At 38.1% G+C, this 57,845-nt stretch overlaps 6 protein-coding genes across 10 annotated transcripts; 1 reads left to right on the top strand and 5 right to left on the bottom strand.

The window, feature by feature from the left end:
* Positions 1-13,759: 13,759 nt before the first annotated feature.
* LOC131334508 (uncharacterized) lies at positions 13,760-15,858 on the bottom strand. The gene is made up of 2 exons (XM_058369547.1): positions 14,331-15,858; positions 13,760-14,237 (listed from the first exon to the last, which is right to left on the bottom strand). Exons 1-2 carry the CDS (start codon positions 15,665-15,667, stop codon positions 13,916-13,918), a joined length of 1,659 nt encoding a protein of 552 aa, XP_058225530.1. The 5' UTR covers positions 15,668-15,858; the 3' UTR covers positions 13,760-13,915.
* A 1,352-nt stretch (positions 15,859-17,210) lies between these two features.
* On the bottom strand, positions 17,211-20,512 carry LOC131334510 (U11/U12 small nuclear ribonucleoprotein 25 kDa protein). 5 transcript variants are annotated; one of them, XR_009202194.1, is made up of 5 exons: positions 19,235-20,109; positions 19,044-19,149; positions 18,116-18,215; positions 17,583-17,783; positions 17,211-17,526 (listed from the first exon to the last, which is right to left on the bottom strand). XR_009202194.1 is itself a non-coding variant. In XM_058369548.1 (5 exons), the coding sequence occupies exons 2-5, from the start codon at positions 19,479-19,481 to the stop codon at positions 17,688-17,690; spliced, it is 549 nt and encodes a 182-aa protein (XP_058225531.1). In that variant the 5' UTR covers positions 19,482-19,524; positions 20,179-20,512; the 3' UTR covers positions 17,211-17,687. The 5 variants fall into 5 exon arrangements, 4 of the variants coding, with proteins under 4 accessions (XP_058225531.1, XP_058225533.1, XP_058225534.1 ...); XM_058369548.1 differs by adding an exon at positions 20,179-20,512 and having other exon boundaries at positions 17,211-17,783; positions 19,235-19,524; XM_058369550.1 differs by adding an exon at positions 20,121-20,468 and having other exon boundaries at positions 17,211-17,783; positions 19,235-19,485.
* A 1,303-nt stretch (positions 20,513-21,815) lies between these two features.
* On the bottom strand, positions 21,816-23,979 carry LOC131334507 (glutathione S-transferase F11-like). Its single transcript, XM_058369546.1, has 3 exons — positions 23,583-23,979; positions 23,153-23,201; positions 21,816-22,508 (listed from the first exon to the last, which is right to left on the bottom strand). The coding sequence occupies exons 1-3, from the start codon at positions 23,733-23,735 to the stop codon at positions 22,060-22,062; spliced, it is 651 nt and encodes a 216-aa protein (XP_058225529.1). The 5' UTR covers positions 23,736-23,979; the 3' UTR covers positions 21,816-22,059.
* A 915-nt stretch (positions 23,980-24,894) lies between these two features.
* Positions 24,895-27,335, bottom strand: LOC131334506 (mechanosensitive ion channel protein 6-like). The gene is made up of 5 exons (XM_058369545.1): positions 26,407-27,335; positions 26,185-26,308; positions 25,772-26,062; positions 25,444-25,646; positions 24,895-25,331 (listed from the first exon to the last, which is right to left on the bottom strand). Exons 1-5 carry the CDS (start codon positions 27,318-27,320, stop codon positions 25,049-25,051), a joined length of 1,815 nt encoding a protein of 604 aa, XP_058225528.1. The 5' UTR covers positions 27,321-27,335; the 3' UTR covers positions 24,895-25,048.
* A 15,829-nt stretch (positions 27,336-43,164) lies between these two features.
* On the bottom strand, positions 43,165-54,725 carry LOC131334504 (uncharacterized). Its single transcript, XM_058369542.1, has 14 exons — positions 54,480-54,725; positions 51,394-51,505; positions 50,935-51,047; positions 48,180-48,302; positions 47,772-47,977; positions 46,992-47,067; positions 46,417-46,503; positions 46,235-46,315; positions 46,052-46,084; positions 45,887-45,940; positions 45,761-45,802; positions 45,550-45,628; positions 45,403-45,473; positions 43,165-45,073 (listed from the first exon to the last, which is right to left on the bottom strand). The coding sequence occupies exons 1-14, from the start codon at positions 54,642-54,644 to the stop codon at positions 44,981-44,983; spliced, it is 1,335 nt and encodes a 444-aa protein (XP_058225525.1). The 5' UTR covers positions 54,645-54,725; the 3' UTR covers positions 43,165-44,980.
* Positions 43,236-43,964, top strand: LOC131334505 (plastocyanin). Its single transcript, XM_058369544.1, has one exon. The coding sequence runs from the start codon at positions 43,236-43,238 to the stop codon at positions 43,734-43,736; it is 501 nt and encodes a 166-aa protein (XP_058225527.1). The 3' UTR covers positions 43,737-43,964.
* Positions 54,726-57,845: the final 3,120 nt, after the last annotated feature.

Here is a 57,845-nt window from a genome sequence, read left to right as displayed (position 1 = left end):
ACAAAAGTGGAGCGCGAAAATCAATTTTATTGTAAAGTCTTTGGTGGCCTGGTTGGACCAACGTTTGTTTTTCTTCTGTAGTTGGAGGCCTAAATAGTTGGACCAGTAAAGTTAGTGGCAGGGCCTCATATTCTCTAAATTGGCGGAAATAGATGAATGCCCAAGGTCATGTTTAGTAACCATTCTATTTTCTGTTTTCTGTTTTCATTTTCAGAATTTTCAAAAGTTAATTTTGAAGGTTTGTTTGGTGCACTACTTTTACTTTCAAATTCTGAAATTCATTTTCACTATTTTCATAATTTGAGGAAGTAACAAAGGTCAACTTTCACTATTTTCAGAAACAAAAAACAGGCTGCGCGCTCCGCTACAATTTCTTGGAGGTCTTTTTTCATTTCCTCTTCCTCTCTCTCTCTCAAACCCAGGCCATTGAAGATTCTCTCTCTCTCTCCTTCCTCTCTTAATGCATGTATTTGTTTTTTATCTTATGCAGGGCCAGTACCGGCCATATACCCGTACTTATATAGAAGGAGAAAAACCTTACAGTAAATAAAGGATACTTATCGAAGGAGAAAAACATTATAGTCAATAAAGAACCGACTTTGGAATTAGAAAATTTCATATATATTTCATCTATATATATACTCTCTTAACTTAGAGATGAAAGTTGATACAATAACTTCGGCCTAGGAAAGAAGAACCCAATCACCTGGACTCAGTGCCGACTCAAAGATATTTGGGTCCGAAGCGAAAGTCGTAATAGGGGGGACATTTATCTCCTCATCTTTGAACAAAATTTTGCAAAATGTTGAGGACAACTAAGAGGTGGGGATTCGAACCCAGTTTTTAAAGTATCCAAAGAGGGCTGCCACATGACCAAAAAGATGTTACTCAAAGCAAGGCAATTGAAACTTCTTATTATTTAAAACTAAAAAACTGTATTTTTTGGAGCCCTCTTCGGGCTAAAAAATTGGAGGCCGGAAGCAACGGCTTCTTCAGCTTTCCCTCTAAGCCGGCGATGCCTGGTCTATCTACCTAGCCCTTTCTTTCAGAATATCAAGTATGGAATTTGTTTCTAACATGATTGCAAAGGCTAGGATGACTCTCTCTCTCTCGTTTGGGAACTAGTGGAGAAATTGCAAGAAAGACCATTTTAGAAAAAGTAAAAACTGGTTTCAGAAATTGATTTAAAAAAAAAAAAAGGTTGACACAAACATGTTTTCTGCTTTCACTTTTTTTTAGGAAAAGTAAAAACTAATTTCAGCAAATAGAAAAGTAGAAAACATGAAATAGAAAAGTGGTAGGGTTACCAAACATAGCCCAAATGTTCCTTTTCTTAATTTTGTCCTTTCGTTTTTTTGGGATTACTATTAATTTTCTCATTTTTAACTCATTTTTTTGGCTTATTTTCTACTTTGATTCAGGGTTTTCAAAAAGAATCTTCTGCTTATTTTTGGATTTTTTTTTTTAAAAGTTTTCCTGTTATGTGCATTAGTCATAATGTGAAATGTAGCAATAAATACTTTGTCAATTAACGGGCATGACATGCGTGTTGTACACGAAGCGTTTCATCTATTAGGAAAAAATGGAGAGTAGTAATTGCTTATCGTGCCTTTTCTAACCAATACTTCCATTAAATTACGAGAAGTGCTACGTAACATGAAAGATTACCCTAGAAAAATCTCGAATTTGAAAATCGATGGTCCAGATTGAGATAATTTCTAGGTAATCTTTCATGTTACATAGAATTTTCCATTGAAAAAGGTCCAATATTATTAATTAACTGCATAGATTATGTCTAGAACACATGAACCTAATTACTAAAACGACTATTTTATGAGTCATAAGATTTATATGGATTCACATTTATTGAACATTTATCAACAAAGTTGTGCTCGGAATACCCCCTAACAGTTGGCTTGGTGCTCAAGTTCTGGAGCTTAGGAATTCGTACCTCCTAAATTTTCAGGTTCGAAATTTTCAAAGTGCTATCAATTTTTTTGGGACCAATTCATACAAAATTTTACTCCGACTTTAATTGGGACGTCTACAAGTGGACAGAGTGATTGGTCTCAGAAAATTAATTGATATGCACGTAAGCCGGCCAAGACAATTGAGTTATCAAAAAAGTTTGCGTCCGAAATTATGCTCTATCCCAAGGGACTTGTCCAAGTAGACTTGAGAATACAATAAAAGGGCATACCCGGCCCCCAAGAGGTCGTAAGAAGAAACTGAGATATTCATGGACAATCAACTGGCAATAGCACTAGCAAATAATCCAGTCTTACATAACCATAGCAAGCACATAGATTGAAGGTATCGTTTTCATAAGAGAGTGCATGGCTAATATGGAGGTCCGAATGACATGCGCAAGGTTGGAAGATCAAATTGTCGATATCCTCACCAAGCCGCTCAAGTATGAAGTCTTCTCCAAACTAAGAAACCTTCTCGGAGTTACTAAATCAAGTTTAAGGGAAGGATGTTGGAGCATAAACTTGACTTAGTATTTTTGCCCAATAAAATCAAGCTCAAGTTAAGAAACCCAAAATAGAAGATATTTTGGAATGAGATATAAGTATATAGTTTCTAGAAGAGTTCTAGAATATCTAGACTCTAAAGATGTCTAAAAGCCTTAAGAAATATCCTAGATATTTGTTGTAAGTATTTCTTGCATGTGTAAAATCTTGTACCAACCTCGATATTATTTTGTACAGAAATCTAGAACCTTCCATGGAGTAGTATAAATATGTATGTATGAATTCTAGTCATTTTATACTAAGCCAAAAAATTTATGTTCATTTTCTAATACAAATTGCCACTCTAGTCTCAAGTACTAATGATCCTCTAACCAACAATCACATCCCCCACAATGTGAATGAAACTACCCTAATTAATTATAGACCTACGTTTGAGTGGATTTTCCCCTACAAACACTCTCTCCCGCTCTCTTGTTTTATTTTTATTGTAGAGGCCGAGCTCATACACATTTGCTGATGAAGTTATTGGGAAATTGGAAAGCCAACTGGAGGTATTTTCCAAGTTTTATATATACTATTTCATGTTGGTTTTTGTGTGGAAATTAACCAATTCTATCTCAATGCTACGTCGTTTGTAGCTTCTATGTAACGCAGGACCAAGGTTCTTCATAATCAACAATATTGGCCCACTCGGATGTATTCTAGATTGAAGGCATATATTTTCACAAGATGACTCAAGCATGGAGAAATGTGATGAAAGTTTCAACGACAATGTTAAATGGTACTCTCTCTCCATCCCAAGGCCAGGAGATACTTTAAATAGTGATTTCGCTTATTAGTAGTGATTTCGCTTGCTAGATACTTTAAATATGCTCAATTGTGTCAATATGGCAAGAGTCATGTATCCCGTCGAATTTGATTTTGTGTTTGAATCTATGTCACATGCATATGCATATACATGAACATTGATAACAAGTTGTGCCTAAAAGTCAAGTCAAGCGTTGTGCATCGTTAGAGTGGAGATTCGTTTCTTAAGCATCCCATGCTTTTTGCTTTCATTTCCCGCATTTGCGTAAATAATATCTTTTGTTCATGCTTGAGTAGTATATATATCTTTCATGCATCTTATTGGAGTTGTTGGCGTACTTAAGAAATGATTCAAGGCATTTTTGCTTGATTAAACCACATAAGAGTCGCATCGTCCTTATTTTGAACCATAGTCCGAGTCTCTTTCATTGTTCAATCCTAGGTAACCGGATGTTCGGAGGGTTGTGTGTCTATAGTTTTCAATGTTTCAAGGAGGTTTGGGGGTGGTGTGAATGTGATAAAAGTGGTTGGGATGAAAAAGGCGATGAAATGGTATGTGATTCCCTATCTCTCCTCTCCCACTACAAATGCTAAATACCCAAATTTTCATCTCCTTCTCCAAAGCCCTCAAAATTGGCCCCTCAATCTCTCTCACTACAAATCTCAATTCAAATGACCCTATTCCTCAAAGAAAAGAAAAAAAATCAAAGAAATGCTATGAAATAGCAAAATCATATTCGAAAGAGGGTTGAATACTATGATAAGATGATTGATGTGACCTCCGGGCTAGCTTACATTCCGGATGGAAAAAAGTCCGATGGAAAGGGGGAGCTCGATGCTCAAATACCGTGAGGAGCCAGATGAGGATGACAACTATGCGTGGTTGAGTCGGTGGTAATAGTTTTAGTAGGGCTTATCTAGTAGTTGTTCTTTATTTCTTCTTCGTAATTTTGTTTGGTGTTTGGTCGACATGTGGCCATACCTTGGGTAGTTTAGGGTCAGTAGTGGTCAAGGGTAGATGAACCATGCAAGTATATGGCCACTACATTTTTTGTAGTCCTTTTTCCTTTGTATCCAAGGTCGTTATAAGCTAATAAAGTCCTCCGTTGATCTTTTGTACGCTAATTAACTCCGTTTGATGCATGATTGATATCTATTACTTTTTGAGTATGATTTGTCCCTTGTCGTGCATAGTTGTGAATAATTAGCTTTTCTTTATTTCCTAGCGCTCTTTTGATAGCATGCATAGCTTTTGTCTCTGGCTATTGCATTTACTCGCTAGCGCTTGTCATGGGATGTGTTTTGTATCTCACTGTGTGAAAAGTCGAATAAGAGCGTATCTTTGTGAGTTTTGGAGTCGAAACTCGTTGTGGTGCATGCATGTTTGACTACTCTAATATGACATAGTTTGTTCGTCTTAGTTCATGGCATGTTTGTGCGTGGATCGCATATGATTGGATTTGAAGGGGTGTTTTGGACTCTTGCCTAGTTGTAGTAGTTGAGCATAGCTTTTGTATCTTCATTTTGGGAGATTGCATAATTTAGTTAAATATATTTTGCTTTAGTTTGCTAGGGACTAGCAAAGTTCAAGTTGAGGGGTGTGATGAGCACCCAATATTGTAGATATCTGGTGCGACTAGTCCCATTTTATGTGGTTTTAACTTGCGTTATTTAGCTGTTATAGCGATATTGCACGTAAGGTAAGTTTTTGTATGTTTCAGGTAATTCGTATAAATAAAGCGTGTTTGAATGGCAATGAATGCTCCGGGTGCAACCAAGTACTCAAGGCCACGTGCCACCACGTTGTGGTGCCCGAAGAGTCATGAAGAGATGGTTTGGAGGTTACTCGGGTCACCCAAGGGTCAAGGGAATTGAAGGAGAAGTGAAGATTTTACCAAAGCTACTCATCTTCCGACCAGCTGAGGGTAGAATTGTCATAACTTTTTATGTATAAATTACTTTTGAACCAAACCACTTGGGTTAGAAAGTAGACTCGACAAACTTTCTAACGGTCCAAAGAGCATCTAAATCCGAGTTCGGGAGTGTCCGGAGCGTGCCATGGGCCGTCGGGTGTCAAATCGGGGCACATGGGACTTGATCTGCCAGGAAGCAGAACCATATCGATCCGGATTTTGGAGTATCGATACGGTTTCAAAACAGAAGGTAGCCATAAATCCAACCTTCAGCGTATCGATACGGATTCTGGAGTATCGATACTTCATTGAAACAGAGAGCAGGTCAAGCTTCAACGTGTCGATACGGATTTTGGAGTATCGATACGGTTATCAGAGTATCGATACGGTTCCTCTACGGGGAATCCTGGGTTTCAGAGCAAAATAGCTCAGTATCGATACGGCTTTGGAGTATCGATACGGGAGGCTTACCGACTTACTTTTTGACAGCTTTTAACTTTCCATAAGTGGCAACTTTCTACTTTTGGTGTGTATCTGGATATTTTGGAGGAGAGAGAGAGTCTTTTTGTATAAATACTCCTCTCTCTCTCACTTGTTAAAGGAGGTAGGTAGTTAGCTTAGGTTTTAAGTTCCATTGTTGTCTTGCTCCAAGCTTTCTTAGTTAATTTCCTTAAGAACTCAAGTAAGTATTTCTCGTTTATTGTTTTGTCATGTATTAATGTTGTAGCTACGGACCAGATCTTTCTTAATCTCAAGTTTATTTTCGTTTTCGTCGGTTAAATCTTTTGCCCAATTTTCTTACCATGTCTAGTCTTTTAGCTATGTGTGAGTAGTCTATTAGGCTTGGCATCGGGGTGATGAACACCTTGTGACTTATGTTTATCTTGCCTTTCTCAACTCAGAACTTGAGGTTTGGTTTGTAAATGTGTGTGGTTCGCCTTTTATGTAACAAAATTTGTCGATGTTAACCTCCGGTGATCATATGCTCGCTCATATGGTTCCGTGAGCTATGTCTCGATTCGTGTTTGCCAGAAGAACCAAAGAACTTGCTCGCTTTCCAAACCTTGCTTCTAGTTCTTGACCTTGATATTTAGTTTGAATGCAAGTCTTGGCATTGTTAATCTCCGGTGATCATGTTCTCGCTCACATGGTTCCGAGAGCAATGTCACGCCTTGTGTTTAGCTTGTTATTCAAACTCTATATCAAGTCTAACTATTTTCATAGCTAAATCTTCCGATTGATAGCCTATGCCGTGCGTTTCAATCGTGTTTTCGTTGAGAATTGTTAGATGACTTAAGTTACGGACGTTAGTAACTCCATTGCCTTGCCGTTTTTAATTCTTAGTTCAAACTTTTTTTCTAGTAATTTTCATAAGGGCAATTCTCACCTTTCAAAGGAAAACTAAAAGTTGGCCGCCTTAACGCCGGAAACCCTTACATCTAATCCGAACAAGCTATATTCGAGCTCCCTGTGGATCGAGTCGGACTTCATCGCTATACGTTGCAAATCTTTAGTTGTAGTCCGGTTAATAAATAATTGAATTTGACGGTCATTTGGTAAATTTCAACGACTACCGAAAGGGACGCATCAATAGGTTGGCCCTTTTGAATGATATTCTTGCTGGAAAGTACTGATCTCGTTGGGACCCTATCCTGAATCGCTATCCACGAAAATATTTCCACCTTAGGGGGGTAAAGATTCTTCCATAGTGATCCCAAGAGTTGGTTCCGAGAATGACCACTTTGTTCCCATTGGTAGTATACTGACTTGGAAGAAAAGCGTTTATCATTAGTCCATTTCCATTGAAGCACATCCTTCTTGGTTTGATCAAGTGTTACCAAAGCCAGTCTTTGATGTAATTCCTCAGATAGGTTAGTCTCCCACACATTCAACCTCTTCTTTCTAAATTGCAGCTTCCAATACACATTCCCTGACCCTTCCTTCACGGATCTCACCGTGTCCTCTCTTTGGTTCGAGATTAGGAATAGTCTAGGGAAAGCTTGTTTGAGAGTCCTGTCCCCCAGCCAAATGGGGTTCCAAAAGGAAGTGTCCTGCCCAGAATGGATTTGAATCCGAAATCCCTCAGTGAGAATCGAGCCAATACTAGAAGATGGGTCTCCCAAAGAACAAATATCTCTCCAAATGTTGGATATGCGACCTGATCTTGGTAAAGAAGGTAGCCAAGCTTTGTTATCCAGATTATATTTCTGTAGACATTCCATTCTGGACCACCCAGATAACGCTATTTTACGGTCTTTTATTTCCCCAATGATGATTATGATCAAGAACAGTCTGGGGACGATGGTGTGTTTGAGCTTTGAGCGTTCTGAACCTCATTCAAACCCATTTCAAACCCTTCAAACCAGAACCACACGGCCCCAGCAAAACCCAAACTGGCTTACGTCAGTACTGTGCTGACGTACGCCAGTTAACTGCCACGTGTCGGTCATCGACCGTTGACTCAGTTATTACTAGCGCACGCAGGTCAATACATGGCGCACGCCAGTCAAGCCCAGTCAAATCAACTTTATTCAGCCACATGGATGAGACTTTTGTGCCACCCTGACGTGGGCTACAGTCCCTGATGATTACATTCGACTGGCCCGTTCCCCCTCTCTCCTATACCCTCCATCAAGCCAAGTCCCATGCATTTAATGCATGGGAGGCTCTCTCCTAACCTAACCAAGCCTTAACCCAACTGATCACAGCCTTTCCTCAGTCCCTCTCTCCCCTATAAATACCCTTCTTGCATTCATTTGCAAGGGGTTAACCACATTAAAGAGCTAAGACCTCTTTTTCCTCCCTTTCTCTCTCTTCTCCTCCATTGAAAGAGGAAGGAAAGGAGTCATTCAGTCATACACTCCACTGATTCATCCCTCATATTGTTATCATCCACTCTCTACCTCCCCAAATCAAAGCTCAAGTCATCCATCCATCCCAACCAAATGTATACCACCTTTGTGGTTCTTTCTGTTTTCGACCCCTGAGGGGAACTAGTAAGGTCCAGGCTAGTAATCAATACTAGTCCTGGCCTTAAACTGGTAAAATATAACAATCGTGTGAGATGAACAAATGGCGCACGCTGGTAACATAATGACGTACGCCCGTCATGGCAGTATGTGCACTACTGGTGTGGGGATCATTGATCATCGTTTTCGCTTGCTTACATTTTTGTCAATCACCTTAGCATGCTAATAACCAGTCTACTGCTTTCTGTATATTTAGAGTTGCTTAGCTGTAATAGTTAATGCTTACTCCTTATTTGTTTAAAAGGCCTCTGGGATCCTTCTGGTCATGTTCCAGAGCCCAGATGGTGCAAAGCCAAGCACTGGATAAGGAAAATAACTGGCGTACGGTGTCCTTTGACTGGCATACGGTGTCCTTTGACTGGTGTACGGCAGTCTTTCCCAAGATCCAGTGGCTGGCTCTTGCATTTTAGCTTAGTCTTGGCCTCTTTTACGTCCCCACACTGTTTTTGGGGTATTCCGTTGTCTTTTGTGGCTTGAAGCCATTTTATCTGGCTGTAACTGTATATATTCTGCTCTATTAATTGTGTGGTTTGTCCTGGGTGTGCGCTGGTCCTTTTCTAGAGCCCAGAGGGTTGCAAACAAAGACTGTGAGACCAGATAAGTGGAGTACGCCAGTTTGGTGGTGGCATGCGCAGATTGTACCAGCATGCAGTGGTTCGGCCAAAGCATGCTGGTGCAGGGCCTGCTCACTTCCCTCCAGAGCAGCGTACTCCCACTTATTCAGGCTGCTCTCAGTGCTTGTTCTCAATCTATGTTTACTATTGCAAGCAATTTATCCATAAATATTTTATCACATAATTGCAACTTGTTACAGTTTTAACATTCATTAACTGTTCCCCCCTCCCTAACTGGCTAAAAATGATTAAATGAGAGAAAAATGCAAATGATTTATGAAATGCCCGAGTAGAGACCGATCTCCGGATTGGGCGAGAATGGGTGCCATAAAATCCTTCCCCTTTCGTAACCTGGCTCCCGAACCCCAGATATCGAAATTGACGACGGACCGGTCTACGCCTTTTTCAAAATCAAACAAACGTGGCAAACGTTTTTCGAGTTCGGTTCCTTGGGTGCTTTCACCGCTAAAACCCGAGTGACGACTCTGAATCGAAGCGTTTCGCCGCGCTTTTCCCAAAAAGGGCCGCACCCAAATTTTGCATAATAACAAAATTTTCTGGGGCGCGTGCCCATAACTTCCCCCTAATAACTTTGACCCAAAGAGAGTCTTTGTCCTTGTTAAATCACCACCACTATCTGGACAGCAAAGCAAGGTTTTGTTGAATCAACCTTCTAACTCCCAAACCACCAAACTACTTTTTCCTTGCTACTGTTTCCCATTCCAGTAAATGAACCTTCCTCTTTTCCGGTGTATCCCCCCAAAAAAATTGTTTTTGGAGCTTCTCTATAGCTTTTGCCACAGCCATAGGTAGCTTGAACATTGACAGGATATATATTGGCAAGTTGGTAAAAGAAGAGTTAATAAGAGTGAGTCTCCCACCCGTAGAATTAGTTTTCCTTCTCCAAACAGTGAGCCTTTTCTCCATGTTGTCTAAAACTGGTTCCCATGTTTTGATCCGTCTTGGATTAGCTGCCAAGGGAAGACCAAGCTACTCGATGTTATATGAGAAGTTGTATTTGATGTTATATTTGGATTGTTGTGTGAATATTATTTTTGTTTACACAAAAGTGGCTCCCATCGGAATCCATGACAATAAATGATCGTGGGTCTGGACAACATGCATACACCATGCATATGCTATATTGGCCAAATCTTCTTACCCATTTTTTAAAATCAGTACTGCATGCATGGTATACACATGCATGTTTCCCTAGGAATAGGCCCCCCCTGTAATAGTTGTTCCCCCAAGTGCCTCCTTGGTTTTGTGTGCTTGTGTAAGGACTCGTTCCTTCTTGTTTGAGGATTTTGTTCCGTTTGTTACTCGCTCCGTCCTAATTTACTCCTCCCAGGTCTATTCTAATTAGATAAAAAAATTGATTATATTTTTAAATTAGTAATGAATTTTATATCTAATATGAATCATATTTAATAGATCTCAATTTGTTCTATAATACAATATTTTTGAAATTACCTAAAATATTATAAATTACAAGATATAATCAATTGAAAAGTGGCACGAACTCCCAAAAAGAACAATTAAATTAAGATGGAGTGAGTGAGTGTTTACGGAAATCAAGCCTTACTTATGTACATGAGAGTATAAAGGAAACGCAAATTGCACTACATTCTCCCTACAAGCCTTACTTATGTACATGAGAGTATAAAAGAAACACAAATTGCACTACATTCTCCCTACCTTGTTTGAGGATTGCTAGGGTAAATATGTACTGTATATACACAGTGTGAGATTCCAATTTACCCAAGAAATTAATTTCCAAACTTGCACGGAAAATCTCACCAGCTCCATAATCGGGAATAACTCTTTTTTATTGTATTGTTGACCTGCACAAAGATGTGTGGTGTTTAAGAGCATCCTCATTGTGATAAGCAAATGGGTGTAGATAAACAAACTTAATAATAATGCTCAAAAAACACTCAACATTGTAATAAGCAAAGTTATAAGTCTTTTAACAAATAATCAAATTTCATTCATTCCATAACCAAACTTAACAACTTTTACTAATAACCAAAACTCAATAACTTAAAAACACCCCACATTGGAATCGTCTCATCGAGACAAATAATTTGGTGTGGTCGGGTGCGTGATTGGAATTCGTTTGCGATTGGATATGTGCATTGTGTATTGTGGGATTTTTTTATTAGGGATGCAAAAATAACCAATGTGAATGTAGAGGTTGTTAAGTTTAATTATGAACTAAATAGATAATTAAATGCTGACGTGGCACATATTGGTTATTGGTTTTGATTATCCCCATTGCAGATGCTCTAAGAGTGTTAGAGCAAATAAGGACTTACCCTGTTAACTTGTCCTAATTGATTAATTAAGCAAACTAACAATTAAAGAAACTACTCTCCACTATTCTCGACTATCCACGTGCAAGGATAAAAGATGATCGGAAAATGCATATTGCTTTGTCTGCCGCGAGCTCTTGCCTTTTTTCTGTTCTAATTTTGTTAAGGTTCTCTGTACATAGGAGGTTATGGTATTAGCTTAAAGGAGAGAGATCCGATTTGGGTTAGCTGACTACATTTACTTTTATATATCTTCGGTTGTGCTCCATATATGCCTTAATTGTTGGCTGTCTACATTTTTCTGTTAACTTGGCAATACGTGTGGATTTATTTGACCTACGTACCTATTGGAAATAGTTCGAATAAATAAATTGTTTTTTTCTGACCAAATAAGTTGTTTTTCTAATGCTTCAAAGTGCATTTAGTGACGTAGGATTTAGTTTCTCGTTTCGTGAATTATTGATAGTCTAGATAGATGAACTTATTAAACACCCAACCAACTACATAGATGAGGGCCAGCCCAAACACTTAATCATTACAGAAATGCTAAAGGTACAGCAGCGGCTGCTGCACAAACTAGTTCCGCGCCTGTCTCAGGTCCCGCAAAAATGATCGTAGCCGCTCATTTTGTGGCTAAATTTTAAAGCACAGTTGGATTATTCGTAAACACCCTTCCCGATATCGAATTGAGATGATTTTTTATAGGGGACCCTAAACGAAGCATTTTGAACAAAATGAGCGGCTCCGATCATCTTTGCGGGACCCGAGAGGCGCGAAACTGGTCTATGCGCGGCTGCACAGTAGCCGCTACTGTACCTGTAGCAGCGTCCTAATTATTATCCCACATCTTTATGTATTATGTAGTGTCGCAGGAACACTCATGGTTTTTTTCCTTCATTTAGGGAAACAAGATGGCTCCGTATCATCTCCGGTCCATGTTTTGGATCGGAAGAGACAGTCTATTATAACATACACCAGTACCATATCCTGAACCCAACTTTTCTCCAAAACCCGAATTCAAACCCAGCTGATATTGGGCTGTACTGTCTTCGAAAACTTACTATCGCTCAAAAGAAAATAACCAAAGGATGAAATTTTGTCCCAACAAGCCAAACGCCCGACTCCTCTTCTGCAATGGGAGAAAATAGGAACACCACACCTATTTCTGAGACACGGTCATTTCGAAAACAAAGACTGAATTAGCATAGGGGAACAAAATACCAAATCAGGAGGGCAGACGAGGAGAAGCGCTAGGAGGAAAGAACCCAATTTGGGCATTTTTCTCTACGATGTTGAAATAATCAGAGCAGTACTGGAAGGGATCTCAGGAAGGCTAAGTTATTCAACCTATGTAATGAGAATATGTTGGAAGACGAGGAAGTTACGAAGGAGGACAAAACAAATGCGGTGGTAGCTGGCCTCGAACGGCCACAATTTCAATGGTAATTTTGAGCTGGAATGTCCAAGGGATCGGACGACCCCCGACTTTCCAAATCTTACAAGGGTTTTGTAAAACCCACCACCCTCTAGCTGTGTTCCTTTTGGGAACTAAGAATAAAAGGAACAAACTAGAATGAATAAGCAGCAGTCTCCATTTTCAGTCCAGCTACTATGCTGATCCTGTTAGCTTGTTAGGAGGATTGGCGTTATGGTGGATAGATGCAGTAGATGTCGATGATCGTTTCATAAACAAAATAAATATGATGAGGTGTATTATCAAGTAGCCTTCAAACCCTGAACCATGGTTGGGTACGTTTATATATGCTACTGCTAATTACAGAGCAATTGCTCGTGAAAATCAATATCCGTGGTTACGTGTCGGGAATATTAATGAAATCAGCTCAATTTGGGAAAAGCAAGGCGGGAAACAAAGCCATCTTGCCGACAGTTACGGTTGCCTGCTAAGGTATGGTAAAACCAGAAAGGTACATCTTCAACGACCAAGGCATCAGAGGTACGGAAAGGTATGGATCATCTATAATCAAGATCGTAGCACGCAATACTTCATTGGGAGCCTCACCAGTATATATGTAAGAGGGAAACCTTTCGAAAACTGAAGGCATGTCAAAGAGTATTATCCACACGCACGCACGCACATATGGACACATAACCGTATCGTAAACGACAAATCAAAGGCCAAAAGCATAGCCATCGACAAAACTTAAACCGTTTGCTACGACACCTGGGTTTCAAATGATTGGACAAAAGCATAGCCATCGACAAAACTTAACCCGTTTGCTAGATTAACCCTTTGCTTGAGTTTAGAAGAAATCCATGTTTCGAATCCGTATTACCGCCCAAAATATTTCTTCTTGAGGAACATACTCATATCTACCGTAACAAACTAGAGAATTGAAAAAACAAAAAGGAGCAGGTTTCAAGCAATTAAGACTCCCTACAACTTAAACTACAATTATGTGCACTAATTTTACCGAAAAATCCATCTTGAGCGAAGCTCCTAGCGGCATGGCACGACACCTACTTTAAGTCTACCAGTAAATACAGCCACAAGTCCTAAGCATTCATTTCAATACGGCATATTTACCAATAAGCATTGAGAAGCTGCCCATCATCTAAATAAAGAGTTGCATCAAGAAGATCAAAAAAGACAAGAAAGGAAATTTTCCAGACGGATACAGAGTTAAGAGTTCTACAAGCATCAAATGTCTGAAGTGAAGCAGACGACATTTTTTCTGCTATGGATCAAACTACAAAAATTCATGTAAGAGAACTCCGAGTACTAAAAGTAGAAGGCACACAAACCTATGAGACGGTTCCCTCGGGCACGACATCTATCTCAACAATTTTTGATTCTGAGGTCCCTTCATTGCTCGCAATGCCTAAATCAGGATAGTTCCGATGGTTCAGTGAATGCAACCACAAACCCACAGCTCCTTCCTTGTGTTCTGTTGATGCTATATGAGAGTATATATAATTCATTTTAAACTCCTCTGCCTCTGCTGCATAAGCTTTCATAGACACTTCTTCATGACTGTCTTTCCATTTCTGGTTATACGATGCAAAGAAGCACTCATCCAAATATAGCCCAACCTCAGGAGCCGTAGGTACGTTAATGTTAACATCCCTAAAATTTTCAACCCAAAGTTAGAGACAAACAGTTTTCCAATTTCAACTAATGATACAATAATTAAATAAAAAAACACAAGGAAGCTCTTACTGTTGCAGAGCTGTTTCAATTAATGATTCGGGAGCACAATTCCTCATGATTGCAACTGCAAGTCCGACCATCTTCCGGATCTGATGAAGCATGAAGCTCTGCCCTACAACTTCACACTTAACAAACTCCATTCCTTGAACAGTAACTGTGGTTTTCGCATCAAAAGAGATAATGTAGCGCTTTGCTGAGGGATCTTCGGCTTTAGTTCTGGTTGTGAAGTTATGGAAGTTATGAGTCCCCTCATATCGCTTCAAAATTCCATTAAACCTTTCTCTCACCTCCTCCCCATACAAAAATTCACTCCCCTTGACCACATTCTTGGCCCCATTTCCAGACACATCCAAATCACTTCTAATTTTCTTCTCCTCAACACCCAATTCAGGACTCAAAACATCGCCCTCCTCATTACCTGCACAAGGGTTCACACAACCCTTGGCATTCAAATTACCACAATCATGTTCTTCCAAAGAAACCCCATTTTCCCCTTCAACTTCAGACAGCGATACCGAAGGCCCAGGCCCACCGTTCAACGAAATGCCCGTTTCAGCCTTGACTTGGAACGGCATACGCATAGCATCGTCAACCGTGTACCCACTCTCCTCCCCCCGATGCTCCTCCCCACCGACAACACACATACCAATCTCACCTTCAATTTTCTTCCCCAATTCAGGATTCAAATCATCACCCTTATCTGCATTTGGGTTGAAAGTTCGTTTACCCATCACTCCAAAGACTTTACGTCCTCTTTCGGAGCACTCGACGCACTTGACAAGCTCACTTCCGGACCCTAAACTAGCCAAAACACTCTCCCTATCCCTATGACAACAAGGATCCAAAGCAAAAACGGGAACAAGATAAACATACCTCCGCCTATCACAAAACTTCTTAGCATTAAACGACCCCGTTACGCGCTTGTACCCGAAGATGCGAATCTGCTGGGGGAGGTGAGAGTTGAGCCGGTCGATTAGACCGGGCGGGTCGACGTAGAACCGGCCGGAGACGACCTGGCCGACGGCACTGACGCCCTTGTCGGTCCGGGCGGACCGGGCCCAGTCGAAGCGCTTGGGGAGGCCGCGGTCGTGGTCGGGGACGGCGCCGGAGAGGTAGAGGGCTTCTTCGAGGTCGCCCTCGATGGTTTTGGCGCCGGGGTTTTTCTGCATGCCTTGGTAGCCCACGCCGCAGTAGGCGAAGAATATGGCGATTTTGCGCCGCTTGTACCTTGGCTTTGTAGTGGTGGCGTCGGTGGTGGTGGTGGCGTCGTCGTCGTCGGTGGTGGTGGCGGACATTTTGAGTTTTTTGGGGTCGGGTTGTTTGGGGGAAGAGGGAGGGGATTCCATGGTAAGGGCCTAGGGGTGATGTGATGATGAGTAGTAGTAGTGTTTAGTGGTTGTAGTGATTGAGTTTTCCATTTGCAGCAGTTGGATTTTTGGCTGCGAATTGGCTACTTTCCCCGATAAAACCCTAGAAGATAGTAAAACCGTAAAACCCTAGAAATGGAGGGAAGAAGGTACCTGCTTGGCTGCTTTACTTTACCCGGGGACAAATCGCACGTAATTGACAGAATTTTTTTTTTTTTTTCTAGGTGCGGGGATCAGGATGCTTCCAAGCACTACTTGAAAAGCGGGTGCAGGCGATCCGGCCGTTCATCTTGACAATCAATGGTTCGGATTTTTGTCGAGAAATTGACGGTTGAGATTTGTATGTACTCATAATCAATCCGAGTAATCTGTGCCGAGAAGAACGGTCAGATCACCCGCTTATCACCGTGTTGCAGAAATGTATATTTTTTCTGAAAGAGCAAGAACTTCATTAATAAAAGATATTGCAACTTATCGTGTATATCTAATATAATTGGTAAAAACAGAAAGTATTTTTCTATATGAAGATAACAAAAAATCTATGTATCCCCGTTCTTCTAAAATTTTTGTTGCCATATTTTTCATCCCAATATTAATCACTTTTTGTAATTTATTTTTTGTTTTGGATTTTTATCATAATTTTTCAGATTAATTTGTTGTGTCGTCAGAATAAATCAAACACGATCAAACACGATGGAAGAAGAGAAATGGACGTATATGGAAGAAGAGAAATGGAATGAAAAAATAATATAGCACGAATAATAGTTGCCAATAGAAGATGTCTATGTCCGACCCTATCAACGCAATCACCTTCTTGTTGAATTCTTACATTCAAGCAACATAGTGGAAAACATACCCAACAACAGAGTAAACCAGCAGTTGACTTTTAGAGAAACTTCATTAGTTACGTTTTAGAGGAACTTCATTAGTTACGGTAGAACGAATAACCGAACAAGTGACGTTTTTTTTTTTATGTGGTCAGGCTTTTTGATTAGGTTAGAATCGTGGCTGATCAAATGCTTTGTGTGAGTTTTTCGAACCAAGTCATAAGTTTGATGCATTTTAAATCGTCAAAATGGACAAATAAAACGCGATGGATTTAATTGAAATATCTAATTTTGTACAACAAAATCAAAGCATAGGCACAGAAATATGTTGCTCCTATCTCTTTATTCAAAATTTGGGTGGACAAGACTTTTCGGACAAAGAAAGTATTCGAGTTAGATTACCCTATTTGGTTGGGACAAAGAAAAAAGAAAAAAAGTGCCAGTAACGCTAAAGCTAATTTTTAGGTCACGACTGCTTCATTTTTTTCAAAAGTAAATTACATAAAAATAAGGGATTTTGGTAATCTTACCTAGTCATTGGGAGGTTAACCTATTCAGTTACCATTGAGTCGATCTTACTTTCACAACATATTTATCAAGTTGCAACTCCTTCATTTGTGACCATTGCAAGTCATTCAATATATAGTCCAAACATGCCCTTTCTTAACAAGGGAAAGAGAGAGAAAAGAAACTTCCAAGCGCAAGATAATGTAAGCAATGTCATATACGATTTTCATTCTGCTTCACACAGAGCTTCCAAATTTGCAAGTTACTAATAGATATCCAAGCTCAAGATAATGTAAACCATGTCATCTACTATACTTACATTCTGCTTCACACATAGCATTTTGCTTCCAAATTCGATATAAGAGAACTAACTATTTTCATAGGACTCGCTGGATGTTAGAAAAAGTGCTCTATCAAGCAATTATGTGAAGATTTAACGATTCTTGTATATAAGGAACCTGAAAAGCTTATCTAACTCCACATCTGGCATCTGGGAGATCTTTGGCCTTTAAGTAGGCAAAAAAGCTATTGTGAAGCAGCATTATGGAGGGTACGGTTTGAGACCATGAAAGACATGGTGTTCTCTTCTCCTTGAATGTCTCCAAGAAGCCCTACATAGTTATTGTAAAGCATGCAGCATCATGAAGCAAACCAAAAGCCGGTTCTTATCCTCGTTTGTTGAGACCATGAAAGAAACGGTGTTTTCTTCTCCTTGAATGTCTCCGAGAAGCCCTTGACATGACGTAAGGGAAAAATTGCACCTGCATAGTATATCCTTGCATAAATACAAAAACTGCCCATCCAATAAACGATGTGGGAAGAGAGTAATATTTTAAATTTGTTGTGTGATTTTCAAGCATGAAGACAAAATGCCCGTGTTGACCAAGAAAGATTAATGAGTGAACTTCATTTCATTTGATAAATCAAATGGCCATACATAGGACATACTCGTACATGAACTAGCATTTTGCTACAACTGACGGTATATAGATTGTATTGGCTACCATTTGCACTGCTACTTGCAGTGAAGACACATTCTCAGCTTGCTCAGCATAACCGATTATGACGGTCAGGAAAAGAACAAGTAACATACCTGAGAATTGTTACGTATACCATACTCCTGCAAGGCAGAGTTGTCATCTAGTAACTTCTCATTATGGTGGGAAAGGCAAAAGTTCGACCAGACATGCTTCCTGTAAATTCAAAAGGAGGAGATCGCATAATCAGGAAAATGGTTCGAACCTTGAAAATTCAATAGCTAGATTTGTTTTCATGAAGAAAGTTAAAGAGTAGATAAAACCAAAGGGCAAGGAAAATACGAATAACAGCTGCTCAGAGGAGAAGCTATGAGGGTGCCTGAAGTTTAAGAAACAAGTGTACTGAAGGTCACATTACCACAGGAGCACAAATGCTTCAGTTTCTAGAGTGGGGTGCGAGAATGTTAGGATAGCCAATCTGAGACGGATAGCTTCTAGAAATGGGGAGAAAATAGAAACATTTGACTAACTGCCACAATTAAAAAGTGAAGTCTAAATTTGATCCAACAAAAACAGGTTTAGATTTAAAAAGTTGGGAAAAATTTAACTCACCTAAAATATAATGCTAGAAGAATAAATTATGCGAAATATTCCAAGCATCAATGTTGAAAAGCATTTTGTATCAAGAGGCAAGAGCGGCTCTCAACTACTATAATTTTTCCCTTTCTTTAAGATCAGTTAGTACAAATAGTAACCAATTTAATTCCCCTAGCACAAATTATCATCTTTGATTTATAAGAGACAGTTCCGACTTCCAACATCAGCGAGGACATCTCCAGAAACTTTTTTTTTTTTTCATATTGCAAAAACAGAATCATTCGCAAGGACTATATGTGGGGTTGAATGAACTAAAAAGTAGCAAGAGATAAGCCATAGAAACTACTCATATGTCAATTCACAAAACTGCAAAGCTTATATCATGTTGTTTTGACCTTTTAAACACGTTGACAACCCGAATCTATATCTATATATAAATAAACCTACCAAGAAATTTGACGGTGACCCATCTTGGACTGCTCCATGTCATTAATCTTCTTCTTTATTGCAAGTTTCAAATCCTTTACAGTGGAAGAGTTCATCACCACCACATCTACATCAAATGAAAAACTAACCAATCAACAATCATCTGTACATCTTGGTTAAACAGAAAAATAGAGTTTGTGTATTTTAGGTACCTAAGGAAGTGCCGTCTAATTTTAGGATGGTGAGGCGCATGGCGCTGCCGAGTTCCAAGCTGATGAGAGTGTCTACATCCGATAGTGCTGGCTTCTTGGGCACGTCTGCGAGGATAGGATCATCGAGAAGGGTGGCCAGCGCCGAATGCAACCTTGCCTTCTTGATGTTATTGCTATTGTACCCTGTTTCCGCATTAATGTTGTTGTCCTCCTCCTTTGTGCCCACAGTCAGAGACGACTCCTCCATCTCTCTAACAAGATTCCACGTCAATGTATATTTACAGTGCCAACTGCAATTTCAGTTTAACAAATGGTAGCACCTTAGAGATTTTGAACAGCTAGTAATAGTCTAGCTTATTGACAAAGCTTTACATGAAGTTCAAGAATGACCTATACAGTGGCTAGTTATAACAGCTTCCAAATTCGGAGATGGCCAAAATTTGGCAAGCCTCTTTGTCTCTATGGTTTCATGATAGGACCTACATATTGTACTTTCATTTGAGGTATTGCATGAAAAAAAGAGAGAAAAAAATGGGATTTGCACCATTGGAGCAACACTCCTGAAATACGGTAATTTTACAACGCTTTTATAAGTCATACCTACCTTCTACTGGTTGCAACAAAAGTAAATAACAAACGAATCAGTTTGGTTCTACGTATTATTCCTTGGGAAAAGGTTCACATGCAAATACTTTCCCACTTCCTAATTTGGGTGTTCTACGGATACATTTGGGTTTCACTCAAGCATAGTACCAAACAGTGGATGTGCAAACAACGTATCCTGGACTATTCGTCTATCCGTCAACACCACAAATTTGAATCAAACACAGATACTATAAGTAACTGAATTACATACATCCTAAAATCAGTTTACATCTATACATACCTATATATGCTATACACATGTATCTAATACATGGGAGTAAGGAGGAGTGGGAACTTGCCGGAATTTTATCCTATCCGACGAGATAAGCCCGTGGCCAACGTGATGAGTGCCCTCGCTAGTCGCCTAATCTTACACCTCGTTCAGCGACGCCTACTCTGGGTAAAGCTCAAGTCGATTTCCTGCTGTTTGAGGGAAAATCAGGATTTTTTTTTATGGCTTCTTCGATTTCAACAATGCGTTTCGGTACGACTCCCTGCTCCAAAAGAAGAATGCAAACAGATTTTTTATGGGGATTGAAGAAATCTATTGAGAGAGAGAGAGGAATTTGATGGAGAGAGGAGAACGAAGATCTAGTTTTTTTTCGGGTGGGGGTTTCTTAATGGGAAAATAGTTTCTTTGAAGTTCCGTGCATTTTGGCGTGGGAAGAAGGAATATGGAAAGCGTTAACCGTAAACGCGGTTCTATTTGAGTTCTGACCGCAAACTTTTGCTCTCTGATTACCATACACGTTTTTGTTTAAACGCAGTACATATCACGCTTTCCCTATTAATTAAAAAAAGCGCGAACCACAGACACGCTTCTGCTTCAGTTATGGCCACAAAATTTTTCGGCTGGAAACTTTTGCATTTTCCTTGATAAAGGAGTACCACAAGTAGCGGTGACAAATGAAACCCACACCTATGATAAACCCAAATCCACCTACTAGTAAATGGACTGAGTTACCTACTAGAAAATAGACCTAACTCAGTTTATTTATTATTTTGGCATTTACTAGTTGGCTTAGAATGAGTCTCAATTGGGTCAACAAGTCTCTCCGGTTGCTATCCATACTCCACAACTCCAATGGTATCCAATATATTTTCGAGATTTTCATGAATCTTGGAAAATCGAAACTTAACTTAAATTTGAAAGTTTTGTTCTTATTTGAATTTTTTCCGTATTTGTTAATTTTGCGCCAAACTTTTGTGGGTTATTGATTCATATCGACGAGAGGAACCGAAAAAAGTAAATTTTGGCACTTTTACCCAAGTATTTTTGAGAAATAACTACATTTTAGTGAAAAAATGTCATATTTTTGTGCTAAAAAATGGTTATTTCTCAAAATACTTGGGTAAAAGTAAAAAAAAATTTACTTTTCCAATTCTTCTCTCGAGACAAATCAATAACCCATAAAAATTTTGCGCAAAACTAACAAATGCGAAAAAAATTCAAATAAGGATAAAATTTTCAGATTTAAGTTAAATCCAGGAGAACGATTATAGGATTAAACTACTAATCCCAAGGTTCTGAATCCTTGTTCAGTAACACAAAATTTTCCGGGATTATATGAGTTGATTGGGATGAGCATATGGTATTTAAAAAGGGTCCTTCAATGGTTATATCATTCGGGATACACCATTTGCACACTGCGTTGTGCAAGACTCACTACTTATTACCATTGGTACCCAGACCGAAACCTAATCCATCTTTTCTAAGCATTTTTTGACAAAACGAAATATACCAGAAATTGGCCGTCGAAAATTCGAAAGAATCTGATTTTATTCTGAATTAATTTACACAATCAAATCTTGCGCGAGGCTATCATTTGTCGACGCACCAATTAGTAACAGTTTAAACATGTTCACTGAGAGCTCCAGACCCCAGATCCTTAATTAGCAGCATGAGACCGTTAATTATAGGAAAACCAAGAAAAGCTTTTACAAGAAAATTCTACATTTTATGAGGAATCCCTTCAGAATCCAAACATATTATTCATAATAAACAGAAGACATAGAAAACTCAACCATGGTTGATTATCATGTGTAAATTAAACTAACGGACTGGTGAATGGCCCCAACACCCGTCCCGTCTCCTGCCATAAACTAGTAACAAATCAGATGGTATGCAAAACATGATATTCAAATATGTTATCATAGTCTCAACCACGGAGTGAGGGTGGCTATTTCTGCATGTCAACCACCTTCTTCCACGACTCCCGACTTGAAATTTCACCCCACCACCTTGCCACATTCTCCCTGGAAGTAAACAACTCTCCCCTAGCCGTTGCGTTGACCAAATACTGCGTGTTCGGAAGGTGAGAGAGATCGGCCAAAGTGAACTCATCTCCAGCCAAGTACCTATTCTCCGCAAGCCTCTTCTCATACACGTCGAGCACCTTCTTCAGCTTCTCTTCACTCTGCCTTATAAGCCCTTCGTCTTGCTTGATCTTCATTCTTGGAGCAAAGGCTAGCTGAAACACAAGGGCTGAGCTCGGCGGGCTGAAGCTCTGTCCTTCAGCTTCCAGCCACTGGTCAATTGAAGCTTTCTCTAATGGGTTTGTTCCGTAAAGGCCCTTGTTTCCTTGGTTGGCGTATTTTTCTGAGACGTACCGGCAAATGGCTCTTGACTCTAGCATAACATCAACCACATAGAGCACAATTACAACGAAAAACTAAAATCTTTTTTCTTTTGACTGGATTGGTGCCATTAAATCTTGATTCTTGAGTGTGGTAATCATAGCATAGAGCACAAGTTTGACACAGAAAACAAGTCATGATTGGATATAAATCTGGAACAGTTTATGCTGCTTTTTGTGTGAAGACTAATTGGTAGTGAATTAGGGGTATGATTTATTGATGTAAACCATGTTTCAGATTCAACCCAACACACTCGATGGCACATGAAGAATAAATCAAGCACGGACACAAACAAAGAAAGATTTGTACATGGTCAAACTCTGATATAGTATGCAAGGTGGGGCAACAAGACTGAATTACGCTTCACAAACCCAACAAACGCGCATATAAAATTTGGCTAACTAGTAGTCTAGTACGCAATCTTGCACACTCCATTGGATTATATGGTGAAATTTGGTACGAGTTGTGGTTGCAAACATTCTTTGCGAACCACATACATTTTTGTGTCATGCTTTTTCTTGCAAGATTAATAGTGCTAATTTGCGTACGTGTTTGTTTGGTTAGCCCAAGAACTTCACTAGGATCAATCAATTCCGTAAGAGGTAAAAAACCAAGGGAGATTTGAAGGGCAATTACCGAAGAGGGATATGCTTTCATCTTGAAATGCTGGTACTTGGCCGAATGGCTGTTCATGGTAAAGGTAAAAGTGAGACAAACAGACAAGTACACATATAGTAACAGAAACCAGATATAGGTATGAAGCAAGGATTTTGAACCCTGTGCTGTACCATTATCTCAGTAAATCTAGTATACATTAACTGCAATTTTGTTTCGGCTCAAATACCTGTTGTTACTGAGCCATGACAGTACCAAACTATTCTTAAAATTGTCTGAGATAATTTCATATATTAAGTTGAACTTTTCGATGGAAAACTACACTGATATACATTAATTCAAAACAGTACCCGATACATGGCGTCTTAATGAGAAAACTGTGAGTACTTTAGCCAGTATGGTATTCACAATCTTAGCACGAAGTATATGTATCTCCGTAAAGGTAATGTACCTGGATCTTGAGGTAATCTGGCTTCTTGTGTTCCCCTTTGACCATGTTAACTGCAACTAGCTGAAACTCCACTTCTTTTTCGATAAGACAGGCCAGGACCCTCGAGACTGCGGTGGAGAAGGCTGGGCCGTACACTTTGACCGGTGCCGCCATTAGAGGCTAGCTCGACCTCTGATTCTGTTTCTGGATTTTGGGCTTTGGGTTTTCCGCTTAGCTGTGTGCTTTTGTTCTGTTTTCATCCACACAAAAAAGTGCAAAAACTTCCCTCCGCTTTATCGTTTGCTTGCGAGAGTTAAAAGTGGGCAGCTGATTGGGACCACTGAGTTAACCAATTGCAATTTACAGCTAATAAAAGAATTTGGATGCTAAAACAAAGCACAATGCTGTTCTTACAGATTCCACATTTTTTCCCCCTGTTTAGAGGCTTATAAATCTTGAACGTGGCTCCAAGTTGAGCCACAGCACCAGAAAAAGTATCTCTCTGGTCCTCATGCAGGGACAGAGGGAAAGGGGGACATGTGCACCCGCTCGAAACTAAAATAATTTTGTTATATTTTTATATATTTTGCATAATTATGAAATTAAGTGTGCTACTACACATAAACAAGTGCATATATATTGAAAATATACATATAAAATTAGTTTTATGTTTCAATTTCGTCATACGGTGCATTTATACTTGTTGATTTTCGAACTATTTGTCTACTTGGATTGATTTTTTCTTAATTGTACTTATTTTTAACCGTCTAAGAGTAATATTTTAAAATAATATCATTAATAAAACTATATCGATCATTCTAAAACTTGTCGATGTACATGGAAAACATACTCTCAAATTTTGTCTGAAATTTTGTGCTTATTTTTACATAATTTAAGTAAAAGTATGTGTTATATATTTTTGTAGTTTGCATTCCATGCCTTAATTATGTAACGATTTTATTGTGGTTAACTAGAAAAATAAATTTTTGTTCATATGATTAACAAGGTGCCTCTACTAAATAATATTTCTGAATCCGTCCCTGTCCTCATGAATGGTGGTCTAGTTTGTCCTTTTTCGGATCTTTTTCGAACCCATTTGATGATCTAGTCGTTCATCATCTTTTTTCTTCAGAATGCGTTCGGAAGTTATATCAATTGTATCCGACAATGTGATTTCTAACGTGATCAATGATCTCGACAAGGATTAAAAGTAAACTATTTAGATCATCAAAATGGCCCTAGTTAGACGCAAAAAGAGGCAATTTACCAAGCAGGACTTATTAAATATAGGAAAACTCAATAATGGTCCACACACATAACATATTAGATAAATTCGAACTTTAAACTGCAAAGCATGTTCACATAGACATGCAACATTAATGAGACACCATGTCTCTGCAAAATAATACTAGAACTATGCAATACGGATATTGCTTTATTCTGCGATTACACTACTAATAGGTACTAGGAATACTTTTGCCGACTCATCAGACATGAACTTCACTCATGGCAAAAGTAGTATTCCAATTGGAATACCAATTGGAAATTGAAGTTACGGCTGGCAACATCTGGTATTCAATATCAAGCTCCCGGAATATTTTGATCATCTCCTCAACCAAAAGAGTTCTCCTCATCCACCTTTTATCCATGTCTTGATGATTCATCTGGTGTGAAAGCCACACTGAATATTTCAGCCTATTCATGTCCTCCATTCCCCTCAGTACAATCACTGGAGCTGGGTGCCAATGGTTGCTGTTGGTCTCAACATACCTGTAATTGCAGATATAACATGAGATATATTAGAATATCTTTTTGTGAACCTCTTTGGACAATATCGTTGAGAAAAAGATGATGCGTCATTGCATCTTAATGGAGTATATACCTTGTTATTCTGTCTTTCATCATGGCAATCTTTTCCATGGCAGTCGCAATGTGGATGCAGAAATCAACTGCATCTCTCATATCTGGACTACGGTAGTAATTGCTTATGGGCTTAGTAGCGAGAAGACAGTTTGGATACACGACCTTCTGGTTATCGTACCTCAGAAAAACGGTGGTCAGTATAGTCATCTCTTCAACCACCATCTGATACGAAAAGAGCCGTAATTAAGAACCTCAAACATCTAAAAAACGTGTTTATGGCTTTGTAATTTGCATATTAGCATGGCAACAGAATAACCACAGCTGTAAACTGATACAAGTATTGTTACCTGAACTCCGTCCACCTCACAACGGTCCCCCACGTCAAATGGGTGCGTTACAAACACGAAGATAATTGCCTCAAATGCTGTCTTCCAAGAGTTCCCAAATAGATACCCTGCCAGAAGCTGGGAGCCGAGAAAGACAAGAAGAGGGGTACTTGTAATTCTAAGTATAAGAAGCGAGATGACAAACACAAGGATCGCGACAGCAATGTTCAACAACTGGTGGAGTTTGTTCACGGCTGATTTTGTATCATCGAGGGACAATGAGAGCGCCCTTTGTTCTTTGAAAGCGTAAACCTAATGGGGAAAAAAACCATGTCATTACTGTCACGTTAAGCAAGCACAAGACGTTGTGTTCTGTTTCCAAAGTAGATTATACACTAACTTATTTAAGGACAGGACTAAGAGAAAATACTTACCACCCAGTTCTTCAGAGTTTGCTTGCTGATTTCCTTGCATTCACTTGCTCCTTGTAATAAGGTCATTGTCTTGGAAGCCACATCCTCTCTCAAAAAGTGTAGCAAATCCTCCATGTAAATGCATCTGATATAACAATTGAAGTTGCTTATCACCATTCTTTTCTAAATATACTCCGGGTCAACAATCGAATAGAAAATAAAGCAAAATGAAAGCTTACTTACTTAGATCCTGGCTTGGCCACATTGAAGAATATCTTCTTGGCTGCAGCTCTTGCCTGGGCTTCACTTGTGATCTGTGGTGAAACATTGATTTTCGCTTTCAAAGTTGACAGCAACCCTTTCCGAACAATTTTCACCAACCTCTTCATATTCCAAGCCGATACGTTCTTCTGACTCATCCTCTGCAAATGGTCGATACTGATACCTTCACCCTCCCTGTGTGACATACCACCAGGAAATTTGGGACTCCCTCGTCTCGCTTTGCCATTGATAGGAAATGCATTTGCTTCCTCCTGTCCATGTTGAATACGAAACAGGGGAGGTCCAGAGAGCGTCTCAATCACGTACTGATTGAACAACGACTCCTGAATCCGATCAAAAAACTTGCTCACATGGAAAGAAGAAGCAAGAGCCTTAACGACAAGTTTTTTCATTAGCCAAATAAATGTCCCCAGCAGAAGACAAATCCAGAGTCTGGCTAAAAATGGAAATACTACTTGATCCCCGTCATTCATTCTCTCGGCCGTTTTACCAAACATGAAGTGCCAGGAAATCATTACCAGTCCCATCCAAATGCAGTTCTGAACAGCATTTCTCACCCCATAGACAAAATACAGAACCCTTTTCCGTAGCAGGAAATTGCGCTCGATAAAGAAGAGAACAACCCGAATAGCCCAACCGGACACCAAATGGCCGGAGATTAGGACCAGAACCAGGGACTCCCATTTCCACATTTCAAGTTCAAACAGTTTGTTTTTCATGAACTTGGGGAATCCAAGGTTACAAGCTAAAGCAGCCAAACCGAAAACCAAACTCACAAATTGAACCGCGGAGGATGGGGTGAACTTCATTTTCTGGTACTCTTCAGGTAAATCACCCTCCAAGAACGGGTCATCTTCGTTGATTCCACACTTCATCTGCTGATGAGCCAAAAAGACAACATTTTTAAGTTACTTTTCCAAGAAGTCACAAAAAACAAAAACAGTAAATTGGAAAGCAATAATCGGGATTTTAATCCTCCAAGCAATCAACAAATGGATTTTGGCATCTGATCCTTAGTAAAAAAAAATGTACTAATAAACGCCATGCATCATGCATGGGAAACTTTTTCATGAATACATTCCCCGATATAACTTGACATGATATCGTTGCACAAGAAAAAAAGGCTTACATGCATAGGAAATACTAACAGTTAATTAAAAAGACGATTTTTTTTTTCGTTTTCGGAATTCTTGGAAAGAAAGTAACCGTGTGTGTGTGTTTTAAGCAAAAGAAAATCCTATCTAAATGATCAATTTGCATTTCAATTCAAATCCTCCTTAAGCTACACATGCGGAGTCATGATTTGGATTTGAAAAGCCAGAACATATCATGAAAACAAAATATATCCATCCCTTACTCAAAACTAAAAAGAGAAATTTTAGCCACAATATTTTTATATTCCTCACTCTAAAAAAAGCATGCACACATTTTTAAGATCGACAAATATCTTAAATAAAAAATTTATTTATTGATTTATCAAATTGAAACCTGACGTGAAAAACTATGTTAAGACATAGAAGGAGGTGGTTAGGTGGGTTTGAAATTTTTTAACCGACAAGTATCACATGGACAAAATATGGGAGAGTTCAAGAAATTTAAATTTGATATGAAACAGATATTTGATGGAAATGGGAGGATTTTTAAAGCAAATTAAATTATATGGCAAAAGAGAAAATTAAAAAATAACAATTTTTTATTTTTCAAGAAAAAGTGGTTTCTAATTTTACCTGCTTCTGAGATAGCTCGGGTGGGTCCATGAGCCTCGACTTGGTTTTAGACCTCAGCAAGAAACTCGAATTCCCTCGAAACGACGTCGAGTCAGCAGAATAAACCAAAGCCACGTCATCGACATTTGACCTTCGCTGACCCAGGGGACTATCTTGGCCGTTAATCTTGACCAGCACTTCTCTCCTTGCACTCTGAGCCATCCGATCGTCCCTAGGCAACAGAACTCGACGCTCTTCCGACAGTGACTCGAATGATTTTCCTAGTTTTTCCATCTAGTTAATGAAATTAAATTAAAAAAACACCTTGAATATTTAAAACCAAGGATTAAACGAAAAAAGAAATAAAGAGAAGGGTATTTGATTTAGCTGACAAAATAGTTGATTTTTGAAAGGTGGTGAGAGTACTAGGGAAAGTTGAAGAAAATGAACTGTTTTTTAAACATTGCCATTAGCGAGAAAGAGAAATAGGGATTGGGAAAGTGAGAAAAATGAAACGAGAGAGAGAGAGAGAGAGAGAGAGAGAGAGAGAGAGAGAGAGGGAGAGAGAGAGAGATGGTGGGGGTTGGGATGTAAGAAATGAAGCTGCATGGTGGGGGTTTATAAACACCTGGAAAAACTTGCTTCCCAAGAACTAAATCCACTCTAAAGTTCAATGTAATTAATGTTTTTTTTTTAACAGACCAATGTAATTAGTGTTATGAGTGGAGTGGATAAAAAGAAATTACAGGCATTGGAAAAAAAAATGGATTTGCTAGGTACAAACTTGCAATAAAGGTAACCAAAAATGATTGGATAAGAAATCACTAAAGTTGAATAAACATAAAATTAAGGGAAAAATTGTGTCACAAGTTTACAAGCAGTGCGCGTGCGCGTGCAGTTTCTGAAAAAAAAAATACACAAGTAAAACATAAGATGTGGATATTCTTACGTCCCCGATCCTTAATAGTATTTTCGACATACAAATGCCTGTATATACTCCTGTTTTATTAGAGTGTCAAAACTAAGAAATCAGGAGGGCAACATGCTTTTACAAAATGAAGAAGATTATATTAATAATAGTTCAGCCGCAACACTTACATAACGGATTTCATTATAAAAATTTTGAACAAATTCAAACTAATTATCTAATTATTGTAAAGTGAGAAAAACACATGGCACTCTATGTCTTCACCCTGTCCTGGACGTGGGCAACATTCTTTTACTTTTAATTTACCATTTTATTATGGTAACTTTAACAAGCCCGTCTTCTATCTCTAGGTTTTCTAATACAGAAAATTAACTAGTCATCCTTCAAGCCGATCAAAAAACAATCTTCAAGGTGAATTCCGAGCTATGCTGCAGGAGCATCTGAAATGATTAGTTAGATAATTCGTGTTTTAATTAAAATTCTTCTGGTATAAAAGCTTACTAGAGCAACTAATTTAGGACATTCCATATAATATAAGCTTTGAGCGTGGAATTGGTCTCCAAGAAGAGTCGAGGCATGCAAAAGTTGACCCGAATGCCCAAGTAATTGTCAAAAAAAGGTAAAGAAGATTGCTTGGAGGGTTAATAGATCATAGATTATACAACAATTTACTTTGAGGGTAGTTTTCCTTATTAACCCGATGTAATAATTAAATCTCGGATGTATCAAATAGAAGGTCGCGACTTGATCGATTGTCACCCTAAGTTAAAAACACTCCATCGTCGTTAGGAATATAATGGCGTGACTTTGAATCTAAAAAAAATAAAAATAGGCGTCTATGTTTTTTAAATGATATCTGTAAATTTGTCCGTAAAAACTAATTACAATCTTTTGATTAATTAGTAAAAACATCTTGTAAATTTCTTCACAAAAAAAAAAAAAAAAAAAAAACTAGCTAGAATCCATTAAGAGCAAAACTGCTGAGAATAGAGACAACTAAATAGGGACGGATTAGTCGAGGTGTATGTATAGTGGCTCAAACCATGGTTATCAAAATAAATAATAATAAATTAGGACGAAGGAGGTAAAGTAGGGATTTGTTGTAGAAACTTGCTTCCCAATGAACCAGAGTCACAGTGTGTTTAATACAATGCTAGAAGAAGTAAGCAAAATGTTAGATATTTGAGATTCTCGAGTTGTAAAAACCTGCTTAATTCCATAAAACACAAGAATATTAACATAGAAAAGACAAAATATTGTAAGGAACATTTAATAGACTTAAATTTGTTGAGATGAGTTATCCCATAAAAAAATAATAAGTACTTCCCCATTCGCAAAACTAGAGTCATAATGTAAAAGAACAATGCTATGTATGCCGACCAATTATCCCGAAAATGCATCGAAAAGATAAGATTTATCTTTTCGGTGCATTTTCAGGGTACTTAGAGTTATTAAATGTGAAAACACAAGTTCGACTCTTCATAAAGCGAATAAGATTTAATGGTAAGGTCAGCGCGATGAATTTGTAGGGTTATAATTTTTACACTCCCTTTTTCCATATATTAGTTACCTAAACGCAATTATATAAATAAATGAAGTGAGATTTTACCACATTATTAATTTCAGATTTATCTGGTTGCAGAAACTTGTATCCCAATCCAGGACTAGAGTTTAAATGTAATGAAGAGAATGCTACCAAAAGCATAGCAAAATTTAAGACATCTAGTTGTAAAAACTTGCATATCAATCCACAGCATAGTTTTTTTTTTTTTTTTTTTTCAAGCTGTAAGAAAATACAAACGTAAGGATTACACGAAACTAGAAACAACTCCTCAATCACTAAAGTCCAACCCAACCACCCAACTACAAGTCCTATTAGGTGGAGAAATAAGCCTAACAAATACATAGGGAAAATACTTACACGTAGATGTCTCCCAACCCCATATTATGCCAGCATCTCTTTCGGTTCTTCGGCCACCCTTTGGATTCTCAACTAGAAAACCGGGCAACAATATTAATAGTCAGAATGGTACTCTATAATAACAATTACTCCTACATTATACTCCAACAAAAAAAGTTAAACTCAAGACGGACCTGACCTAGGTTTGCTTAGATGTGGAAACTTGCATCCGAATCCAAATTAGAGTTATGATAGAGAAAATACAATTAATGTTACGGTCAACTAAAGTAAATTTTTAAAAATTGGAATTTTTTTTCTTGTAAAAACTGTATCCAATTATCTACACCAAAACGAGGTTTCTGATAAGATAATTTATTACTACAAATCAGCAAAGCAAGAACAAAGACCAATTTATTTATTTTTTTGTCACATTTTATACATCAGCAAAATTAGAGGAGTTAGTGGATTAGTCCACAGGGAACACAGAGATTGTCCGTAGTCCCGAACCCCACCCATGCCCCTCGTGGGGCTCGAACCCCTACCTGGAGGGAGGCGGTGAACTTTGCCGCCTGAACAAGCGAGCAAGTTCAACAAAGACCAATTAAGGTGATGGCACTAAGAGTCCGACAATGAAAACAGAGAGGAAAAAGAATTGTAACATCCATCGGAAAGAACAATGCCACAAATAAGGATAAATAATGTGCACTCTAAATGTTTGAGTTTTGTTTACGTACGTGCAATTTAAAACGAAAGGTTTTCGAGTTTTGTATAGATGCTACCAAATTCAGCAGTAGTAGTAGATTTTTTTTGTAAATATTACTACGAAATATATTCTTTTTTTTTTAAACAGAAATATTAAGAAAATAATAACACTGTGTAGGGCCCAATAAAGGGCTGCATCAAAGTAAAGGCCCAAATCCCACGTCGTCGCCATAATGGTTAAAACGGGCCCCGAAGTACTGGGCTAAGGCTTGCCAACCTCCCATTGGGTCGAACGGTAGAATGGGGCCAATTCATTTGGGCCATCCAGTGACCTCACTACTTGGATGCCAGCTGCGGCGGCTAGGCTAGCATCGGAGTTAAATTTATTTATTTTTTGGTCCAATTTTATTACCAGTAAGTTTTATTTGAACACTCAGATTATGTGTTATGAACACCCATGAGTCTATTTACCATAGTTGGACACCTAAAAAAATTAATAAGTCCAAACAAATTCCATACTCCTCACAACAAAAAATAAAAAAAGAGATGAAAAACCGAAGATCAATCGCCAGCAAGCAGTATCTTGTCTTCCTTTTCTCTAATGACTATCGAGACCATGTCCCTTGATTAAGTTTTAAATTAATGTATTTATTTAGTATTCATAACATTAACTTCTCATAATTTTTTAGTAGTGGAAAAATTCTTTAAGAAATTTAATTGTGTTGCAAGATTCATCTTATTTGTATAATACTCAAAAAAATTCTAAGTGAAGCACTGTTGGCATGAACAATCTTAAATCAGATACTGGACTCCAACAAAAAAAAATCTGGTCATATCATTCAATTGGTATGGACAAAATAAGAAATTATATCTCCAAAAAGGTTTGTGCCAATCTATTTAGCACCATTTCTCTCAAATTGGTATTAATGGATTCATTTTTTGGTTTAATCTTGCTTGGCACGATATATGAATAATAGAACTTCCTAGCTACAACTCCACAACAAAGGTTCTAGAAGTTCATTGATAAACCCGTAAGCCATCATATTATGAAAGATTCTAATAGACCCAAAAAGCTTATACCATGTTCTAGTATATTTCACATATTTCCAGAAGAGACCAAAAGACTAGCATATTCTAGAAGTTTTTTGAGCATTCTAGTGAAGTCTTGTGTTTTTTAAAATATTTGAAAATTTCCGTAGAGATCCGGATCCAAAGAGGTTGGACCTCCGGTCAAAGCAACTGTCCACAGTTATGCAATATATATAGATAGGTTGGGAGGAGGAGGACGAGCAACACAAAAACGTGAGCATCCTGGCAGCAGCGGAAATGGTGCATGACCAGTGGGGGCATGGGTCTCACTGTACTTTCCAGTAAATTCAATTTCACCCCTACATATAGAAGCCTTGACAAATGATAACCCAAAAATTATACATTTTTTTTCATTTTATATCACTTATATCCCTTAGTATCTTTGCCAAATCTCTAAAAAGGTTCTCTTAACCTAATGGTTTTACATAAAGAACCATTATCTATACATATACTCTACCAAATTTTATATTTTAAGTTCATTATTTTTTTTTTATTATTGGTTAGTATAAGTAAAAGATAGAACATCTACTCGACGAGTTCTACTAACTGAACGTTTCCGATCATTGAAACAAAATCGGAGCAAACCCTGGACTATAACTTGTAGGTTTGTTTCTTTCTTGACTTGTGATTTCATAATGAATGGAACTTTTTCATTACATATACGGCAAGGTTGATTGTATTTGTATTTAGTTTTCATTTTAACTTGTGACCTGGTTCTCTCTAACTCTCTTTCTTTATGCAGATTGGGATGTTGATAAATTTTGGTATGGCAAAGAGGTAGGTCAAATCAACAGAGGGGTTAGCTCCAATATCATGAGCTAGCAAAAGAAGATGACAAGACTAGTCACGTGAATGAGAGAGAGAGGAGGGGCAAGGCGGTTTTAGGGTTTCTTGGGGCGTGTTATAAAAGCATTACACACCTCAATTTCTGTGTAGTCTCCTTGCATTGCATTTCTGGTGGTCTTTATTCATTACTATCTCACAAGTCAGCATAGGAGGGAGTAACGGAGCTGTTGAATGCCGCGTTTGGGGTGGATTCTCGAGAAAGCTTGGTCAACTTAAAAGACTTGCAAAGTTCTGTTGCTAATATCTCAAAACGACAGAAAGAGATGTTCAGAATCCAAAAGGAGATGCAAGCCTCTCTTGACCGTTTGGTGTCGCGGGGGCCGAGATCTGCTCCGACCCTGCTTTCTTCAACTCCGGCTGATACAGTGGACACTTCTACAACTCCAGCAGATACAGCGGATACAACAACTCCGGTTGCAAATACCCCCAGCTCAACCACCAGTACCCCTTCCTCCGCTGCACCAGATGTCGACGACACACTGGAGCCGACCGATATCTTTTGATTAGCTCTTTTCGCCGTACGTATAAGCTGGTTTCTTTTGAGGTTTGGAATTTTGGAAATTGGATCATATTCCCATGAGTGTTAAGAATTGTAGAGAAGTATGTTTGGTTTAGTTATTAATTATTATCATCATTTTGTATGGTTTACTATTAGACAGTGACTTCTGTTGGGAGTTTTAATTAATCCTGTTAATTGTTCCTCGTTAAAACAGTCTCTATGGATTAATTTATTGCATGTCATGTTTTTTTTATTTGGAAAAGCTTAATTTGTGTTCAATCAAATTCCAGTTGATCCTGTGTCTACCGTTGTTGTTGCTACATCTAAAGGTTGATTGTATTTGTATTTAGTTTTCATTTTAACTTGTGACCCGGTTCTCTCTAACTCTATTTCTTTATGCAGGTTGGGATGTTGATAAATTTTGGTATGGCAAAGAGGTAGGTCAAATCAACAGAGGGGTTAGCTCCAATATCATGAGCTGGCAAAAAAAAGTGACAAGACTAGTCACGTGACTGAGAGGGGGGGGACTGAGACCGGGGGGGGGGGGTGGTGAGGCAAGGCGGTTTTAGGATTTCTTGGGGCGTGTTATAAAAGCATTACACACCTCAATCTCTATGTAGCCTCCTTACACTGCATTTCTCTCTAGGAATTTTCATGAGCTTCAGAGCCAAAATTTATGTTGTAAATGCAGCAAAAATCCTGAGGTCAAAAGCTAACTTTGGGAAGAAGGGCTCTTTTTTTTGAGCCTTGAAAAATGGGAAAGACAAATGGAAGCAGCTGATTGAGACACATATTGACGCTGTAATAGGAAGAGAGCATCAGAGTTTTGGATAATTCTGTTGCTAATATCTTGGAACGGCAGATAGAAATTCTCAAAATCTAGAAGGAAATGCAAGCAGATATTGGTTGCCTAGGCCAGCATCTCCTCCAACTATGTTTCTTCATCTCCATCCCCGGCAGGTACAACTCTGGCGGCGAGTACAACTTCGACAGATACAATTCCGGCACAAGATGTTGATGTGCCGGGCCGACTGATTACAGTCTTGGTTATTGTTCCACATTGTGAAAACAGTCTTCACAGATTATTTTCATTATGCTGTGTTTGCTAGTACTTTATTTGGAAATGTTCAATCAAATGAGTTGATCCTGTCTTTACCTTTGTTGCTGCATCTAAGGCTTGTTTTCAATTCTGCACTATTTCTGCTACTTATAAGGTGGTTTTGGAACGTGATGCTCCCCTCTAGCCAATATGGCATGGAGAAAACCAACCCCTAACTGCTTTAAACTCAACTGTGATGTATCTCTTCCTTGTGGATTTCCTTTGGAACATTTTTCTTCTTTTGCGTTTTCTTAAATGTTACAATCGGTAATTTTGAACTTTTAAATTTATTTATTTTTCGTCATTTCTGTTGGATTAATTATTTTTTTGTAGAAAGAAACCAAAAAATGAAATTATAACACAAATTTCAATAAAGATGAAAAAGTGGTAAAACTACAAGTTTAGTGTCCTTTTGTTCGACTTATCCATTTTTCATCTTTCTTGTGAACTTTGTCAATACCTCATGTGGAGATGAATATTTAATCCCAAAATCCTTGACAAAAAATAAAAAAATAAAAAATTCTCACTAATTTAGACAAAAACCCTGTATATTTTGAATTTGAGGGGGAAAAAATGTCATTTAATTGTTATGCTATTTTTTTTATTTTCCTGATATCATATTTCCTTCTCCAATTGGTTTGATACGGATGTTACATATTATGATGCATTTGAACTTTGGATAGTTTTAGGTCCACCCACTCAAACATACCACTCAGGTACTTAGTGTGGGCTTCTAGAATCTATTTCTATTATCCGAATGGTTTCTTTATTTGTCCAAGCAAAAAATTAGGTTAATTAGATGTTTGTAGCAATTAAAATTTTTAAAGTTGAATTGAGATAAGGACAATATTTTTTCATTGTTTATGAATTGATCTGAATCAAGAGTAATTATTTAGTAGTCCGGGAGTATTGCTACGTGATACTCCCTATTTTATAGCCACACATTCATGTGGGGTCCATACACTTAGTGGTATATCCCACAAGAATGTGTGAAATTATAAAGTGGCAGGGAGCACCACGTGGCGGTACTCCCGAAATATTGTATAATTTTACTTGAATCAGGTTCTACTTGATATTTGAACAACCTTTTTTGAATGAATGAAATAAAGTGTCGAAAATTTTAAAATGAACGGCTCATATTGTTGTAAGACCTCACGGTATTTTGTGTGTTTGAGACTGTACATAAAAATTTCTTGAACTTTTGAAGCAATTGGTAATGTGCAATACTACAGCTAGACGGGCATTTTTAGGTTCTGGAAACAACAAAAACTCTAAAAATTTAACACATTTTACCATCTAGTTTCCACTGGCCTTGAAACATTCCTCTACATCATTCACAATGTGCCATGTGTCATTTTGCTTGTTTAATTACCAAGACAAAGTACATGGACCCACAAGATATCATTTCTTAGGGTTTGTTCCACTAACTAAAATAATATTTATAAGTACGTTTTTTGAATTAAATGTTATGCATTATAAAAGAACGACCTATCTCATAAAGCAAAAAATAAATATTTAAAAAATAAGAACTATAATGGAACGAAGCCTAAATGTCAATGGACATGTGCAAAATGAAGTTATATTAGACTTTGGAGGAGTTGTGGAGGACCCCGAGAAGAGAGGCAGCTGCTAGTACTCCATTCAGCTTTCCCGAGTACAATGTAGCGTTGTCTCCGTGATACTTCTAAATATTTATGCAGCAACAAATTATCTGGTAGAAACATTATCTTCTATTTCTGTTGAGTGATTAAGAAACAAATAGTGATGCACATTATGTGATGACAACTTTTATTTGCGGAAAATGTCACATTACAATGCCACAATATTAATACGATACTTTGGAGTACCCAATAATTGGCCTAGCATGGAGTAGAATGTGTCAATAAATTAGTAAGAGAACAGCATGCGAGAAGAATTGAATGGGAGGGGGAATCTTTGTCTGACTGCAGAAGTAAATGAAAAGCAAACAGCAACCCGTTTTTGATTGATGAAAATGGCTCTGCAGATTCCTCCTCCTCCTTCTTCTTCTGCACCACCCACCTATTTAACCTATTAAAGATTGGCCCAAGCCCAACGCTCCCCCTGTCTTCACATTTAACTCCTCCTCGACCAACCAACTTTTCTCAGATTCTTCGAAACGAAAATGCCAAAAAAACAGTCCTTAATTAATTTGAGTTGTTTTGACTTGTGTGTTGAAGTAGTGTAATCAAATGAGCAACGAGACTCACATATTCGGTGTTATTTGATGAAGGTTTTGTTTTTGAGGTAATAGCAGAGCCGGTCCTGACTTTTCAGGAACTTAAAACGAAAATTAAAAATAAGATCTCTTTTATAGGATTATAATAAGGGATAACAAAGTAAATTGAGCCCTTACAATTCATAATTTTTTGGAAGTCTAAAACGGTCACAACACTTATTAGCTTACGGCCGGCTCTGGATAATAGTGGACAGAGATAAATAGATCAATATATAAGAGTAATAAGTGGAGCGAGAATTTATTAAAATTCGTGACAAAAACGGTGTGGTCTTGGAATGGAAATCCTGAGTGAACAAAGCCACACTTTTGACTCCTTTACGTTATTGACAATTGAGTAGACTGGTTTTAGAAACACATTCGATTGAAACAAAACAATGAACAAACTTTATACGTACGTCCGTAGTACACGTGGTGATGGTTTAACCATTGCTCTAATTGGAGGCAGAGGAGATCATAACAGTCAAACCACCAACTAATCGTTCTTCTGGGTATTTACTAGGATTTTTTTTCCTTCAATGCTTGAAATCAAGTCTTACATAGTTGCTTGACAAGGCTAATCATACTCTAGACGTTTAGTAAGCAATGGGACCGTTTCTTGGGTCTAGGCAGCAGAGTCCTTTTCAAATGACTATATATGCAATGTTGAGGTTAAAATCCGAACAATAATTGTTAGCGGATATATTAAGTTATCCTTTTACACATATAGTCAATGATAGTGCGGGTACGTAATCATGAGCTAAGGGTGTGTTCCACTAAAATAAGTACTCCCTCCGTTCCTTTTTAAATGTCCTACTTCGTAACTCCAACTTATTAAAAAAATATCATCATTATACCTTTCACATCAACTTTTTTTTTCACTTTTCCTACTTACCCATCATCATTACACTTTTTACTCACTAACTTTTCAAAATAGAATCTACTTTTAGGGACAAAATAGACAATGTATCAACTTTTACTCACTAACTTTACCAAATGGACACTTATTAAGGAACAGCCCAAAATGGAGTACTGGACTATAATAAGGGGACGGAGGGAGTAGTATTTTTAAAATTAAAGGTAATGTATTTTGAGGGAATGGCATGTCTAGTAAAACGGAAAATAAGTACTTAAAAAATAAGAATCTTAACAGAATGGAGCCTAAGTGTATTCCGATCATTCACAAATTAGGAGGACTAGAACAGCCAAGTCGATTGATTCAACTAGGTGTTCGTATATATATAGTAGCATTGAATTGGACCCTTTAAATTTGGCCAAAAACCTTTTTGAATCAGTGTCGTATCACTTTGAAAGAGCCAATGTTATGTTAGAGCTAGTCTACCCGTTGAAGCCAAAATAACATTGTCAAAGACATTTTTTAATAAGCTACGTACAATGTCAAAAAGTAAAAAAATAGTAATGCTTCTTTAGCTATTTGGTGTCATTTCCATTTTGGCACAATCTCAAAATCAAACCATTGATTTAAACCCCTTTCATTTTTTCATGCAAATCAAACAGCTTGGTTGATATGACAAGTTCAGCAATTGCCAAAGTTGATACCAAATCTGGCGCCAATAATGGCATTGCCTGGGCATTGAACTTGGTTCTTGATGCTCAATTTTGCCTTTTGGCACGGTATTTGGCACATGGGTAACCTGTTCTCAGGGGTGCAACTATTAAATGTAACTTCAGAGGGAAAGTGGTAAAGTTAGGGCAACATTTTAAGACTTGTTGGAAAGAAAACAAGCATGAAACTAAAATAAGACTCTTTCGATAAATGGGTTTGCCTTTTTTCTGAAGATCATGTATGCGAATATCTTTGTCCCGTACAAAAGTGCATCCATCAAAATAAAAGTTTTCAATGGTCTCATTTATATATATAAGTAGGATCATAGAAATTCCGTTTGACGAAACTTTGAGCTAAAAATGACTTTGAGGGTCGTCTATACGTACGCAATATTTTTCACGGGAGCAAAAGTATAATTTGTTGGAATTTACAGTTCCAACAAAGTATAATATCAAAATTCTAACCTTGGGAGGAGTAAGTAATTAGAGGGAAACAATACACAAGGCCATAATCTCGATCTCAAACATCATTTCTATTATCATCCTATTTCTGCTATAGGAAAGTCAAAGTTACTTATGTGAGGGTAAAGAATATAGCGAGGGACTAAGATCCACCAGAATGTCGTAAGAGATGAAAGAGGCACTAAGATATTGGCGCGGCTCAATCAAAGTAGAAAGCATCCATATGGCACATATATAACAGAGTCAGGGTGCTTGATGTGGGCTAGGCACAACAGGATTGACTGATTGGCTGTGACTCGAACCGGCGTCTCAACAACCCGTTGGCCTTCAAAATGACACCGTTTTGAGTTACAGCCAATATTCCTGCTGTGCATAGAGCACAACGTGCCCTCGAACTCCCTACATATCACCTCAACCGTGTTTTCCTGGAAACAAAATTGATGTGCTTTGTTTGTCTGAGTGAACCAAGCCAATATCGCAGTGACTGTTTCAGTGTTTGATCAACCTGAACCATGCACAGCCAAGGAACAAAAAGTTCGAAACAGAACAAAACATTTGCCAAAAAAAAATGGAACTGTAATGAAGGTGGAGGTGGTGATGGTGGTGGTGGTGGTGAAGGGAAGAGAGAGAGAAAAGAGAGGTGATGGAGAAAATGGGAATGTCTTGGTTTGTATTTAAGAAGAAGATAGATACTATTGGAGTTTGCAGAAATGCATTTAAGACCTCCACTACCAAACTCTGGAAAAGGAAGACCAGGAGCCATTAATTGTACTACTAGCAAGTACCAACCCCCACACGCCAAACAAGTTTATTCATCAATCAGGTTTTCCTGTTATTGTTCTCGGCTGTGTTTTAATTTATCATTTTCATCCGACATATGCCAGATAATTACGGAATTGATTTTGACACTCTGACTAGATATTCACACTCCGCTTTTGGAGTGCAGATAGTAAAATTTTAGAGTGCAAAAATCACTGTGTCACGGTATTTTAAGAAGTCATTGATATTCTACCTACTTGAGCTAGGGCCAAGTGATATAGTGAATCTTTCACATATGTTCCTAACAACGTCCATCTATCTAATAATCATATTTTGTATCATAAAACAGGGCCATTTGGTCTGACTTTAAATGGGGCATCGGCTAGTGAACAATGACATTGATCTCTCAGGATTAATTGAGATGCACGAAGCTGATCCGGGCACTTGGTTATACCAAAAAAAAAAAAGGGCCTTTTGCTAGAGTACTAACTTTGTACTACGAATATTTCTTACGAACAGCAGTTTCTGTATAGATGAAGGACTGGCCTGGTAGTTGAAATGCTCCACCATTAAGCGTGATGCCACAGTTGGGAACATCAAACAGCTTCCTCTTACTGAAATACAGTTAGAAAATAAAATCCAGTACTAGCAGCGTTAGGTTGAATTTTGATGACACAACATCGATTCAAGATCGATACGCTGTTGACACGCGCTCTATGACCAACTGTCCCCATTTCCCTCGCAAAAACCCTTTGCCCGGAAATCGATTGTGATTCTATCTGAACATAGAAATTTCATAAACTAACAGTCCCTGGGACCGACCATCCGGCCATGAACAAATGAGGAGGATGAAACAAAAGCTTAGGTCTTACGGGATTGAATATCGAAGGAAGGATCATCGAGACCCGTATTGCTCTTCTCCATTGGTTAGGCAAAGTTGTTGCTGTTGTCGAAGTTTGGCAAGAGTGGTCCGAAAGCATGCTTAGTTAGATGGACAAAGTGTTGGGCTGGGGAATCTCACACAACACGACATCATCACCGTGGCCAACATCATCACCGTGGCGTACATGGTTTGGCCGGAATGTTCATAATTAGTTTCGCTTATCAGTTATACTTCCCGCTGAAGTTGACCTGAAAGCTATAGTTCTATAAAAGAAATATCAAAGCTTTGCAAAGCACCAAAGCTTGATTTCCCTAATGGTGGCACTCTTGTGGTGCCATTTGACATGTTAAGGGTTCAAGTCATGGTACATGCACTCACATCAAAAAAACATAAGGTATTTTAAAATACCTACTTTTTGTGAATCAAGAAAGCTCTCTTATTTTTTTTTTAATAAAATAAAACAATGCGTAACAATTACTTTAGCATATAGCAAGATTTTTTTTGGGATTTCCACAAAAAATAATGGAGTATTACAAATTGAAAATTCTCTCACTCTCTCTATTCTGCCTCTCTACCTCTCTCCCCACACTTCCACAGTCTCTATATACCACCCACATTTAGCTAAATGGAGGAAAGAGGGAAAAGCTCCAAGAAGCTGTTAATGCTTCTCCGGCTAACGGCGGGAGTGGGTGGCGCCGATGGCTGATGTATTTGTCTCTCACTCTTTCCCTCAATTTGGGGGATTCTCTCCACTTGGAGAAACTCGTCGTCAACACAAAGCTTTTGTAAAAGTTTGGCAAAGTCATTTTCTTGTGCTAAATTTGGCATGAAATTAAAGTTGGCTTATCATCACACACTATTTAGGATCTTCGAAGTTTTTGATCCATTCGGTGAAAATTTGATAATTGCGCTAAAATGGATTTCCACCTTAGATCAGTATAGTCAATTTCTGGCCCTTCGATATTGTAACAAGCTAAAGAATTACTTTAATTTTGCAAAACTGGCATATGATACAATGAAGATGCTCCATTTTTAAAAAAATAAATGACGATGCTCATATCTGATTTAATTCACTCCGGCTGACCCATAAAAGTTTCTTCTTTTTTCCGTTGATGAAAGTATAGTTATTGGGCTCATGAGCCCCTCTTCGTTGGGCTCAATGCGATAAGCTTAGCCTGAAACGATGTGGGAGATGATTCAGCCCACTACACATGGCGCGACTAAATCAGAAATAGGGAAATTCTAGGGAATAAGGGAAAATGTTACTACTATGATGGGTCCATAAAAGTGTTCCCCGTAAGAATTGTCACAATTCAATAAACCCCGGCTTAAAAGCTACATATTCTTACTATATTTATTACTTAAGCTGAAAACGCCCTTCCCTCCTACTAGCGCTACTGGGCTCGAAAGCCAACTCACTTTGAAAGCTAGTAGCCTTAATCTTGACTTGGCTTTAGAGGAGCTCACCAATTAGAAAGAGGTCGGAGGTTGAAAAAATTGAGATCATGGCAAGTTCATGCAAGGAAAATCAATGGCCATAAACACTTTTATGTACCATTTTCTTGCATCCTATCAACTCTCAGAAATAATAGACTACAAAGTTGTATGGGATGGATCAAGTTCTCCCTTTCTTCTTCTTTTTTTATGATTTAATTGGTACCGTAAACTAAAACTAAATAGGTAAAGACAGAGTTCGGGGATATTTCACCCCTTGTGCATCGAACTCGGGGACCCCTTTGTCTCTTAAGGCTAAAGAACCCTGTTATCCCCGTCCGAACCGTCTACATAACTGTACTTCACACTAAAATTTTCAGCAAAAAATTCATGATCCTCTCCCACTAAAATTATTCATACTTTTCACTCCCCATATTTTCGACCTCACATCACAAACATCCATGCCACGTCAGCGGATATAAGAACATCTACCCCAACCAATCAGCTCTTTCCATTCAGATAACCTCCATTTCTCCACCCACCACACAAAACCCATCTCAAAAAAATCAACGTCCCATATTAAAAACACCCTTTTCCACCCTCATCTTCCTTTGATTTCAACACAAAACATAACACACCCAGCTCCAGAACTCTTCCTTTCCAAAGTACAAAAAACCCTCTCCGATGGCAACTGTTACCTCCTCTGCTATCACCATCCCATCCCTCACCACCCTAAAATCTTCTTCGAAACTCACCGCCACCGCCGCCAAGGTTCCGGCCGCGGCTTCGTTCCCGAAGTTCAGCATCAAGGCTTCCCTCAAGCAAGTCGGCGCGGCGGTCGTCGCCACCGTGGCCGGCGCAGCGCTTGCCGGGAACGCGATGGCCATCGACGTCTTGCTCGGGAGCTCCGACGGCGGCTTGGTTTTCGAGCCCAGCAGCTTCTCGGTGGCCTCCGGCGAGAAGATCGTGTTCAAGAACAATGCGGGGTTCCCGCACAACGTGGTGTTCGACGAGGACGGGGTCCCGTCGGGCGTGGACGTGGGAAAGATATCGATGAGTGAGGAGGATTATCTCAACGGGCCTGGGGAGGCTTACTCGGTGACCTTGACTGAGAAAGGTACTTACAGTTTCTACTGTGCGCCTCACCAGGGAGCTGGCATGATTGGGAAAGTGACCGTTAACTAGAGTAGTAGTAGTAGTAGTACAGTATTCCCTTTGTATTACTACGATAAGTTTGAACCGATTATCCTATTTCTCTGTTAATTTCTTTCCTTTTTGGCTTTCCGGCCATTTTCTTTCTTGAGCACTTCAATGTATCTGGTTTTCTTTGCCATGTTCGGGAGTTCTTTATGGAGACGTGAATGTCACATTGTATTTGTTGGATATAACACTTGGTTGACAAATTTGAAGCAATCTCATCACTATATCCATTTTTTTTGTATAAGTATCTCGTCACTATATCCATCGGGAGGTGTTTATCCTTCAGGGGCTCGGGTATGTGTCTAAGCGTCCGCTTCATTCACTATGTGTCAAAGTTTACTCTTCATTCAGTTTACATATCTCAAGGACTGGGGATTGGCCAAAATTCGAATTCTAGAATATGCTTGCGAAGTGTATGTCCGACTAAATATATCCCTTGGACATGGATCCCACATCCCACACTCTTATCCGAGAGTTGAGTGTTCGACAAGGATATATTATGCATTTAGGAGGATCCATGTAAGATAGGGGGGTAGCCTATGACTCAAATCAGAAATCACAGGATGGACAGATCGATTGTTAACACTGAAATCTATTACTCTTATGGGGGGTATATGTTGCCTTATCAGGACACTGGCATAGTGAAATTATTCGTTCATATCTCTACGAAACTTGTTGCACTGCTGACGAAAGATTAACACTAACCGCTACCTCTTAAGTCTTTGCGTTAGTTGAACAGCAGAGTCGTTGAATACTTGGCACTACAACGGACGCATTAGCGCTAAGGTTTCCAGCATAACTGTAAGGGGTTCACCTTTATGTTTTATCTGAATTTTACAAACGCATATGTTCAGTTCTTTAGTTTCCCGTTCCCTGTCATTTCCCTCTCTCTGCAGGTTTTCGACACCTGAGTTGTTCCATTTTTCCTCCAACTCATGTTAGCAACTTTCATGCAAGAATTCACATCTAAATGAAGAGTAATGATAGCACAATTTTTATTCAAAATCATCAAACTTTTATGGCGATACATATTGGACTTTCGGAACCATTGCATCAGGACAAGAAGAGATTGCCTCAATAACATATGACTAATAGATTTCTATGTGCTAAACTCTGTTCAAGGCCCCCTTTAGCTTGAAGAGTTCTTACATTTGGCTCTCTATCGTTGTTATGTACTCCAGTTCAACCTGATTAAAGATACTAATTTGAGAATCCATACCCGATTAAAGCTAAGGCTCTGCAACGCAGCTGTAATTGCGGACTTTGAAACTCGAAATAGGATGAACGGCTCTTATCATGATGCTCTGAACAAATGCTATCATCTGCACAAGAAGTCAACTTCAATGAAATCCCGTCCACAGGAAAATACCACTTTTTTGTTGAACATATTCACGTTTCTTCGTGTGATTCTTTTGTTTTCTAAGGAAACATGCATGGTGCTTTTTCAGGTTCCATGCAGCATCTCAGGCATAACATGATAGTAATTTAATGAAGGTGAACTCGAATTATTATGTATGTATGCTTGCAAAGTCACCATGCATCAAACGATAGCGCTTAAATGAACATTAGATTAAACTTTTACTTTTACCTAATGAACAAACTTCGACGTACTAAATAGCAAGCCTCTTCGTTACCATGAAAAAGCACTTACCACAGCAAATCCGGCACAAGCAATGCTGAAACCTGGGAAATGAAATGGTGCATTTGCAGACAGGAATAAAGCTGTAATTGCACAGGGACTTTGTTAGCTTAAATTGACTTTCAGGCCCAAAAAAATGTTAATTGCAAAGATGTGTACCTGTTAAAGGACTGAAAGCGAATGGAGAAACAGCATTAGCAAAGGAACATAAGCCTGAAATGCAGCCTTGAGCCTTCCCCTTGAGGAAAAACAAAACAGTCAGAAAAACAAGAGTGTCACACAACTGCAGTAAAAATTTCATATAACTTAGGCGAAAAACAAAAACATTAACATAATCAAAGAAAAACACCCACTCTTGAACAAATAATACCTGCTCGCTAGGCCCAACTTGCTTGGACACGATGCTTCGTATCTGCACATTTCAGATTTTCTACTCATCAAATACGATGCTTAAAACAAGTCAGAATGGAATCCTAATAAGATAAAAAGCACTCACACAAGGATGTGCAAATACAGCTAGAAGAGAGATCATTGCAGAAGCGTAAGGAACCTGTCAAAGTTCCAAATCGTTAGCAGGACCAAGACTCTACGCAGTAGCTACACTAATCTGAGAAAATTCAACTATGTTAAGCAAGGAGCGTTTCAAGCTGCAAGAAAGTACCCAGGGTGCCCACGCAATGCTGTAAAGAAGAATCTGCATTGAAGCACGTGAGACACTAAATCAAGCCATGCTTAATAGTTCGGAAGATCGAAGTGGTTAGAAAAATTGGCGGTAAAGGACTTTGAGCTCAAATAAACGTAAAATGAACCGCTAAAATTGAGCTACATCTAGCAACATGCTTACATGTGTACAGTTGAAAAAGAGCCCCATTGAAAGCAGCTTCTCCTCTCCTATGGTGGGGGCCAAAATGGGCATGAGAACCATCTGTGAAATATAACTTCAACATTCCAATGCATACCCATATAGGGCGTTCTAACCAAATTGATGAGCAGATGACAATAAAAGCAAGCAGCTAGAAATCGTACCTGAGAAACGGTCCCTGAAATCCCGTTAATCACCATTAAATCAGCAAACTGGTCTTTGCTGAAGTGAAACTTCGCCTTTAAATAGTACTGCACAAGATGGTTGTGGAATCTAAAAGGCCGGCCAGAGGAAAGAGTTCAGAGTGCCTTTAAATACTTAGTCCAAGTATGCAGCTATACTTCCTAATTTTATCCGTATAAATCTGTGTAGTACGTCTAACCAAATTCACATGAAAAGATAAAAACTGTAGCTCAGGTACTTAGAAGGTGCAACCATGTAGGTTGGTAAATAATGTAGGTCTGAAATTATATTGAGACGTGCAACAAGGAACGGAACTATAAATTCTTGAAATTGTAAGCCAGATAGTTAGAAGAAGCTGTGCAAACTGCTGCAAATAGCACTCCTCCTACATAAAGTAATCCTAAGATCAAAAATAAGGAATTATAATATCATTTGCAGAAGTACCTGTACAAAGAGAATGCATGCATAATCACTTCTGCATTTCAATATCCCTCATATAAAGACCAATAACCAAATAATCTTTTGCGCATTTAGAAAACAACGGAAAACAAAGTACCAATAATGCAGCATGAAGGCCGACGTCACCAAGACTTGTAAAGAACGCAACAATAGCTGCCTGTGAAAATGTCAAGCTGCAAAATGATTTAAACAAAGACCCACCTAGATCACAAGAATCACTAGAAGATGCATATCGCATAACGGAGATATCCATAATGGAAATAATTTTTTTATTCAGGATTTAAAATGGCAGAACGACATGCTATCGAGACACACTTTGAGAAGATCCCAAAGTACCTGGAAAACACTGTAACACACAAGTATGAAATAAACCCACAGGCCGATTTGATTGGTCAGTTTTGTTTAGGATGGATGGAGGATCCTGCATGATGGGTAATCCCATGAAACTACTAGTGAAGGAATTACTAGAAATATCCCTACAATGCTTAAGAGTAATCTTGTTCAACTGATAATAAATGATTGAATGTGAAATGAACAGTGGGTGACCAAGTAATTCGGTCAAGAGGGCCAAATGCAAAATTATTTTTGAGTTTACTGATTATGGTAAAAAAATAATTTCGAAAGTGTTAAAGTCAAATTATCAAGATTTTGGACGGCCAAAATTTATACAGGTAGAACACGAGTCTCAAAAAGTTTTTTAGTGTCATGGGTAGTGACCCCGCCCGCACCCCCCTTTCTCCACCACTACCAATATAGGTAATCAAATGTTATGTCTAATCTAGCCAGTCAAGCATAATGTGAAGCCATCTTCGAAATACCGAGACCTGAGCTCAATTTCCCTTTCCTATTGACTATATAATAAGAGAGAGTGACTAACCTGCTCCTAAGCAAGGAGACAGTATCATCAAAGGAAGGCATTGTTTTGAACACTCTGACTTGATTCTTTCTGGAGTTTCTATCTTCATCCAAAAGGCTAATGCTAACTTCTTCTTCCTTAGTATTTCTCCGAATTTCGTCTGCCATCGACTCCGGTAGCAAAACTCTCATGTATACTGTCGCTATTGCCGCTACTGATGCAGAAACCTGACCAAATCATAAGACCGGATAAAGGCTTCTATTGCCTTAGCCAGAGTTTCCCTACAGGGCTAAACTGGCTAAAGAAGCTTATTCTCCTTTACATCTTTGTAAAGGATAATAAACCCGTTTAGCCCCGTAGCAAAACTCAGTTGATGCATATATTATATATGTAGAGAGAGAGAGAGAGAGAGAGAGAGAGAGAGAGAACTTGGAAGGTGGAAGGAGTGGAGAGGAAGCGAGTGGAGAGGTTTCCGCAGACGAATGCAGAGGAGCTGATCCCCGAAAGGATTCCAAACACGGACGCCCGTTGGTTCTCCGGTACATTATCCGCCTGAAAAATCATCAAAAGTGTTTCTACATTACTGTCTACTGAAACGGCCATCACTCTGTGGCAAAGGGAATTACCCAAAGATAATTTTTGGCAATATCGAATGGACAGAGGACCGACTAATTCAAGAAACCAATCGTGCCATTCAATGTCAGAGGGTCTAATTAAGCTTTGACTATAGTTCCATATGGACTGACCTAATGCAAGAATTGATAACATGCGGATGAGAGTCGAACTTCAGACCAAAAGCTTCTTGAGGCCGCCTAAATATGGGGTGATTATTATTACTATGTCAACCCTAAGTTTATTACCCATAGTTAAATTACACAAACTTTAAAAAACGTGACATCAAAAGATTGTTTCAATTATTTTTGTCTATATTCAAATTTTTTAACTTTCAATTTTATATTTATAGATTATTTTCTTAGAGAGGAGTTAACAATTTACAATTTTTTTTTTTTTTTTTTGCAAAACTGAAAAAATGTGATTTTTTTTAATTAAATAAAGATAGAAATTCAATAAAAAAAGATAATTAAGCCAAAACACCCTAAAATCCCCTTCGATCTTCTGGCAACCAAAGTGGCCATTGGTTACGCTACAAGTCATTATGGGCCTTTTAGCCCATGTTCAAGATTAGGTATTTCAGCCATATCCACGATCATTACAATCCGACTGTTAAATAAGTATGTAAAAAATCAACTCGATTAGATATCATTAAATGCCTAATCGAAACCTTTTTGTCTTGAAAAGAATGGATCCAAAACACTGAATCAAATCTACTAGAACCCATTATTGGCAAGATATATGTGTTTCGATCAGGCACTTAATAATATCCGATCAAACTGATTTTTTACATATTTGTTCAATTCGACGAGCTCTACGAAGTAAACGTTTTCGATCATCGAAGCAAGATCGGAGTGGAGCCCCCTCGGCCGGGACAGCACGCTGCTGTCCCTTCAATTCCAGATTTTTTTACACACATCATGCACAGCAGTGGCCAAAGAATTGGTTGTACAACAACTATTGTGTTGCTATTTACATTGTCCAACAATTATTGTCCGCTAGAGGAGTGGCCAAAGATTTTTTGTGGCCCATCTCGGGTCTCAAAAGGATGATCTGAATAATTCATCTTTCTTAAAATATTGTGAGGGTTTTTATAAAAAATCACCTCGAACAAATATCGGTAAGAGTTTTTTCAAAAACCATAGGGTGAAACAAAATGATTTGCCCTTCTAATTTTGAAAGGTCCTTGCTGATATCTATTGGAACTAATTTTTTACAAGAACTTTAAAAAATATTTAAAAAATAAATAAACGGTACAAATTATTTTTGTAAGATCTGAAATGAGCTCCACAAAAATGTGTAAAACAATGTGTGGCAAAAGGTGCTTCGCTCTAAGGCGGTGTTGTCCGCTGGAGGAGAAATTCTTCAGTGCCGAGTGGGCACGGATAGCTGGTGCCGAACACGCATCTCGACCGTCTAAACGTGTTTTGGACGGCCCAAATTTATTTGGGCTTGAGGGGGTGTTTTGATAATTTTATACTTAAAAATTACCCAAACAGATCTGGGCCGTCCAAAACATGTTTGGACGGCCAAGATGCGTGTTCGGCACCAGTTGTCTCGTGCCCACTCGGCACTGAAGAATTTCTCCCGCTGGAGGAGTGGCCAAAGAATTGGTCGTACAACAATTATTGTGTTGCTATTTATTTGGCTTTCGGTGTATCTTTAAAAAAAAAACAACTGATTCTCAGATACTTTTAAGAAAATACCCTATGAGAAAATCTTTATTACGGAGGTTCCGTAAATAAAAGTTTACGGAGCTCAATCTCAGCCGTCTAAAAGTGTTTTGGATGATCCGGATTAAAAACAATTTATTCGCGTCTATTCACACGAATAGATTATTTTTAATCAGTGTCGTCCAATACCGAAACAAACGGCTAAGATCTTTCAACTCCGTAAAGAGCCGTTTTACCTCGGCTACGTGAATAAGTATATCTCAATACCCTACTCTTGAACGAATTTTTTGGGGGTGGTTTTCTCTAGACATTGATATCATGTTCCCCGGTTGTCATGATAACCCCCAAAACGGAAAACAATTAAACTCGAGGGTAATTATTGAGAGACGATTTTGGCGGCCGTTTGTCCTTATTAAAAAAATCGCGTTTCGTAGTTTTGCACCGAAATTTTATGAATTATTGATTCGTCTTGACGAGAGGAATCGGATAATCCAAATATTTTTACTTTTACCCAATTTTTTTTTGAAAATATCCAAGATAAAGCCTCCAAAGCCGTCTTTTGGGGATTTATCTTGAATATCTCAAAAAAAAATTGAGTAAAAGTATAAAAAAAATTAAAAAAATTAATTTTTCAATTCCATTCGTCAACATGAATTAATAATTCAAAAAAATTTAACGCAAAATTAACAAATACGAAAAATATTGAATAAAGACAATTAGAGGAACAAGGCCTTATTTGCAAGCAATTGGCAAATTCCCCCTCATTTGAAAGCTTATAACGTTACCATTTTCGAAGCTATAAGCCGGTAGAAAAACACTTATAGCTTTAAAAATCCAAAATCTAGTTGAAGGAAGAGCCATTTTCGAATGGCATGGAAATGGAGGAAGAAAAAACTTACAACGTAAGCAAGGGCAAGGCAGTGGACGCTTCCTTCACAAACCATGGAAATCAGAGTCTTGAGCACGAAATAAGCATAGAAGTAGCTCTTTTCCCTACTACACGCCAATATGGCTGCAAGTAACCAAAATTGTAGTACTCTTTGATTCAATTAACGTACTCGGTCCAAAATAGAAAATTGCACTCTGCGACGCTTCAACAACATGCGAAAGCTTCATATGCAATTCAAAAGAGATTACTTTCTAGCGGCTTGGCCCAAGAGTCGAACCCGGGTATCAAACTCTACAACAATTAACTTATCTAAAATAGTAAAATTAACTTCTTCTTTTTTTCTTTTTCTTTTTTCTTTTTTTTTTGGGGGAAGAGTAAAAACTTCGTTGATAAGAAAAATTACAACCTATCGTGTGTATCTAATGCAACTAAAAGAAGAAAAAATGCACGCAAGAAAATTACAACCTACCTAGAGGGATGATGGTGAGACACATGGGGACTGTGAGCATAGATTTCCTCCCATAAGTATCAGACAGATTCCCTATCAGAGGCATCATCACCAGCGTTCCCAATCCCATTATCTGCAAAACCCAATTTTACATGTATATGATTAAATGCTTGTGCCATTTCACTGAAATTTCTGATAATTTAGAGGAATTAATTAGCATTTGGAGAAGAATAGTGTTAGAGCATCTACGATATTAAAGTTTGTTTTCTTTTTTGAATGCACTTTATTTAACTTTCAACAACTATTGCATTTCTTCCTTAAACCTTATACTCTGCCATGCAAAATGTAAAAAACACAGGGGATTGTTGATAACGCGCGCGCACTCTACTCAGGAGGGGTGTGCACTCTACACAGGTCAAGTTGGGTCGTATATATATAATCCCGACCAGCCACCCAAACCGTTAGGCCCTTTACGCAGTTAGGCTCATTTACTGAATTTAGGCCCCTGCTTAGTTTTGAGATTAGGAGATAACATGACCCAATTAAATTTCCTATCCTACCCAAAATAAATGAATAAATTCTCCTACCCAATTAACTAGAACAATTAGATTCTATTGTAGTAATGCCAGTACTACTATTAATTTGGCTTCCGATCGACCACTGGGTAGAGTTGCCAGAAGAAGAAGCAAGGGCGGAGGGATGTGATGACAACATTGACAAGTGACCTCAGAGTTGAAATATTTTATTAAAGTAAATATTCGTAATCCTAAGAGTACGTTTGACTTTGTTGATGTTATTACTCCATCCGTCTTACTTAGTTCATTACGAAATGACGTATAATTTTTAAATAAAAAGATAAAGTCCTTGTTTGAATGTTTTCTGAGATGAGAACCAAACAGTGTAGTTCCGTGGATAATTTTGTTGTTTAATTTGGTGTCAAGAAATTATGCACCGGAAGTAGTTTTTTTTTTTTTTTTTTCTTTTCTCAGCAAAGAAGTAGTTTAATAGTGCAAAAATCATTACCCTTTGTTTTTTTTTAGAAATCTGATTTTCACGCTTCAAAAAAAGCCTCAGGCGCTCCAAATTTTATCTTCATTAGGCAAATTTTCTGAATTACCCTCTCAATCTAAAACTTTTTCCCAAAAAAATTCTTTAAGGTATGTGAAAAAGGTGGAGCGCCTGAGGGGTTTTGTGGAGCACGAAAACTTATAAAGAACTCTTTCAGGGAAAAAAAATAACTTTTCCACATAAAAGTTTTAGATTGAAACGGTACGTACGTAATTCAAGAAGTTTGCATAATGAAGAACAAAGTTGAAGCACCTGAGGCTTTTTGGAGCATGAAAATCAGCTTTCTTTTCTATCCAAAACTTGCACGTTTTTTCGTGATGGACTACCTTTGTAAGACTAATGAAAGTAATATACTTTCTAACATGTGAAGGGGACTTAGGAGCCCCCAATAATTTTAAGCAGTACGGTGGGGAAAATCGTATACTCCAGCACACCATGCATGTTGGGTCCACTAAAACATTAACCCAGGTACGTAGAAGTACATTTTCAATATATCTGGTCTTATTCATTTCAATCCGAACTTTCCTCCTTTCTCCGTACAGAGTGAAAGAACAAATTAAAGAGCAAGGAGCCAAACAACAACATTTTCTTGAAACTAAAGGAAATTTCCTCACACAAAGTAAGGACTTTCGTGCCATTCAATATACCAAAATTGTGGCATGTATAATACTTGATCATAAGAGCGTAGTATGTTTTGTAAACGTGCTACATACCCGTCGGCTTATACAATTGTTGAAGATAATATTCACAACCAAACCAAAAATCGATCACATATATATAGTTTGTATTGTGAAATCGGAATGGGTTTGCTATCAAGAGAAAAATAGACTCGATTCTATTGGAGATTTGACCCTCAAGCAATAACACGAAGATATTTCACAATAATTCTTACTTGATTTTTCTATTGTGATATTGAGATATTTAGTACATCTATAGCTCACACCAATTTCTATTATTTATCATGTATTAGATAAAGATCCATACATAATTAAAGAGAGAAAGTACTTAGACTCATTCACATCTTCCTACATACTAAAGCCTTTTTTTGTTGTTGCCAATATTGTATACGTCAGTGGGGGTCGGGTTAGCGAGGGAGTTAGTTAGTTAGTCAGTCAGTCAGTCCACAGATGGTCCAAAAATTGTCCGCAGCCTTGAATCCTAAATGTATTTGACGAGGCTCAACATAACTCTGGCCTCCCTTGTCGAGGACTATGTGAGTTTTTTTTTTTTTTTTTGTTACCTTAAGCTTTTAAATATTCCTATTATCCTTGGGCAAAAAATATATATATTTGAATAATAGTTCCAACCGTTAAGAAAGCTTGGAAGGAAATACAAGACAAATTTTCTTGAAAGCAACGGATTCCAAAGAATAAGAAAACTAATGCTTGTGGGGCCAGTTAGAATTTCTAAGAATTGAAAACAAACTCCTTTCGTACGAGGAGTGGAGCCCACTCAGTGTGTGGGCAATATGTGTGGGCCTCATTTTTTTATGTGGGAAGAGTTTATGTATTTGTATGTGGAGTGTGTGTGATTGTAGCACCACTAAATTGAAAAAAGAGAAGTATTAGGATATACACCCCTTGAATCACCTTAAATTCATCAAGTTTCACATAAAATTCAACACATAATTTAGAAGTCGTAATTATTCTATTAAAAATACAAAAAATATATTCCAATAATTTTCTACAAATATTATGAATTTTTAATAACAACATTATGAATTCAATATGATTCAACGAAGAGTATACTGCATCTACCCAATCCAAATAAATGTGTGTACTATCCGTTTTTTTTTTTTTTTTTTGTGTGTGGAAATAAGCATTGGTGAGGTTCAATAAACCATGATATCCTATTGCTCAGTCCAGGAAAACTAGCTAAGATTCATTCTCCACTGAACCGGCAAAAAACAGGAGAAAATCGTATGAAAAACCAATGGAGAGAGAGAGAGAGAGAGAGAGAGAGAGAGAGAGAGAGAGAGAGAGAGAGAGAGAGAGAGAGAAGGAGGAGGAGGAGGAGGAGGAGAAAACAAAAAAAAATACCGCTTGTTGAATTCCGGTGAGGTATATGGCTAATGAGCACTCATCTTCTCCGGGGCAAAGTGCAGACATGGTGACGTCAGTAATGGCCGGAATCACCATAAATATGGAGAAGTTGTAGAGGAAGACTGTCATGAAAAGATGGCCTAACCCGGAGATCTTTTCCATCTCTCTCTCTCTCTCTCTCTCTCTCTCTAGAAAATCTCACAACCTACAAGTGTAATGTCGACTCAGACAAAGTAAAGGGTGCCTTACATCTAAATATTGTGTATTATATTTTGTTAGTTGATGACAGTTGTCTTTTTTTTAGGGTAATTAATTCAGGATGCCTCAGATCAGTTTATGCACACTTCGAACTAAATCTGCAATATAACATAGTAATTTCACAAGATTACGAGTGAAGATGAGGTGACTCAAGAGTTGTTGTCAAAGTAATCGAACTTGAAATCTTAAGATAAAAGAGCTCCTAATTATTGGTCAAGGCCACCACGCCAACATATGTGATTAGATGACACTTGGCTTGGCTAGCATATTCAAAGATTCTGCATGTCAATTTTCTATGAGTAGGGAAAAAGTGCCACACCGACCGCACCCATGTCAATTTTTTTTAACAGCAAAAGAAGTTTTACCATCTTTAAATAGTGCAAAGATAAAAAGGATTATAACAAAAGATAAAAAAAAATAAGGAGCAAAAGCAAATCAACCATCCCAACTAGAATGGATGACCCCATGTCAATTATGAGGACTAGAGCTAGCTAGTAACACCATTCTAAACCTAAGGGGTTGGTTTAGTGCATGGTTAATGCTTGAGACTTAGGAGTTTGCATCTTTTTTAGGTATTGGGTTCGAAACATTTAAGGTGTTATCAATTCCTCTGGGTCAGTCTATACAGAGCTTTACTTTCGGCTTCTATTAGCTCTCCTCAAATTGACTGTGAAATTGGGCCCAAGATAGTCGAGGAGTATTGGATGTGTAACACCATTTGTCATTATTATACATGGTATTTCTATTTGCGAATTTGCCAAAATTTTACTTTTATATTGTCATATTGTGAATTTGATATTATAAGGTTTTAACATTTTAGCGATGTAGAATGCCAACATATCTGTGGCATTGCCATTTATTTTACCATACTTCTCGTGTTAAACCATCAGTGCTTTACAAATTCTGGTAAGGTCATTTATTTGGTACTCTCTTCGTCCCAACTCGTTTGTTCCTCACGAATATTAGTGCAAATTTTGGAAAGAAAAGAACACTTTGTGCATAATTTTTGAAACTTTTTTACATCATTTAGAGAACTCATCCGGTACTTTCGTTTGGTGCAAAAAAAAAAATCAAAAAATGATGCACAAAAGTATTCTATTTTTATTAAAAAAATTACACGTATTTTTTAGTACGTAAACAATGTGGGATAGTGGTAGTGAGTAATTTGGCATATTAATGGACATCGGGCCATTTATTGAATAGTTACAACGTTGCTCTCCGGGAATCAAACTTATTATTTATCTCAAACCCTAATTACAGAAATGAAATGAAATCGTCGTAGCTCAAGTACTGTTAAAATCATTTTGAGGTTGAGAATAACAACTCTATGAACTGTATTAATTTTTGCCAAATCGAATCCCGTGGAAGCCAAACATTCCAAATCTTGGCACCGCTAGTAGTTTTCCAATCGTAGCTTCAGAGAGCTACAGAATTAGTCAAGATGCGCGAGATGTGAGCAAGTTGACCCAAACATCCGGTTATAAAAAAAATAGCTTTCATATTAAAAACGAAAACCTTCCATTTTTATTGGAAAGAAGCCAAAGAATTGTAGCCCCTTTGCATCATAAGGCCATGATCAAAGTTTTTATTTTTATTTTTATAGTGTGTGTGTGTATATATATATATATAATTTCTTCACAATAGGGGATGTGATTCAAGTTAGGCTGTCGCATTAATTAATTAGCTAGTCAAGATCGACATAAGTCAAAAAGGTTTTTTTTTTTTTTGGTGACCCAGAGTGCCTTCAGGTTAGCTTGCGCGCACCACAGGACTAAATCTCTACGGCCCCCACTAACCTTTGCTAACCCAATGGGTTTTTACGTATGCATGGGTGGCCCCAAGAGCTTTTCCGCAATGCAGAAGAGTCAAAGCTAGGACCTTAGAATAATAAGCCCCTCCATCCTGGCCCATCACTACCCCTCGGGGTTACATAAGTCAAAGAGTAACGGTGAATTAAAGAAAAGAATATAGAAACATATTGCTTGGCTTGTAATTAAGTTCATGTCTTATTATATACTACATGTCACATTGTCAATGTCACCTATAATTTTACATTTACTTTTGTAGCAATGAATTTGACGCGTGATGAATTTGATTACGCTACGAAGCGTGCAAGTTTGAGTTTTGCCCACAAGTCATGGGGTTTGTTCACATCGACGCGTAGGTTCCTTCGGCTGCATCCGATTAAAAACGAAACAACAATTACTAATTCGTTTGTTGGGAAATGGTGTGTTCTTGTCAACTATAACTTTTCCTGAAATATACAAGCATCGTAATCGATTATATATATTTTTTTAAAAAGTATGAAATTGTTGAGGAAAAAAAAAAAAAAACAATGTGGACTGTACTTGTTGGATATTGCATCCCAAAAATGATATGAAACTATAATACTATGGAGATGGTGCAATATATTTATTTAAAAGAGGTGGGAATCTAAAACCATATATTTTAACCCGTCTATATCCGTCCATTCACTTACAATCCGGCCAAATCCGCCCATATGTCATTGTGAGTTGTAAAAGGACTGGACCATGTAAACCCATTAATAAACGAGTTTATGCGAGTCGCAAGGTATTTGAGTTTGTTTGCGTGCACTTTGACTAGTGATCCAGACAAAGCTCAAGTAATCCCCAAGATTTCTTGTCTGGTGATAGAAATCGAATTTTGCAAGTTTGAAGGAAAATGCGGTATTATTAATCCGCTCATTCCTGAAAGTCTGATTAAATTAATTACGTATTTTATAATATTGTGTAGTAATTTTTTAGTATTGAAATGGTCAAACAAATTGTCCTTCCAAGATATCCGGTCAATAATCGTGCATACATGCAAAATGCTGCTAAAGGTTACCGATAATCTCAAAAAGTCTGTTTTCAGAATTTTTTCTTAGATATTTTCAAAAGTAATTGTGCAAAAGTCGTAATTTTTTACTTTTCCGATTCCTCTCGTCAAAACAAACTAATATTGCATAAAAATTTGGCACAAAACTAACAAAAACAAAATAAATAAAAATAAATAAATAAGTTGTGGGCCACAGTTTGTTGAATAGCATTGAACTATTTGGCCCTGCTAAACAAATAAAGACTACAAGGCCCTACCACGAACGTT

The sequence above is a fragment of the Rhododendron vialii genome, chromosome 7a (assembly GCF_030253575.1).
Source record: "Rhododendron vialii isolate Sample 1 chromosome 7a, ASM3025357v1".
Classification (NCBI taxonomy): Eukaryota; Viridiplantae; Streptophyta; class Magnoliopsida; order Ericales; family Ericaceae; genus Rhododendron; species Rhododendron vialii.
Note: the sequence above shows the minus strand (reverse complement) of the source record. Positions and strands in the feature narration are given on the sequence as shown.

Bases quoted from the DNA above. Each gene is read 5' to 3' on its own strand.
- LOC131334507 (XM_058369546.1), bottom strand. From the start codon at position 23,735: ATGGCGGCACCGGTCAAAGTGTACGGCCCAGCCTTCTCCACCGCAGTC. The intron at 23,202-23,582 runs GTACATTACCTT...TACCATGAACAG, and splicing joins CAGATTACCTCAAGATCCAG to CCATTCGGCCAAGTACCAGC. The intron at 22,509-23,152 runs GTAATTGCCCTT...ATGTTATGCTAG, and splicing joins TGAAAGCATATCCCTCTTCG to AGTCAAGAGCCATTTGCCGG.
- LOC131334508 (XM_058369547.1), bottom strand. From the start codon at position 15,667: ATGGAATCCCCTCCCTCTTCCCCCAAACAACCCGACCCCAAAAAACTC. The intron at 14,238-14,330 runs GTAAGAGCTTCC...TGAAAATTTTAG, and splicing joins ATTGAAACAGCTCTGCAACA to GGATGTTAACATTAACGTAC.
- LOC131334510 (XM_058369548.1), bottom strand. From the start codon at position 19,481: ATGGAGGAGTCGTCTCTGACTGTGGGCACAAAGGAGGAGGACAACAAC. The intron at 19,150-19,234 runs GTACCTAAAATA...CATTTGATGTAG, and splicing joins ATTAGACGGCACTTCCTTAG to ATGTGGTGGTGATGAACTCT. The intron at 18,216-19,043 runs GTAGGTTTATTT...TTGAATTTACAG, and splicing joins GGTCACCGTCAAATTTCTTG to GAAGCATGTCTGGTCGAACT.
- LOC131334504 (XM_058369542.1), bottom strand. From the start codon at position 54,644: ATGGAAAAGATCTCCGGGTTAGGCCATCTTTTCATGACAGTCTTCCTC. The intron at 51,048-51,393 runs GTAGGTTGTAAT...GGTTACTTGCAG, and splicing joins TCTCACCATCATCCCTCTAG to CCATATTGGCGTGTAGTAGG. The intron at 45,474-45,549 runs GTACACATCTTT...GTGCAATTACAG, and splicing joins CGCTTTCAGTCCTTTAACAG to CTTTATTCCTGTCTGCAAAT.
- LOC131334506 (XM_058369545.1), bottom strand. From the start codon at position 27,320: ATGAAGTGTGGAATCAACGAAGATGACCCGTTCTTGGAGGGTGATTTA. The intron at 26,309-26,406 runs GTAAGTAAGCTT...TTGTTATATCAG, and splicing joins GTGGCCAAGCCAGGATCTAA to ATGCATTTACATGGAGGATT. The intron at 25,647-25,771 runs GTAACAATACTT...TTTTCGTATCAG, and splicing joins GTGAGGTGGACGGAGTTCAG to ATGGTGGTTGAAGAGATGAC.
- LOC131334505 (XM_058369544.1), top strand. From the start codon at position 43,236: ATGGCAACTGTTACCTCCTCTGCTATCACCATCCCATCCCTCACCACC.